The 60,948-nt window shown below is 54.5% G+C and overlaps 2 long non-coding RNA genes across 2 annotated transcripts in view; one reads left to right on the top strand and one right to left on the bottom strand.

Annotated features, from left to right (window-relative positions):
* The first annotated feature begins 21,970 nt into the window (after positions 1–21,970).
* On the top strand, positions 21,971–33,234 carry LOC133098198 (uncharacterized). Its single transcript, XR_009702123.1, has 4 exons — positions 21,971–22,188; positions 25,214–25,410; positions 30,704–30,810; positions 33,005–33,234. It is a non-coding gene; the product is annotated as an uncharacterized LOC133098198 (long non-coding RNA).
* Positions 33,235–47,341: 14,107 nt separating this feature from the next.
* LOC133098197 (uncharacterized) overlaps positions 47,342–60,948 on the bottom strand; it is a 16,126-nt gene continuing 2,519 nt past the window's right edge. Inside the window, exons 2-4 of the long non-coding RNA XR_009702122.1 lie at positions 56,168–56,245; positions 48,096–48,327; positions 47,342–47,684 (exon numbers count right to left, since the gene is read on the bottom strand). This is a non-coding gene — a long non-coding RNA (uncharacterized LOC133098197). The remainder of the gene's footprint in view (positions 47,685–48,095; positions 48,328–56,167; positions 56,246–60,948) is intronic.

The raw sequence follows: 60,948 nt of genomic DNA, 5'->3' as shown, positions 1-60,948 counted from the left end.
TCTACCTGATGTCTGTCCAAAAGGCCCGACTCGATGAGCACCCCAGCATCTGTGCCTTTTTTTGTTGAGACGGGGCCTGGTTTCTGAGTTTGTTTCAGCTGCGAGGGTCCCTGGGGCGCCTCTGCAGGAGGCGGTGCGGGAATGGCAGAACACTACGTGGGCAACCAGCTTCCCTGTCTTCACTCTTCCCACCCAAGCCCCAGGGGTGGAAAACAATCCACACTCGCCAGAAACCTGACTCCGCTGCCGAGCTGGAAAAGCTGGTTCTGGAAGGGAAGAATGGGGGAAGGGGTCTTCCGAGGCCCCAGGGCCGCTGTCTGGGAGCTGTTCTCACCAGTCAAGTGGCCCTTGGCCTCCCAGGACGGTCACTTGGAGGTTCTCTCTCTGGGAGATGGGCTCTGGCCAAGGCCACCTGAGCAACGACCACTGCAGGGTCTTTGGCGTTCCAGGGAGCCGCCGGGAAGGGCAGTCCGTGCAGACGGTGGGGAAGGGGAGGGGGCGAAAGGGCTCAAACGCTAAGGGTCCTTCGGGCTCTGGGCTAAAGCCCTGGCCTAGCAGCAGGACTTGGCCAGCGCCCGGGGCCGCGGGGTTCGGCCGGCACGCATCCGAGCACCGCTGGGTGCCTGCCCAGCACTGTGCCGGCCGGGGCGAGAAGAGGCGGAGGCGGCCCGAACCAGGGAAAGGGGAGGGGGCCTGGCCGCCGCTGGGCCTCGGGGACGCGAGCGATCCCAGCGACCGCCTGGCCCAGAGTGGCGATTCCTCCGCGGGGCCGCCAAGCACGCGCCCAGCTGCCGGGAACGCGCCGCGTGCGTGCGCCCAGCTCGCCGCCACCGGCATCAATTCCCGAGATGTCTGTGCATGTCTTTTTCTTTCACTAGAGGTTGCTCACTTTCACTTCTTGCTTCCTTTCCGCTCCTCCGCCAGCTCCGTGAGCGCGTGTGCGTGTGTGGGGGGCGCGCGCGCGTGTGTGGGGGGCGCGCGCCTGTCCGCGCGCTCCCGGCGGACGCTCACCCCGCCCGCGGGCAGGGCGCTCGGGGATGGCCGGGTCCCCGCCGCCTGGCGTCAGGCGCGACGTGGCCCAGCCGCCTAGCCCCCTATGGGAGCGTGAGAACCGGTTCCGACAGCCCCCAAAGCCCTGAGCACCCTGCGTTGCCCTGGAAGATGGGGGTCCCAGGTGGAGCAGGCCGGAGAAAAGGGCTGGCCTCATCGCTGCGTCCCCCCTCCGCCCTCACCGACTTCTCTCACTTTCTGGGTCTTTAAAAAAAAGTAACAATTCGCCCCTAAAGCTGCTGCTACTTCTCCCGACTCCAGAGGCATCTCTCTGGGCCTCTCCACTCCAAACAGGAAACCAAGGCCAGGATGGATGGAGCCTTGCTTCACTGAGCAGGAAGCCACATCCTGTGGAGGCCAGAGCCTTTTGCTTGAGAAAGTAGGATTTGGATGGGGCTGAGAAGGGCCTCTTCGGCTTCCTTTCTGGGCCCAGCCTGCTGGCCTCCTTACTGTTCTTTTAGTGCGTCTTGTGCGGGGGTCCCACCTCAGGGCCTTTGCACAGGCTCTGGGCTCCAACAGGCCAGAGACCTCCATTCCTCACTAGCTGTGTGACTTTAGGCAAATGACCTAACCTCTCTGAACCTTCATTTCCTTGCCTGTAAAATGGGCTCATAATAGGATGTTTGAAGGTTCAAAGTGATGACCAAGGACTGAGCAGTTAGGGCACAGGGAAGGACATTTGGTGGGCCCAGGGCAGATGTGGGGATCGGTCAGAAGCCCAGTCCCTGGGCTGGGATACCTCCCCTCACTCCTTCAGGGAACCTCTTTACCACCCATCTCCCCAGTCCCTGCCAGGTCTTCTCAAGGCCTCATTGGCTGAACTTCACCCAAAACAATTCCCTGCCCCAACTCCTGCTGTGAGGACCAGCAGGAGGCAATAGAAAGGGGACCAGGTCAGGAGGCAGGAGAACTGGGTTCAAATTCTAGCAAATTCTGCCTCACTGTGTGATTGTGAGCGAGTTGCTTGGCGTCTCTGTGCCTAAATTTCTTTCTGTGTGAAACTGAGGCAGAAGGCTGCCTGGCCTACATCTCAGGACCCTTGGTAGACAAAGCAGGCTGTGGGTGGGATGTCATTCCAAGAAGCGAAAAGCCTCAGATGGAAGCATGTTGCTGCTGTAATTTACACCCATCCTCAGAGCATCAGCTCAGCCTTGAGGAATCAACTTGTCAGCTGGATCTAAGGGGTCCCTGTCACCTGTGCTAATGGAAGGTGGCTGGAAGGCCGCTTCCAAGAAATGTACAGATTGATGGGTTCTGCCACTCACAGCTGGCCTTAGTCATCAGTTCCAACAATGGGGGTGCTTGAGGCACTGTAACAGCCCCCGAAGGGAGTATACTGCGGGGAGAAGCATCACGTACTTCGCTGATGAGTAAGGCCTTGGCCATGGGCTATGGTCCATGACCTTCCTCAGCCCTGCCACTTGGCCCCCACCTTGACTCTCCTTTGCCTCAGTTTCTTCCTCCTAAGTGCCAGCCCCTGAAAGTCCCCACGTGGGCTCCATAGAAGCCTCCCGTGCCCCGGGTTAAAACTGCCATCTTTCCCCCCCAGTTCACTCCTCCTTTATTACTGAGATCATCACATGCTGGGAATCACCACCGATTCTTCAAGCCACACGCCCATGGCCAACTTGTTTGCTCCAGATAGAAACACCAGCATTGATTTTGCTGCATAGTCATTGTAAAACTGCAAACGATATAAAACACGTACATTGAAGAATGGAAGTTCCCTCATTATTTGCCCTCCAAAAATAGCTACTGCCCACATTTCGTGAATTCTGGTATCTGTTTAGACTCTCTCAGTTATAACAGGCAGAAAATCCAATCAAAATAGGAATTACGGGTCCATGTAATAGAACAATGCAGAGGTGGCTGTGGGTTTCAGGCATGGTTTGATCCAGAGGTTCATGATGTTATTGAGGCTCTGGCTTGACTTCTCTGCAGTTCTTTTCCCTCTGCCCTCCTCATGGTGTCAGCTGGTCCAGTTAGGGTGGTAGCAGTGGCTGCTGGGGTCCCAGATGTTATACTCACACTACACCATCAGAGGAGGCAAGACCAGCTCATTCTTGGTTCCCAAGTAAGAGTGAGGAATACTGTTTCTCAGAGGTGTTCTGACCCAGCCTGGAGGGGATCAAAGAAAACTTCCTGGAGGAGGTGGGGCCTGAACTCATGTTGAAGAACCACCTGTCAGGAGATTTGGAGCCCCTTTTATGTATGAGAAAGCAAAGTGCCCTTTCACCTCTATTGAAACTTGAGGCTCAGAAAAGTTAAGTCGTGGGACTGAAGAGGCTGAAGTGGTCCAGAGGGACCGCATGAAGCGGGTCAACAGGTCAAGCTCCCATTTTGCAGACAGATCTGGGCCGGAGCCTCAGGTTGTGTGGCCTCAGGCAAGCCGGCCTCATCTCCCTGAACCTCAGCTTGCTTACTCACTGTGAAATGAAGGCAGCAACAGACCAGCCTTCGGGGTTATTAGGAGGGTTAAGGCCCATCCCTCATAGGCACTCAGGAAACATGACTTGCTATTCATATTGTTGTTATTGGTGCCTTTGTTATTATGGCCACTTTGATAGAGACTCCTTAGCACAGTGCCAGGTACCCGGCAGGTGCCCAGGAAATAATAGCTGGGACCCTGATCATTATCCCCTGCTCCCTGGGGCAGAGCAGATGTGGCTGGGCCCACCCAAAGTCCACTTGCCCAGCAGAGTGACACCATCACCGTCAATGAGCAAAGAAGGTGAGTGGTGGGACAGGCCCAGCCTGGGCCCAAGCTCATGGGGAGCCGGTCTCTCCAGCAAGGTCCTTCCTGCACCTGCTCACAACCCGCCCACACCAGTCTTAGGGAGGTTTCTGGGCTGGGAGGGGTTGCCCCACTCCGTCTATCCGTCAGAGCCTGGTTATGTGTCTGGTTGACCAGCTATGTGTCTTTCCCTGGCAGGTGAGCCATTAAGCACCAGGCCCCGAAAGCACTGGCCTGCAGTCGCAGCATTAAGTGTATTCGCAGCCATTAGCAAGAGGCCCCAGCCTGGCCAGTCAGGGCGAATCCTCAGCCCACCCCTTGCCCCCGCTCCCTGGCGGTTGCCTGTTAAAGCTACATCCTCGGAGGGGAGAACAGAGGCTGAGAAGAAAACATGGGGCTTCTAGGGCCCACGTGGACATTTGTGTAGGTTGTTCACTGCACAAAGGTGCTGCTCAGGGGGCAAGTGGAGCTGCAATTCAGCCAGCCCTCCGCTTCCCAGGCTGTGGGACCTGGCTCAGGCTGCATTCCACACAGGAGGTGGTGCCCTTTTCTAATCCGTTCAAAGGAGCCTTAGGGGAGAGCTGTGGCCTGCGTGGGCTGCAGAAAGAAGCTATCTGAGAACTCGAGGCCTTATGTAGTCTTTTTTTTAAATTGCATTTTTAGGGACATCTTTCTAGAGTACAGTTCTATGAATTTTATCATGTGTATAACTTTGTATAACCACCATCACAAGTAGGATACAAAACAGTTCTATCACCCCAAAAAACTCCCTTGTGCTATCCTTTCGTAGTCACGTCCTCCCCTTGCTCCTAATCCCTGGCAACCACAGATCTGTTCTCCATCATTTGTCTCTTAGAGAATGGAATCGTGCAGTATGTGATATTTTGAGATTGGCCTTTTGCGCTCAGCATAGTGGCCTTGAGATCCATGCAAGGTGATGCGTGTATCAATAGTTTGTTCCTTTTCATTGCTGAATAATAGTCCATGGTCGGGATGTACCATTTTATCCATTCACCCACCAAAGGAATTTGGGTTGTTTCCACTTTGGGGCTTTTACAAATAAAGCTGCTATGAACATCCATGCCTCTGTGACTATGAAGATGCCTGTCTCTGCATGGACCTAAGTTTTCACTTCTCTGGGATAAATGTCTAGGAGTAGTACAGCTGCATCATAGGGCAAGAATATGATTAACTTTTTAAGAACCTGCCAGACTGTTTTCCAGAGTGATATACCATTGTGCATCCATATCTATAATGTATGAGAGTTCCAGTTGCTCTGGACTCGTCAGCACTTGATATTGTCAGTTTTTTTATTTTAGCCATCCCAGTGGGTGTGAAGCAGTGCCGCATTACACTTTTAATTTTCATGTGTCCCTGATGGTTAACAGTATTGAGTATTTTTTCATGCATTTATTTGTCATCTGATAGATCTCTGATGAAGTGTCTATACAAGTCTTTTGCCTATTTTTCAATTGGACTATTGTGAAACTATTGAGTTTTGATGGTTCTTTATATATTCTGGATACAAGTCCTTTGTCAAATATGTGATTTGCAAATATTTTCTCACAATCTGTGGCTTGTCTTTTCATTCCCTTAACAGTTTCTTTTACAAAACAAAAGTGTTAAATTTTGATGATTTATCCATGTTTTTCTTTTGTGGATTGTATTTTATTATTATGTCTGAGAACTCTGCCTAATCCCAAGTCCCAGAGATTTTTCTCCTATGTTTTCTGAAAGTTTTATGTTAGAGATTTAGGTCTATGATCCATTGTGAGTTGATTTTTTCTTTTTTTTTTTTTAATATGGGGTGAGGTAAGGGTCAAGATTCCTTTTTTTTTTTTTGCATGTGTCCCACAGTATTAAATTAATGAATGAAAGGCACAAAGGATCAGGTAGCAAGGCTAGCAAAATGGGGGAGATCAAGATTGAGTACTAGTCAATGGATAAAGGATTTTTTTTCAGCAAATGATGTTAAAACCATTGGACATTCATTTTTTAAAAAAAAAATGAACCTCAACCTAAACCTCATACCTTATACAAAAAAATGACTCTCAGTGGATCATAGATTTAAATGTAAAAGGTAAAGGACTCCAGCAAACCCATCTATGTCGTAGGAGATTCCCAGCCCAGCTCTGCTGTCGGATGACATAGGAGTGGTGAGAATTATATGAGCATATAGGGTAAGTCAAGTGAGAACCTTCTATGGCCACCCCTGACCTGTCCAGGGTTTGAGAGAACCAACATTTATCAAACGTGAACCCTGCACCAAGTGTTCCACTGAATGCTTTCTTTGCATCCTCTCATTTAATCCTAAAACAAATCAATAAACTTTTAGAGGTTGGTGTTTTTGTGCCCACTCTATGGATAAGGAAATTGAGCTCAGAGAGGTTAAGAAACTTGCCTAAAGTCACAAAGTAAATGGGGAAGCGAGGTTTTAACCCAGGTGTCCACCTCTGCTAGAGGCAGGCAGGGCACAGTTGGGCCAAGCTAATGTAGAGTTACATTGCTGATCTATCACGTGGTTATGGGGCCTTGGTTGGGGTGGGGGGGGCAGGTATGCTTTTCTCCCAGGATTCTGGAGAGATTAGAGGCCCCCATTCTCTGGAGAGCCTTAGCTGAGTCCCCTTCATGCTGATGCCTCCTCCTGGATGGCTCTTGTTTGAGGGCACTCACCAAACCCATCCCCAACAGACGGAACCGTTGCAGGCCTGATGATGGCGGATGCCTCCAGGCAGCGCATGCGCATGACGGCATATGCCAGTCCCGGGCTGATAGGATCTTCCTCCCTGCGCTAGGGCTCCCTGCCTCCTGTGACTGGTCATTCCAGCCCATCGGCCTTTCCCTCGTTCCTAGTGCATCCCCACCCCCACCCCTTGCCCAGCCTGTAACCCCCTACTTAGGGGGCCCTCTCCACTTCTTCTCACTTGTTTAAACATGACTGCTGTTTCAGCATTCAGCTCAAGTGATGCCTTCCCAGCAGCTCCTCTGAGCTCTCCCTCTTCCTGCTGCTGATAAATACAGTCTAGTCCCATATGGTCTGAAAAGCTGGCATTTGGCAACATAGCCTTCTAGAGATGCATGGGCCTCTCTAGAGCCTTCTAGATGCACCTAGAGATGCATCTGGGAGCAGTCTCAGCCCCAAATAGATTGTGAGGGCAGGGACTGAGTCTTTTTTTTTTTTTGGCCGTGCCACGCAGCTTGTGGGATCTCAGTTCCCCGACCAGGGATTGAAGCCAGGCCACACGGCAGTGAAAGCCTGGAATCCTAACCACTAGGCCACCAGGGAACTCCCTGGGGGCTGAGTCTTAATCCCCTCTGCTGGGCCCAGAGGAGACTGGCTCCCAGCCCATGGCTCAGGGTCCATCAGACCCATCTCCGCCACCTCCTTGCTGTGTGACTCAGTGTCTGGCATGCCATAAACGCTCCATCGATGGGAAGAGTTGCTGCTGTTGCTTTGGGGGCTGTTATTTTTATTCCCAGGATGCCTCCTAGAGCGGTGGTGTAGCCAGGTATGGACGGTGAGAGGGTCCGCTGCTCTTGGAGGGAAGCAAAGTCCTACTGCATCAGGAAACCTTCCCTCCTCCCCACCCCCACCCCCGAACCCCGGCCTGGAACAAGCCCACCACACCCTGCGGGCTCCACGAAGCTCCCTCCAGCCAGGGCTGCAGGCTCCTAGGGGCAGGGTGGGGGCGGGGAGAGGGACCAGCTTTTAATTCTTTTCCCCCTTCATAGCCTGGAGTTGACCCTAGGAGTGACACTGAAGGGGCCCCAGGGAGGCTGGGGTCAGGCAGAGGGGAGCAGCCTCTTGCCTAATGAAGTCTGCCCAGAGCCCAGACCTCCTGCAGCCTAATTAGATTTTATGATCCTGAAGGAGGCACCCTGGATCCTTGCTCACCTCCAAACCTCATCAGCACCCGGCCTTGTCCAGTCCAGGCCCTGCATCTCAAACACAGCTCCTGCTGGCAACCTGCCACTGTCCCTGGCCTCCGACCTCTCCCACCTGGACGCTGCTCCTGCCGCCTCTCCTGTCTCGCCCACTCTTGATCAATGCTGGGGATATCTTTCTAGAACACAAATCAGATCATGTTCCCCTCCCCCCTCCCCCCACCCCCAGACTCCCACTCCCTTCAACAGGGGCCTCTCCATCTTTTTATTCACAATTATCACCTGGTGATCCTGTTAAAATGTAGAGGTATTGGGACCCATCCCCCAAGAGTATGACTTCCTGGGTCTGGAGCAGGGCCCAGGAACCTGCATTTCACAAGTCCCCCTCTAGGGCTGGGGACAGGAGCCCAGGGTGTGGCTCTACTCATACTCTCACATTCTGGCTCAAAACCCTGAGGCCACAAGGATATAAATGTGAACCTGGCCTTCCGGAGCACTGTGAAGGTGTGTCTTCAAGGAAGGCGGCTAGGACAGGTTTGCACAGAGCAGTTTTCTAGCCAGGTTACTAACTTGTCAATGTCTAGACAGTTGGTACATGGACCTCCATTTGGCCTTGGGTCCCACAAATTTGAGGAGTAGTCCTGCTTGGCTCTCAGCTCTTTATTGCCTCATCTGCAGGATAAGCTCCAGGGGGCTCAGCTTGGCTCAGCTCTGACCCCCTCCCTTCTCCACATTACCCTCCAGCATCTAGCTTATGGTCTTTGAAAGCACCAGGCAGCTTATCACCTCTGTGCCTTTGTACATGTTCCCTCTGTCTGGAATGCTCTTCTCCCACTTGTCCCCTTGGAGAACTCCTATTCATCCCTCAAAACCCAATTTAGATTCCATGATTCCTGAGGGCCCCTCTGTGCCCTCGCCCCCTTCTCTGGTTGCACATACCCTGCTTTGCTATAACTATTTTGTTCGGTTCCTTTTCTGGAGGCAGTTTATCATCTTTGCCATAATGGTTTTAGATTTGGGAGACTTGGTTTTGCCTCTGGCCCTGATACTTACCAGGGCTCTGAACTTGGATGTTGTCTACCCACCTCTCTGAGACCTTTTCATTACTGATAAAATGGGGATTAAAATATTACCCTCTGCATTGTGTTGCTTTGATGTTTAAATAAGATCACACATGGGTGGGGCTTGGCACAGTGCATGGCACAGAGTTACTGCTTCGTTATTTTGACGTCTTTCCTGATGTCGGGCAAGTTCTGTGAGACCAGGGAGTGCATCTCCTCATCTTTGGACCCTTGGGAGTCCAGGATGGGACTTCTCCCAGAGTAGACCCCAGGAGGACAAGTTGCTGGGTAGCTCAAGGCTCTGCTGTTCTGCCCTGTCCCTGGAAACTGTCCCCACTTTGAGTGCCATCTTTGACCGTGCTTAGGGAAAGGGCCTCGTGTCCCTCTAGGGACATTCATTGGAAGTGAGAAAAGCCAGCAGGGCCCATGGGGTGAGAGAAGCAGGGATGGGGGCGGACGCTCAGCCCCAGCTTAGGAGAACAGCTGTGTAGTCTGGTGTGGTTCCAGGGTGCCATCCCCCATCCCATCTCCTAGGGTCCTGCCCAGTGTTGGGGGGAAGACAGCGTGCCCGGGCGGCACGAGGACTGGCCCCAGCTGCAGAGCTGGAGCGAGAATCTCTTGATCTCTTGGCTGCACCAAGAGGCGGAGGCAGCCGGGGCCCTGGAGATGGTCTCCATGACAACTGCTGCCACTCACTCCCCATCTCGGATGTAAATTAGTTACAATTTTATTAGTGTGCAGAATTTCAAGAGGCCGGATCCTGCCTTGGAAGGGAAAAGGATGGTGGGGGGATAGGGAAGAGTCTCCAAATGCTTCATACTCCCGCAAGGGCCCCAAACCCCAAGGTAGGTCCACGGAGACTGAATTGGGCCGCACGCCCTCATTTGTCTGGCCTGTCAGCTGGTCTGGACTGGGCGAGTCAGCCTCTCTCTGGAGAGGAGGGGACACACAGGCCCAGAGCACCAGCAGTGGGCCCCGTGCTTTTCGAGCCTTGTCTGGCCTCCTCCTTTTGGCAGCCTGTCCGCCTCCCCACTTGCCAGGGGAGGCGGCTGAGGGCCACAGGGGTCATTAGCTGGTCCGAGGGTGCCCGGCTTGTCACGACCAGGCTCTGCTCTCCCCTCTCTGCTCAGCTGCCTCCCGATGGGGGGGTCAGAGGTCACTGAGATGCTGCTGGGCACCAAGGCAGGCAGGTGAGGACATTGCCAAGAGTTTGGGTTTCTGAGCAAATGGGGGGCCCTGGGCGCCAGGAGTCAGCATGCGGGGCTGCTGCAGATGTGGCCGGGCGACGCCCGAGTCACGGCTTCCTGACGTTCGATGATCTGAATCACACGTGCAGATACACAGGCGTGCACACACACACATTTTCCCCCCCAAGGAGGGAAAAAAGGGACAAATGTGTCTTTTTCCTAAGGCTGTTGTCAAAATTAGTTGCGTCTCCCAAGGCACATCCCACCGTGTGTGCCCCTGAGGTGGTACCGCTCCCTCCGCTGTGGAGATCAAGCTCTGGAGGGCAGGGCCCAAAGAAACAGCAGACCAGCAATGCCCCCTGGGCTCCTAATTGGGGCTGGCTTGGTGGTGGGCACTGAGGTGCCCTCCCAAGGGCAGAGGAGTTGGCACTGCAGGGGCAGGGTGTGGTGCCGAGGGACAGAGGGCAGGAGGGGATGAGGGAAAACTCCAGGCAGGTGTGAACGGCCGAGCCAACGAAGGAAAGAAAGCCGAATACAGGCTTGGAGGCGCGCGACAAAGCCTCAGCGAAGGCTCAGGGCACAGGCTATCGGGAGGACGGATGGAAAATGGATGGGGGGCTGGACAGCGGACTAGATGGGGATGAATCGGAGATGGATGGGAGGCTGATGGGAGGTTGCATAGGAAGCTGGATGGGACATGGTTGGGAAGATGGATAAACTGGATAGATGATGGGCAGGAGGAAGGATGGAAGGGCAGGTGGGAGACTGTTTCACACAGCGGTGAGGCTTGTGGGCTACGGCCACACGCGCTGGGATTCAGACCCCAGCTCGTCCATTTAGTACTGCTGTCACCTTGGACAAGTTTTCATAATCTCTCTGAGCCTCAGTGTTCCAGACGGGAGGGTGGATGCAAGATCAGTGGAAGAAGCAGTAAACTGGGGGCTCATGCATGTAAAGCACACAGGAAGTGCTTAATAAATGTTCACGCTATCATTTCATCCCCGAATCCCGAACTCGGCCTTGGGGACATGGTGGTGAGTAAAGAAATGCTGGGGCTGCCCTCGGGGGCTCGAGTCCATCGGGCGAGGTGATCAATCCTGATGCAGGGCCCCTTGGGGTGGAGAGAGAAGGAGGGGAAGAGGGGAGGAGAGGGGTCAGGGTTATGGGATCTGTATCCCTGGGGTCTCAGGACAGGGTCAGGGCGTTGGCAGTGTTCAGGTGAAAGAGAAGAGGGCCTGGCTCTGGAGGTGCCAGTGCAGGGCGGGAGGGAAGCCAGAAGCAGGGGCGAGGAGGGCGATTGTGGTTCACGCAGGGAAGAGGCAGGCTGGACAAGGTGGAGACAGACAAGGTGCTTTTCAACGGGGGGTGCTACTCCAGCTGTCTCTGCCTCGCTCAGTCAGTATCCAGGACCTGGCCCACCCCCGCCTCTGGACCTCAGTTTCCCCAGGTGTACGTGGGCTGGAAGATTCCTAAGGGTGCTTCCAGATTTGGGGACAGTCTGAGCCTCATCAAGGTGGATGGTAGCACGGACCTCTCGCTCCTCCTTGGGAGTGAGCCGGCCATGGTGGCCGGCCCCTCCTAAATGCACTAGCTGGGGCTTGAATCCCAGCGCATGTGGCCATAGCCCACAAGCCTCACCACTATGTGAAACAGCCCCTCCCGATAGGGATGGAGAAGCACCAGCCAGGCCACAGGCCTGCGCTCCCGAGGTCCAGCCCGCACGTGTGAGAGAGATGGAAGTATTAGGGAAGGATCTACAGGAGGAGAGCATCCTGCTGCTTTGACAGGGCTCTGTGTCTGTGGAACTGTCCATCTGTGATTAGATCATGGCCCAGAGGCTGGGCAAGACCCTGTGGCAAATAGGCCCCGGGTGACCCTGTCCTGGAAACACGCCCTTATAGATAAACCACTGAGTCTACAGAGACAGCGAGACCCCTCTCTAACTCCATACTGCCGGTTCCGACGTCTGCGTGAGGGTGACGGGCTCCCTGAGCTTCACCCGGGTTCAGTGTCTGGCACCAGGTGCGTGGTAGATTCCCTGCGAGGCGAGGCCACCTGCCCATCTCCCAGTACGTGGAGACAGAAGCCCACGGAGCGAGGTGGCAGCTCCGGCTGCTCCCCCGCCACCCCGTCTCCTCCATCCCCCATCTCACAACTCGCCATATTTTGTGGCCTGAGGGCTGAGAATTCTAACAGGCAAGAGCAGGGATGGGACCGCCCACCCTGTTCCAGTCATGTGTCTTACTAATTATGCCGCACACCGGAAAACTTAATTAAATCGATGCTTGGTGTGTAATCTCAACTAGTTTGGAAGTAGGGGGAAATCAAACAAACAGGCACACGGCCCTGCCAGCCTGCGCCACCTTTGGCAAAATCCGGCTGGGCCCGGGATGCTGAGGGTCGCGGGCACTTGTCCTGCCCGGCTCAGCTGGGGTGGAAACGCCTATTTCCCTCTGAGCCCCTAGAGGAAACTCCTACTCCCTGGACTCCCCAGCCCTAGAGACACACACACACACGTAACACACATAAACAAACACACACAAACACACACGTGCGCATACACACACACCAGGAACTACGGGAGGGAGCCAGATAGCCAAGGGGACGGGGAAGGTGGGAAAACCCTATGAAGCAAGGGCTGCATTCATGGTTAGCAAGACAGTAGGATAAAAATATAAGGAAATACAAGGAAAGGCCAGATACATATAAATAAAGTCCAGTGTCCGATTCTCCTGGGATTCATTTCCAGGTCACTCTAATCCTCCTCCTCCTCCTTCTTTGTGTCCCTCTTTGGGTGACACCGCTGCTCCGTGTCTTGCACATGAGGGCGCCCAGCTGCAGGCTGTGTCCCCCGTGGGGACCAGGGGGGTCCGAGAGAGAGGGAGGCCACCCCCAGGAAGGGCATCCCGGTGCTCAGGTAGGGATGTGGTGGCAGAGGAGGGGGCGACGGATGGGAAAGGGGCAGGAAGACGGGCAGGGAAGAGCTCGGCATGCTTCTCTTTGACCCTGGTGTGGGGTTTTGAACCGTGTACTCTGTCAGCGAAGAGAATGTGAAGAAAAACAAGAGAGGCATTCTTCAGCAGTGGGAGGAGCTCAGAAGTCACCATTTACTCAGCTTCTTCAGCCGTAGCACTTAGCGGGAGCCGGCGTGGGCCAGGCACCCGGGGCACTGTGCGCGGGTCAGACAGGCCCTGCTCCAGATGACTTGCCGTCCAGGGCGGGAGACGCGGAGGGAACGAGGCAGCTGCAGAGACAGAGGGGGCCGCGGGCCAAGGCCTGCTGGAGAGTCCCTGTTGCCGGGCGTGGTACCAACAGCTGGCAGCGTTACTTCTGACCCCTCATACAACAGCCTCCAGAGGCAGCTGCCATCCCCGTTACAGCCTGGGGAAATAGAGGCACAGACAGTTAAGTCACTGCCCAGGGCTCCCTGCTTGTAAAGGTCGCAGCTGGAGTGTAAGCAGCGGCCTCTCATTGGATTATATCTGCTGTGGAGAAACAAGGCTGCAGGGAAGGGTGGTCAAGGAGGCCGTCTCTGGGGAGGGGGCTTTTGAGCTGGGACTGACTGACTGTGTTTGCTCTGGGCTGGGCACCAGGCATCCCACCAGACCTCACCGGAGCCCCATTTTCGAGATTAGGAGACTGAGGCACAGAGGTTAACGGATGGGCCTAGGTTCTCAAGGCCAGGGAGAACAGCTTGGGGCTCTCAGGACCTCAATCTGCCCCCAGCCCACTTGGCCGTCCTGCCCCCACAAGGCCGTGGCCACTTCCTGGCTCAGAATGAAAAAGACGGGGGAATGAGAGAAAAGAGGCCTTGCTTCTCAGAGATGTGAGGTGCTTTTCCCGGTGTCACCGGGCCCTGCATGGCCTGACTGTCTGTCCAAGATGCTGGCGCATCTGCCCACTGCCACGGGGATGGCCCTGCAGGCGGCAGGTTGCAATGCGCTGGGACTGCGGGCCCCTACGCTGCTAAGGAACCAAGGAGGGGTGGCTCTCACTCCCACAGCTCCTGGGCCCCGGGGTCCCTCGGCCTCCCTGCCTCCTCCATCCACCCAGCCCTTGCTAACCCTGGCCCAGGAGCCGCAGGAGAGCCCCGGGGAACCTGCTGGGATTGGTGTCCGCTGGGCCTGGGTTTGAATCTTGTCGTGCTGCTGCCAGTCCTGCTGCCTCAGTTTCCCTCTTGGGGAACACTCCTCGGAGCTTTGGTGGCTCCTCACCACTTGGGTTTTAGGTTCATGTCATCTCCTGGGAGAGGCCCTCATGACTGCCCTCTCCCAACCCTTACCCCGCTGATCTCTCTCTTCCTTACTTGCACGCTCACAGGTCCAAGAACTTCTTTGTCCACGTGGGGCAGGCACTTTCCTGCCTTGATCTCCCCAGCACCCGGCACAGGCCAGCCCAGAGAAGGTGCTCAGTAGATGTTGGTGAATGAACGAGTCAATCTGACCAACAGGGACAGCATGGGTCTCTCCCTCTCCAGGACATTCTGAGTGTTAAACTAAGCGGGATGTCAAAGCTTAGCTGGGGCTGGGCTCAGGCCCTGGTTACATAACTAGCGGGTCTTCTCCAAGGAGCCAGACCCTAACCTTGGCCCATCCTTCCTGTGACCTGACCAAACACTGGGGTGCCACCTGGCACAGGCCGGCTACTCAACCCAGACAACCCCAGCCAGACTCCCCAGTATCCAGGGCCAGAGGTTAGGGCGGAGAGCTGGCGGGCTCTCCCTCAGAGCCCCAGGGACGGTCCTCCCCCCTCTCCCCCCTACCCTTCCACTCCCTGGTCCTCCCTCCTCCCTCCCTGTCCTCCCCTCCCCCCCTCACGCTCCCCCTTCATCCCCATCCCTGCCCTTCAGGGCCCTGCTGGCCTAGATCTCCCTCTTTCTCAGGTTTCTCTCACTCCCTGCCTCTCTCCTTTTCTCTCTCCAGTTCTTTCCTCCCCACCTCACCCCGTCCAAGGGAGGGGCCGCCAGGGGCCGATGATTTGCAGCTCCCCAAGCAGCCATCTCTGCAGCTGCACATCTGGGTCATTAGGACGCTCTGGAAAACCGGGCCTGCCTGAGCCCCTGCTCCCGTCCCTCCTCCTCCCCCTCCTCCTCTCCCCAACCTCCTCTCCATCCTCCTTCAACCTCCCACCCTCCTCCCCACCCTCCTTCCTCTTCCTCCTTCCTCCATCCTCCCCCGCCCCTCCCGAGCTCAAGCCAGTATTTTTAGCTCGCTGCTGTGCATTAGCGTGCACGGGCGCTCCTGGTGAAGCCTGGATGAGGCTTTATCTGTTGTGACAGCCCCAAGGGCAGCTGGCAGACTTTTCTCCCTCTTAAGTTTGGAGCGCGCTCCCTCTCCCGCGGGTCAGAGCCTCCGCTGGATGGGGGGGTGGCAGGGTCTCGGCCGGGTTTGGAGCCCCCGCGCCGGGTCCGGGCCGAGAGCTTTCCTCTACCTCCCCCTCCCTGCCGCCTCCCCTCCCCAGCTCCCCCTCCTCCCGCCTCCTCCGCGGGCCTCCGGGCCTTTGTCTCTGGAAGACTCCGCCGCGGAGCCTGCCCGCCGCCGCACGCTGGGCTCCCGCGGCCCCGCAGCTCTTCCCTCCCTTCTCTCATTTACTCCTTTCCTTGGGCTGCTTCTCTCAAGGTTCAGTCCCTCTCCGTTTGTGCCTCTCCTTGCTTGCCTCCATTTCCACCTCCCCCTTTCTCTCCTCTCCCCACATCCCTCCTCCCTGCCTTTAGGGAGTGGAACCGATCCCTGGGTTAGAGCACCGACCCCAGCCTCCTTGCCTGTCTCTCTTCCCTTCCGCCCTTGGCAGGTCCCTCCTGGACCGCAGCATGGGGGGATTGTGACGGGACCCTGGGGCTTGGGGGTTCCTGGAGCCCCCTTCTCCAGGGTTAACCTTCAGGGGGGCCCACCTGGGTGCCCAAGCCTTTCCAGGACTCCCTAGGGTCCAGCCTGGCCCTAGTGGGATGTGCTGCTACCGGCTGGGAGCCCCCAAGACAGCCCTGCTCCTGGGACTGCCCCGAGTGTCCCGTCCAGGTGGCAGAGTCCTCCTGTGGAGGGGCGGGGCAGGGAACTCTTCTCAAAAACCTAAGTGTACCTTTGTGAATGACCATTTAAGATAAGCAACCCTTTGTGCATGGCACTTTACAGTTTCCATAGCTCTCTGTTCATTGCCACAGCAACTGTGCACCACAGACCCAATTTTATTATCCCTCGCGATAGAGGAGGGGCCAAGCGCCTGGGGCACAAGACACCCGGCCAGTCTGGGTCTGACGCCCGCAGCCCAGGCCTTGCATCCCCCGAGCGCTGCCTTCTACATTAAGCGCAACACATTTCAGGGGGGCTCTGAGCCCCAGAGAGGCAAAGTCCCTGCCCAAGGTCACACAGCCCAGGCTGATGCAGGGAGAAGCGGGGTTTGGGGGCTCAAGGGCAGGGAGCCTGAGGCCCTGAGGGATCCTACCGCCAGCCTTCTCGGTTGGAACCCTCACATGCCTGTCCTCTCCCCAGGGCAGCTGGGGGGTGGGGGCTGAGGGAGCCACCCTTTGGCCCCCTGCCTCCCCTAATCCCAGGGCTGACAAGGGATGTCATGTGGAGAAAGCCCTGGCCCATCTAAGACCCCCAGTCTCAGCCCCCATCCCCGCTCAGGCCCCCCAGCTGTACTCCGGGCACGGCTCCCACCCCCACTCCCTGTTCCCCACCTCCTCTGCCTTATCTTGGTCTCTCCCCATCCAGCCCTTCAGGGCTCTGCTTTCATGATTTTCTGATTCTCACTGCCAGGCTGGCCCCTCGCTGGTGTCCCTCTTTCCCTTCTGTCACCTCCCCCTCTCTCTGAGCTCCTCTCCCCAGCTTTCAAGCCTCCTCCTTCTCTCTGTGTGTTTGCGTTGCTGTCTCTCCCTGTCACCCAGCCCTCTGCTCAGTCTGGATCTCTCTCTCCCTCCCTCCCTCCCTCCCTCTCCCATCCGCTGTTTCTGCCTGCCCCCAAACACACACACACACACACACACACACACACACACACACACACACACACAAGACACATGGAGACACACACACACAGAGCCCTGCCCATCATCACTGCAGCAGTGATGGGGTGAGGACTGGCCCCAGGAAGAGGCAGTGAGAGGGGACCCCATGCCCCCAACTCCGGGAGTGCCTCCTGGCTCAGCCTAAGCTAAGCCTGGGGTGGGCTGGGGTTCCAGGCTCCAGCGGCTTGGCAGCGGCATTTTCTGAGGCTCTGGGGCAAGCTTTACCCCTGACCAGGCTGAAGTTTCTGGAAGGCGGGATCCCCAGAGTGCCCTGCCAGTGGTCACCACGTTGCAGGGACCCAGCAGGGGAGGGCAGCTCAGAGGGCAGAGGGGTTAGGTCCGGGCTGGGACCCCAGAGATGGTAACAGCGAAGGACAGAGTAGCCAGGTGACCACCAGGCCTGCCTCAGAGGCGCCTGGTCCTCCAGGCCCTGGGTCTACCCAGCGTGTGTGGACACGGCAGGCCTGCACCGAGGGCCTGCCACACCAGAGTTCTCAGGTCCCCTGCTCCCCTTCTCTTCCCCCTGTTCTCCTAGGTACATGGGAGCCTGGGCCCTGGAGTCCAACAGTCCTGGGTTCGAATCTCACCCCCTCTCACTAGCTGTGCAACTTTGGGGGTGACTGATTCCCTCCGCCAGGGCCTCGGTTTCTTCACCTGTAACACGGGGCTAATGCAGCTGCCCACCCTCAGGACTGTTGTGGGGACCTGGTGGGGCCCTCCGTGGGAGGCACCTGGCCCACCCTGGGCTTGGGCACCCTCGCGAGCTGCCATTCGCATGACCCCCGATTTCTCCGCCATGCTGCCAACACCAGCTGAGTGTCGTCAGCCCTGAGTTGGCTCCTTGGCTCTAGCACCTGAGCAGTCATCAGATCCATGGAGCCTCAGTTTCCTCCTCCGTAAAATGGGGCTAATGATAGTCCCACCCTCCCTGGCTGCTCTGAGATCATCTGGGAATACTGTTAGCTCAGTGAGTGTTGAGGGTTCGAACGGGAGTGGCTGCCGATGGCTGTTTTGTTTTATCTGCTGCATGTTGTTCTAAGTATTCAGCCCGGCCTCCTGCCTTCCAGCCCGCAGGGAGTGTTCAGTCTTGTTGTTCTAAGTATTCAGCCCGGCCTCCTGCCTTCCAGCCCGCAGGGAGTGTTCAGTCTGGGGCCTGCGGCTCAGGGGCCCTGTCCCACACAACCCTTTGTGTGCCGGGCAGAGGTTGCAGTGTGGAGGGACAGGGGGATGGGGCCTGTAAGAGCTGAGTCTGCGCCCCCCACCGCAGGGGCTGGTGCTTTGAGCCCCTCCTCAGCTCAGACACAGGCCCCTGGGTACTGGGAGGTTGTTCTGCTTGCGGGCCTGGCTTTGTCCCCAGATTGGCAGCTGACCAAGGAAAGGAGAGACAGAGGTTCGAGGGAGGGCCAAGAGGGGGAGGAGAGGGACGGGGAACAATGGTTCCGGAGCCCAGGAGCCCTGCCCGCTCTTCCCTCTTGATGATGGGGTAGCCGTCACATCTCTGTGTGCAGGGGAGGGGGTGGGCCGGAGGACTCCCGGACTAAAGGAGCATCCATCAGGACTTGGTCCCTGAAGTCACCATTCCAGCTCCGACAGTGAAACCCTCCTTTCTCTGGCTGTGCCTCCTTCCTCCCCATCACACCTGTACTTCTCCCTGACTTTCCATTTGTTTCTAAACCTTCAGCTCCTTGATGGAAGGCACTTGCTCTTATTCCCTGCTGTGTCCCTGGTACCGGTGCGTTGAGGAGTGACTAATAGTTGTCGAATGAATGAGAGAGCAAGTGAAAGAATGACTCATTGGGTGGCCAGGGGTCAGCCTGGCTCTTTCTAGATGATCAGACTCAGTGGTGCCAGAGCGCAGACGCTGCTGGGCCCTGGGTCTCCTTGAAGGCCATAGTTAGCCCCGCGGGGGATGGAACAGCCTGGTGCTTTAGGGCACAGCTGTGGAGTCAGCCCTGCCTGGTGCTTTAGGGCACAGCTGTGGAGTCAGCCCTGGGTTCAAGTTTTGACATTAAGGTAGAGAAAGGGGGAAGCGCTGGGGAGCTGTTCCTCACCCTTTGTGGACCTGGGCCAGCCCTCTCCTGGTGTCCACTGGGTCACAGCCCCCACTCACATTTCAGGTTTGTCGGTCATTGCTACCTCGATGTGCTTCTGGGTCCCCAGGGCTGCTTGCCTGGTGAGGCAAGGGCTCCTCACTCCCTCCTTTGGTTTATTTCCCCGTTTCACTTGCCTCTGGCCCGGCTTGCCTCCTCTTTGGGGCTGGTTTCTGTGGGCACTCGGCCCCCTGGTCGTGCCTGGTGCTGCCGGTCTAGCCCTCTCCCCTCCCCACCCTCCCAACACAAGAGCCTTTGCATCTGCTCTTCCCTCTGCTGGGAATGCCATTCCTCTTGCTCTTGGCTTGGCTGCTGCTGAGATGTCAGCCCCAACCACTCTACAGTGTGTGGCCTGATTACTCTCTTGAAAAAGCACACTGCTGCTCCGCTCCGTTGCACTTAGCACAATCTGTGAGCATCTTGTCACGGTGTTTCTCTTTGCTCGTCACCTGCCTGTCTCCTCCTTAGAAAGTCAGCTCCACGCTGGTTGGGCCAGGGTCTGGCTTGCTTGCCGTTGCCTCCCCAGTGCCTGCACAGTGCGTAGCATGAAAGAATCACTGCATTACCAGACCTTAGAGTGAGGTTTCGCATGCAGTGCAGACAACAGTGAATGAATGGACAAACAGATGAGCTTACGATGGGACAAATAAGAGGATGGGCTTTGGAATTAGGCGGCCTGGGTTTGTACCCGCACCAGCTCCCACCCTTGGGCAAATCGCCTCTCTGCGCCTTAGTTTCCTCATCTGTAAAATGGGGATAACAGTAGTGATTACCTTGTAGTATGGTTGTGTGGATTTATTATTATTTTTTTATTGAAGTATAGTTGATTTGCAGCATCTTGTTAGTTTTAGGTGTACAGCACAGTGATTGAGTAATACATATATATATATTCTTTTTTTTTAATTAATTAATTTATTTTTTGGCTGCGTTGGGTCTTCATTGCTGCTCGCGGGCTTTCTTTAGTTGCGGCGAGCGGGGGCTACTCTTCCTTGCGGTGCGCGGGCTTCTCATTGCGGTGGCTTCTCTTTGTTGTGGAACACGGGTTCTAGGCGCGTAGGCTTCAGTAGTTGTGGCACGCAGGCTTCAGTAGTTGTGGCTCGCGGGCTCTAGAGCGCAGGCTCAGTAGTTGTGATGCACGGGCTTAGTTGCTCCGTGGCATGTGGGATCTTCCCGGACCAGGGCTTGAACCCGTATCCCCTGCATTGGCAGGCGGATTCTTAACCACTGTGCCACCAGGGAAGCCCTATATATATATATATATATATATATATAAAATATATATTATATATATATATATATAATATATTATATATATATATATATATATAATATATATATTATATATATTCTTTTTCAGACTCTTTTCCCTTATAGGTTTTACAAAATATTGAGTAGAGTTCCCTGTGCTATGCAGTAGGTCCTTGTTGGTTATCTATTTTATATATAGTAGTGTGTATATGTTAATCCTAACCTCCTAATTTATCCCTCCCTGCCCCTTTCCCCTTTAGTAACCATAAATTTGTTTTCTATGTCTGTGAGCCTCTTTCTGTTGTGTGGATTAAAAGACAACATCTGATAGCTCTAAGTGCACAATATGTGAGTATCAAATAGGCTTTTCCGACATACCGTGTCCAAATGCCGACTCTTGATTCCACCCCCGCCACCCCCGCTCCCCCCTGCACTTCTCCTGTAGTCTTCTTCCATCTCAGGAAATGGTACCTCCCACCTTTTGTGACACTGCTGTCATCCTTGACGTTTTTCTTTCTTCTACGCCCACATCCAGTCCTTTGGCCAATCCTGATGGCTCTACTTGAAATAAACCCTGACTCCAGCCATTTCTATCTCTCCCACTGTTGCTGTCCCCAACCAGGCCATCACCGACTCTCACCAGGACTCCATCAGCTCCCAACTTCTCCAGCTTCTCTCTGGCTCCTTCAGGCTGTGATCCACTCAGACACCAGAGAGATTCTTTAAAAATGCAAATTAGCCCCTGGCTTGCTGTCCCCGTCCCCCCATTGGCTTCAGGTATACCTAGAGAAAATCTGAGCACCCCCTTCCCATGAGACCTGCACGTGCTGTGCCCCCCAGCCCTCAGGGCACCAGGATGTACGACCTCAGGGCCTTTGCACTTGCTGTTCCTCTGCCCAGGACCACTCCTCCCGGCTTTGCACAGGGCTCACTCCCTCCCTTCACCCAAGTCTCAGTCCATTGTCACCTCCTCACCCCCTGACCTCCCTTTCCAAATTCCAGCCCTTTTGTTCTCTGGCTAGCCCCTCACCCTGTTTTCTTTCTGACTTATCTTGCTCTCTGGCTCTTGTATTGCCCTGTTTCTTTGTCTCTTTCTTCCCTAGCACGTGAGCTGCCCAAACTCAGGAACTGTGTGTTTGTTGTCCGCTGCCTCCCGGTGCCTGGGACAGTGCCTGACAAGAACATGTGCTTGTTGATTGCCATGATGGGACAAATGAATGAGTGGGTGCTATTACGATCATTCTTGCTCTGCAAAAGCTGGAGAGAGATAAGTTGAGGAGGGAGTTAATGTGATTGTGTCTCATAAGAGAAAATCCAGTGGCCTGACCCTGCCTGTCTTCTGCCAGAGACCAGTGGGCTTTCTGTGGTCGGCGCTCAGTCTGCCTGCTGCTATGGTTACCAGGCGCCACGGGCTCCGGAAGAAAGGCAAGGCCAGTCTGACTCTGCTATTCTACTCAGCTTGTCACACATGTTCCCTGAGTGGCCCAGGTGGCCGCCCCCACCTTGTCTTGGCTCCATTGTGCCCGCGGGAGAGAGGAGGGAGAGGCTGGGGGTTCTGTAAAACTGTCCCCGCTCAATCCACACATGTTGAGGACCAACTCGGTCCCTGCCCTCAGGGAGGTTTCTGGCAGCTGGGAGGGGCCAGGAGACCAGCACCGGCTTAGCGGTGTATAAAAATAGCATGCACTCTACCGTGGGAGGGAGGACGCAGGCCCCCGGGGAGCCAGTGGGAGCGCTCTCCTGCCCCTCCTACCTGCTGCACACTCGCCGGATGCAACCCCCTGGCCTGAGGCGGCTGGGCTCCTACTTCCGCGGCTCTGGAATCCCAGATTCTCAGCACCCTGGAGCGAAGCAGCGTCTTCTATAACAGCAGACCCAACCCGAGGCCAAGGCCAAGAGGTTAAAGGGTTTGCTGGAGGCCTCGCAGCAGGTATGGCAGCGCTTCCGGAAGGGTGTCTGGCTCTTCCCATGGTGCTAACTTGGCAGTGATGTCCTGGAATCATCTTTCTCATTTCTCTGCTCCTTCAGCTGGACACTCCAACCCAGCTCTTCACTGCAGAGGACACTCCTGAGCTCCAGAAAGCCTTGGGAACTGACCACAGCTCCCTAAGGAGCTCCTGCAGACTTTGGGGGTCCAGGGCTGAGGCCTATTACCTTCACCATCACTATCACTCTCATCTCCATCACCACCATCAACTCCATCACTACCACCGTTAGGGGGTGAACTGTGTCCCCCCAAAAGATATGTTGAAGTCCTAACTCCCCAGTACCTGAGAAGGTGACCTTATTTGGAGAGAGGGTCTTTACAGAGGTAATCAAATTAGGATGAGGTCAGCAGGGTGGGACCTAATCCAATAAGACTGCTGTCCTTATAAAAAGGGGAAATGTCGACACAGAGGCAGATACACACAGAGGGAAGACAATGTGAAGGGAGAATGCCATGTGAAGACAGAGGATTGGAGGATTCGGGTGATGCGTCTACAAGCCAAGGGATGCCTGAGCTACCAGAAGCCAGGAGAGAGGCTGGGAATGGTTCCTTCCCTAGAACCCAGTTTGTGATACTTTGTTAGGCAGTCACTATCAGCATCACCTTCACCACCATTATCATCACCGTGGCATCGAAGCCAGCGTCACCACTGTATTAGTTTCCTGTGGCTGCATTACAAATCACCACAAACCTGGTGGCTTAAAACAAGATTATTCTCTCTGAGTTCTGCAGGCCAGAAAGCCAAAATCAAGGTGCCAGCAGGGCTGTGTTCCCTCCCGAGACTCTGGGAAGAATCCTTCCTTTCTATTTCAGTTTCTGGTGGCTCCAGGTGTTCCTTGGCTTGTGGCTGCATCAGTCCCATCTCTGCCTCAGCCTGCACATGGCCTTCTCCTCTTCTGTGTCCTTGCCTTCTGTCTCCTATAAGGACACTTGTGATGACATTGAGACCCACCTGGGTAATCTAGGATGATCGGATCTCAATATCCTTAACATCTACAAAGAACCTTTCTCCAAATAAGGTCACATTCACAGGTTCCAGGGATGAGGATGGGGACATATCTTTTGTGGGGGCCACCATTCAACCCACTACAACCACCAGCATCACCACTGCCAACAGCATCATTGCCAACATCAGTTAAGTACTAGTATGTACCAGGCCTTAGTCCAGGTGCTTTTCCTGTACCATCTCTTTTATTCCTTAAGACAAAGGTAGGGCAGGTACTGTTATTATCCCCATTTAACACATGAGGAAATTGAGGCTCAGAGAGAAGAATTCACTTGTCTAAGTTCTCCCTTAAAACCCAGGCAGTCTCACTTCAGTGCCTCCTGCCTCACCATAGTTGTCCTGCCCCACCCCCACCCTGTTCCTGAACTTCTGATCGTACAGATAATTCCATAGAAGAATCAGAGTGGGGCAACGAGCACCCGAATGGGAGGCAAGGCCCCTGCGTTCTGGTCTAGGTTCTGCCACTAGTTAGTAGTAGTCAGGTCTCTTCCCCTCTCTGGGCCTCAGTTTGCCCATCTGTAAAACAGGAAAGCAGTTGGTGTGGATAATCTCCAAGATCCTCCCAGCTCTGAAGTTCTGTGATGCTGGGTGTCATCTGACAACTCAGTTCTATTCAAACGCTGCCCATGGGTACGACTCTCACACCAGCTCAACTCTCTAAACCTGCTACCTACTGCCAGAGATGGGTTTGCTTGGAAGGCTGGCGGCAAGTGCTGGTGATAGAGATGGGAAGGGCGGTGCTGTTTTCCCACCTTTCCCTCTGCCTTCCCACACCACCAGGCTGGCAGCAAGCTGCTGAGGAAGGACTAGGGGGTGCGGGTACAGTCTTCTCTTGCAGCTCAAGACTTTTGGTTCATACGTTCAGGGAGGGCTCCGAAGCTGAGAGCTCTGCGTGGATGCTGGGAACAGAGCTGAAGATAACTTGATTTTGCTGCCACACCCCAGACCCAGAGGCCTTAGTGGGGAACTGGCCCTCACGCTAGACTCCAGAGAGTATGCAGAAACCATCCTGGGGCCAAAAAAGCCCTTGTTGATCATCTAAGGCCAAGAGACTGGGAGAGGCTGCAGTGACCAAACCCCAAGCCTCCTGCCCTTGGACGGGGAAAAGAAAACACAAAACAGCCTGAGGAGAGTCTCTGAAAGTTCAGTTTCCAAAACCTGGTCTGTTCATTAGGGGTCGTTTGTTTATAAGTATAAACATTTTTTTAAAGTCCTTTTTATAGTGTGAACTCAGGCCTTTTTCCTCTGGCTTTTTCCTCTGCTTCTCTGTCCAGAGCACAACTGTGCATTTCAGCTAATAATTATTCAAGAGTGGGGAGTTAAGTTAGGGACAGAATTGCAAACTTTAATTAGCAGGTGAGATTAACATCCCAGCAGGGACTTCGGGGGTGGGGCATCCTTCAGGCCCATCTGATCCCCTTGGACACACCCCAGACAAACCCCCCAAGTTGAGGGCTCCCGGTGGGGTAAGCCGGAGTCAGACCAGCCAGGGTTTCCACCCGCCGAGTTAATCTCCCCTCGCCGGGCCTCCAGCTGAGCCTCACCCTCTTCCAAGGCCCTGAGTCCAAGCACTGGCTTTGCTCCCCTGCCTCTGCTGGTTTTGTCCCCGCAGGTGTTTGAGCAGAATGAAAACTGGCTGTGTGACCCTGGGCCAGTTGCTCACCCTCTCAGGGTACAGGAGTCCAAGTGGGGCGGTTTGTTGGAAGCCAAGCCCCAGGCCGGTGGAGGAATTCGGCCCTCCTCCCGGGCACACCTAGGGCTCACGCGCCGCCAGCCTGCCCTTGCTGGGTTCAGACAAGGCTGAGAATTTTCTGGTCTTTATCTGGTTTAGTTTTGAGTGCTTCCAGCGGCAGCGGGGCCGTTCCCCCACAGTCCCCAGGATATTGGTCCACGTAGGACGGAGCCTTCCCGAGAATGAAGTCATCTGTTCCTTTTTTATTTTTTGTTGCCTTTCTCCTTCAGCACGAGTCACCCGGCCTCTGCAGTCTCTCCCCGCGAAAACACGGCCCGCGAGGGGGTCAGCCGGGCTGGCTGGGGGAAGGAGCGAGGAGAGAACCCCACGGGCCGGGCCTTCCCGGGGCGCCCCCTCGCCGCCCCAGATCTTTGCCCAGCGCCCGCCTCCCGTTCCCACCCGCGACTTCCCCGGGACCGCCCGAAAGGTGAGCTCCCGGTAGGCTGCCCGCGCTCCGGCGCGGCCAGCTCGACAAACAATAACAGTAAATAACGCTCCCTTGTCAACGTAATAAAAACGGAAACGGTTACAATGTTTCTTAATAGGCGTCCCCCATCAATCTCCCTCCCTCTCTAGCTCCCCGGCCGCGGGCACCGGCAGGGCGGGGCGGGGCTGGGAGGAGGGGAAACCGGGGCGCGCGGGAGGGAGCCCCGTGCCGGAGGGGGAGAACGCCGGGGGGGAGAGCGGGAGCACAGCAAGTGAGAGACGAGGGGGCGCGGGCGACCGGGGTCACGCGCGCCAGCCGAGCCGGGAAGCGGCCGCGGTGAGTAACACCGTTGCCATGGCGACGTGGCCGCGAGGAACAGGAAGCGGCAGAAATAGCAGCCGCCGCGGCCAGCGCGCCCGGCCCCTCCCCCCGCGAGCCCGTTGCCACGGAGACCGGCCGGAGCGAGGCTGCGCGGGCGGCGGCGGCCTCCTGCGCCCCGGCCCGCGCATGCGCCCCGGGCCGACCCCGCGCGACGGCCGCGGGAGCAATCGGCACGGCCTCGGTGCCGCCCGGACCCCAAACCTGCCTGACCGCCGGCTTGGGTGGAAAAAAAAAAAAAGCAAAAGTGTTTGCTGTTTGCCTTTGTAAAGCAGCCCCGCCTTTGTTCCTGGCGGGTTCGCTGGTTTCCAGGCGTTGAAGGCGGGGTGCCGAGGAGGAGGGACACGTCCGCCAGTGGTCCCAAATGTTTTCTGAGCGCTAGGCGCTGGGTCGCGTGCGGGACGCCGAGGGGACGCGGTACACCGGCCCTGCCCTCCCGGAGGCCCGGCCTGGGCTGGTCTAACTAGGCCCCGGGGCTGACCTTGGCTGCCTGAAGCCCTCTCTGAGCCTGACCTCCCCATCGGGAGAGGGGGGACTTTTTCCAGGTGATGCCCAGAGGTCCCCCCACCTCTGTGTTGCCTGCTCCCTTTCCCCTCGTATCACCTTCCCCAGATTCTAACCCGCAGAGATCACAGAGGGAGAAATAAAATCCTGCCAAGCCCCAGGCTCCCTCTCCACTCTCTGTTCACCAGAAAACTATGAAACAGTCCACCCCCCTGCCCCTCACCCCACCAAAAAAAAAAAAAAGTTGAAGGAAACCTAAATGTTTCATAAACAAAAGCCACTCGGCAACAACTTGTTTATGTGGAAGCCTGGCTGCAGCCTTGCACGTCTGAGGCAGTGTGTGTGTGTGTGTGTGTGTGTGTGTGTGTTGGGGGGAGGGAGGGGACATGAACATCTCTGAGGCTGTTTGTGCAGGATTTTTTTCTCTCCAGATTTTGTTTGTTTTTAATAAGGGTCAGAGGTCTGGGCTTCTGTGGGGAAGGAGGAAGGGTCATCTTGGATGGACAGGCCAGGAGGTCCCAGGAGGACAAGTCAGGGGGCCTGTGTGCTGGGGCGGAGGCCAGAAGCCAGAGCCTCCCCATCTGGCACAGCTCCTGGCAGGCAGGGGGGTGTCAGTGGGTGCCAGGCTCTCTGGGCTGCTCCCCAGGGTATGGCCCCAGCGAGGCCCCAGGCCAAGGACTCGAACCTGTCTCCCCTGGCCAGGACCTCTGTCATTTCTCCAGCCCCTGCCCTGGCCACATTGGCCAAAAGAGAAGGCAAGCAGAGCAGCCCAGGTCTCTGAGGTTTTCTATAATGGAAATGAGAAGCTTTTGTTTTTTGTATGGGGCTGACTTAGATTTTCAGCATCCAGGCTGACCAGATGGGAATGTCGGGAGCGCGTGTGCACGCAGAGGGGGACTTGCTGCTTCAAATCTCCTCCCCACCCCACCACCATCCAGCCTCCTTGCCCGGTGTGGCCTTGTGCAGGCTGATGGGTTTCTGGCCACTCAGCGTGGGCAGAGCTAAGGAGAGTGGGAGGGGCTGGAGTGATGTTCCTTGCCCCCTCTTCCCTCCCTCTTTTGATATGCGGGAGAGGGGCCCCAGCCCTGAAGGGGAGGCTTGACTGATGATCAGAACACTTCAGGTCCACCATGGCTGACTTACCATCATATTTATCCCTCGTCTTCTTGGAGGAGGAAAGAAATACACAGAAGGGAGCTAGAAGCAGTTGGTACAATAAAGACAAGCTGCCGCCTCTGTTCAGAGGGCAGTAGCATGTGCTGAGAACCAGGGCTTCAGAACCAGTCCTGGTGGTGAACGGCCTTGGCCCCCCCAAAGCTTGTAGCTCTGGACAATAAGGACAATGCAGTGCCTACCTCGAAAGTTGTGACAGTTCCATTAAGTTATGCATAAAAGCTCTTAGCATGGCGCCAGGCACAGAGTAGATGCTCAGAACATGGCAGCTCTTATGGGAGCTGGAAGAGGTTTACCACTCTCCCTGGTATGGCTCAGGATTGCTGCCTTGGGCCCTGAGGTCCATCTTTGGCACAAGCTCTGCCACCAACCAACTATACAATCTGAGGCAAGTCACTTACCTTCTTGAGGCCTCAGTCTTCCCATCTGGCAAATGGGAAGATAATAATCACAACAACCACTGATGGGGAACTTACTCTGTGCCAGGCACTACCCCAAGGTCTGTGCATTTCTTTATCTAATTTAGCCTTCAAACAACCCTGAGAGGTTAGTACCATGGTGATCCCAGTTTCACAGGTGAGCAGACAGAGCCTTAGAGAGGTGAAATCACTTGCTGGGGATTACCCAGCTAGAAGGTGGGCCGGAACGCAGAGTTGGTCAGATTGTCCTGCATCCCAAGATCAAGCTTTGGGTTGTTTGTATTACTACCGTTCTTCCCACCTTCCTGCTCATCCTCTGACCTTTTCTGTGACTCGGACCACAGCCCTCCTTCTGCATCTGCACCCTGGGCTTCAGCCATTCTGGCTCTCCTGAGACTGGTAGGGACCCAGCCCTTTCGGTGGGAGATACCCTCAGGGGTACATCTGCTTTAGGAGAGCCAGGTGGGCCCCACACAGGCCCTGTGGTCAACCTGGCAGCTCACACCAGTTCTCCCACTGTTTTTGTCCCTCCCTGCTATATTTATATGGAAGTGTTGGGGTCCCTTATACTTCCAGGTGGACGTGTGGCATCCAGATGGTGCAGTTAATCGAGCTGGAAGCCATAAATCTCCGTTATTGTCCCAGCTCCTCCTCCCCTCTGCTGTGCTGTCACTTCAAGGCACTGGTGGGAGAGGCACCCCACCAGCCCCGCCCACCCGCCCCAGGCTTTGTTCCCACTCTGTAGCCAGGCAGGAAATGGCCCAGTTGTGGCGTCCACTGCCTCCATTTGAATCCTGGCCCTGTCCCTTCCAGTCAGTGAGGCTTTGGCCAAGCACTTAATCATCCCGGTACCGTCAGTTTCCTCTTCCATAGATTCAGGATGGTCACAGCACCCGCCTGTCCCACCAGATGGCCGATGTGTAATGAGCACTCCTCCCTGCCCAGCTCCCAGTGGGTCCTCAGGATGTCACTGGTTGTAGCGAGCGCTTACTCCGTGCTTGGTGATGTCATGCGTTAGCTCAATGAAGTTTCAAACAAGCACATTATTACCCCATTTTACAGGTGAGAAAGCTGCGATGCACGAGAAGGGAAGTGAGTTGCCTAAGGCCACATAGCCAATTAGCAGAGGAACTGGGATTAAACCAGGCAGGTCTGTGCGGCTCTAAAGCCCTTGATGTAACCCCAGGTTCCTGGCCCTCCCCACTGGAGCCCCTGTGGGGCTCTCCACCAAGGTCTGCAGTGACAGCATCGTTAGCCCTGCTCAGAGCTGCTTCTGTAACCCAGGCATGAGAGACACTGGGTTAATAGGTCCTTAATGAAGCCAGCAGAGGCATCTGTATCTTCCCGGGGCAGGGACCAAGGAGCCAGGTGCAGTAGACGGGTCCTAATGAAAATGCTGGGGAGGGGGAGGGGCCATGGGCGAACTGCCTGCTCTTGTGTCAAAGTCAGTCCTCTCACCCTGCGTCACTGGATGCCTCCCATGTAGGGGACAGTCACCCATCACTCATTCCACCCTTTCTTTCTTCCTTCTATCCATCCAGTCACCCACCCACCCATCCACCCGCCCTTCCATCCATCCATCCATCCATCCACATATCCTTCCTCCCTCCCATCCTTCTCTCCATCCTTCCACCAACCATCCATCCACCTACTCATTCACTCACTTCCTTCCTCCCTCCCACTCTCCCTCCCACTCTTCCTTCGTTCCTTCCTTCGTTCCTTCCTTCCCTCCTTTCCTCCTTCCTTACATTCATCCATTGTTTATTGAGCACCCATCGTAAGCCAAACCTTACATTAGGTGCCTAGGGTCCCTCCCTCCAAGGGCCTCAAATTCTAAAAAAGACATAAAATAAACAGCTAACTATGCACGCACAGGATGCCAGGAGATGAGAGGGCATCGTGGGGACTCTGACACTGGGCTCTGCAGACCCACCTCAGCCAAACTCTCTGGGTGACCTTGGGGAGGTCACCCTCCCCCAGAGGGCCACTCTCTCCCAACCTGTACAAATAAGGGCCCTGTGATCTCCCCTATTCTGCAATTTTAAAATTCCAAGCAGGATGAGGAAACTCCTAATTAACTTGTTCCCACCCTAGTCCCTAGGACCTGCCCTCAACACCCTTCAAGTCCCCAGATAGAGGCCCGGGTCTACTTTAACTGACCCAGAGAATGAAAGACAAGCTGGGGCTGGGGGGCTGGGGGACTGGGGCAGAGTGCTGGACCAGGAGGCAGGAGACCAGGTGATGTGTGGCCAAGGGAGATGACTTCCCAGGTGGTCCCTCACCTCGGTTGAAGAGCCTTAGAGGACTCAGGGAACCTCAGATGTTGGGGTCATTGCTATTATTGTTATGGTCATGTTGTTACAATGAAGGGAGCTGGTCTCGGGGGACTGGCTTTGGAAGGTGTTATTCATTCAACAGTCACCATTTATTCACTCACTCACTCAACAAATGTTTATCACTGTGACCTGTGCCGTGTACTGGGCCCCAGGCCAGGTGCTGGGACAGATACAAGATCAGACTAGACCTAAAATCTAGGAAGAGTGGTGAACAGGTGTCACCTTGGTTGCCAACTCCACACTTGGTAAAGCCTGTGTTGAGAAGCCTGTGTTGAGAAGGATTGTGAGGCTTATAGGGAAAGAGTGCTGTGATCAATTAGTCATGTCTGCCATGAGCACAGAAAGGGAAGCAAGACCAGTGTATTTGCCAGTCTTAACACTGAAGAACAGGAAGAACCTCAGACAGGAGACCCTTTTGACTGTGACTAGCCTGGTACACAAACTTGGGCAAGTCATTGACCTACTGCCTGCCTCTTTTTACAGATGCTGATAGGAGACTCTGCAGTTTTAGAGACAGAAGGAGCTAGAGCAGAACAGCCCAGTCTTCCTGTTTGAACTCCTCCTGCTCTGGGTGGACATGAGGATCACATGTGAGATTCCCCTACGTGAAAACACAGGGCTGTCAGTAAATGCGTGGCGGGGTGGGAGACCAGGAGCCCAGCAAAGCCGGTCCCCAGCTGCTCTGCTGACTGTCCTTGTCTGGAACTCAGCTTCTCCACGTGCACAATAAGGAGGACAGACAGGGGAAATCCTGAAGAGTTTCTCAAATCTGCTGTCGTCTGATGTCTGTAATGCTGAGGCCCTTGGCGGGGGTGGGGTGAGGGAGAGAATGAAAGAGAACCTCTGGAGGCAAGATGGTGGAAAGGAACTCTCCAGTACTCTCGGCAGTGTCCGAGACCCTACCCCTCCGAGGGCAGCTGGAGGCTGGGAAGGAAGTGGGGAAGGGGCGTGGGGCTGCTACAGCACCCGAGGGGAGGCCACCTCTGCTGGTTTGTTCTGAGGGTTGTTCAGCTCCACTGCGGGTCACTTCCCAGGTATACCCCATAGATGCCATCCCTGAGCGAGGAAGGAAAGAGGGAAGAGAGTGGGCAATGTGGGGACCCAGGAAGGGTTGGAGGGGCTGAGACCCCTGACTGGTGGGAGTCTGTGTCCCTGGCAGTGACGGCCCCCCAGCCCCAGGGAGAGTGAGCTGGGGCAGAAGACTCAGGCCAAACCCCGGTGTTTAGCAAAGTGCAGAAGGAAGACAGGGGCAGATCCCTGGAAGGCCTGGAGCCACCAGTGGACCTCGAAAACAGACCTGCCCAGTCTCCACAAGCCTGACTCGGGGGTTTGGAGCATCAGGACTGTATGACTCACCCACTCCCCTTTAAAAGCCCTCGTGGTTCCCAGCTGCGTTAAGGTGAAGTCCGAACTCCTTAGAGGTAGCACATGCTACTGGGTGAGACCTGGGAGCCTGGATCCAAGTCCCAGACCAGCCACTATCGGATGTGTGACCACCAGCCACTTACCTAACCTCTCTGGGTCTCAGTTTACCTCATCTGTCCATGGGGATGATAATAGTATTCACGTAATGGGATTGTTGGAGGAGTCAGTGAGCCTCAGTGCTTGCGATGGGCTTAGCGTGGTGCTGGACACATTATAACTGTTCGATAGCAGATGGCATTGTTATCATTATTGACTCGAAGACTTGGCAGAGCAGGACACAGAAGGCCTTGACCGCATGAAGCCAGGTCTGCCTCTCCTGTCTCATCAGCTCCAGCCATTGGACTCCACTCTGACTACACCGAGCTGCTCTGTCCTCCCAGCACGCCATGTTCTTTCATGTCAGGCCGCTGGGCCTTTGCTCGTGCTGTGCCCTCTGCCAGGAGCGCCCTTTCCTCTCCACGCTCCTTTCAGACCCCAGTCAGTTGTCAGTTGCTCTGGGAACCACCCTCCCGGCGAGTTGCTCGGCATCCTCTATGCATTCAGAGTTTTGTGCACACGCGGCCCCATGGCCATTGCCCATGTGGCGTCCGTGTTTCCCTCCCACCTGACTCTCCTGCTGCAGCCCATCCCCAAGCTGTGACCACTCACAGCAGACGCAGACCCCTCCCCGCTCCTGCGCCTCTTCTCCCTTATCAAAGAGAAGCAGGATGCCTGAGCGCCTCTCTGATGATTCCCATGGGAGAAGTTTCTATGCAATGCTGGGGCCTCCAAGTTAGAGCTCAGCACAAGGGGGAGGGTCAGAGGGCCCCCCACCACCCGCCCTCCCACCCCAGCCTCTGCACCTCTCCTAGCCCCTCCCCTGCTTATCTCCACTGCCTTCTACTCCTGGCCTGGGTAGAGCGACTGATCTCCGGGATTGAGTGGGGAATGGAGAACAGGGGGTAGATGGGCAACAGATACCCACTCAGGTCCTACTGGAGCTGCTGGGGTCAGAGAGGATGCCCCCTCACTGCCCCGTGAGCTGTCTGCAGTGCGGGGGCAGCCGGGCGGGGGGGTGCTCCATGGCCAGCCCTGGCTGGGCTCTTGTCCCCACTGTTCTCACTGTGTCCCTGTCTGGCCACTAGGCCTCTTTCTGCCACTCACTGCAAGGCAGCCAGGTCTCCCTATCCTGGCAGAGGGACGGCTATTTCTACCGTCTGGCTGGATGCTCTACTCCCAGCCACCTGCCTCAGACCGAGGGCCTCTGCAGGATGCTCAAATTGAACGAAGTCCATTTGGCAGATGAGAGAGCTGAGGCCCAGGGAGGGAAAGGGGTGTGTCTGAGGTGACAGGGTGAACCCAGTGTTTTTTTTTCTGTAGCTCACTGCCCTGCCAGGAGAGGAGAAGACCTACAGACCTTGGCTTTGACCTTGAGGAAATGGAAAAACTTGGACCTTAAAGAGAGATTTCCATGGCTAAGACATGGGCAGGCTGTGTGACCTTGGGCACGTTACCTAACCTCTCTGAACCTCACGTGCTAGTGAGGATTCAGTGAGCTGACAACTGTACAGGGCCTAAAAGGCCTCCTGGCATGGACTAAACTCTCAGTAAACCGGTGCTTTCTTTCTTTCTTTCTTTCTTTCTTTATTTATTTTTGGCTGTGTTGGGTCTTCGTTTCTGTGCGAGGGCTTTCTCCAGTTGCGGCAAGTGGGGGCCACTCTTCATCGCGGTGCACGGGCCTCTCACTGTCGCGGCCTCTCTTGTTGCGGAGCACAGGCTCCAGACGCGCAGGCTCAGTAGTTGTGGCTCACGGGCTTAGTTGCTCCGCGGCATGTGGGACCTTCCCAGACCAGGGCTCGAACCCGTGTCCCCTGCATTGGCAGGCAGATTCTCAACCACTGCGCCACCAGGGAAGCCCCGGTGCTTTTTTATGATTCAGGAGCAGGTAAGCCTCACCTTGAACAAATGCAGCCGATGAAATTTGTTTTTATGCAGACGTGGTCATTCCCCTGCCCTTTTTTATGTTATGGGAAAATCCTCAGTGTTGTAAAAGGAACCACTGCAGGTTTGTCTGGGTATAGTCATGGCGGACCTGACAGATATCCTGCTGTGCCTCTAGAAGCTGTGACCTCAGGAGAGGGACTTGCTGACTCTGGACCTCAACTTGCTCATCTTCAAAATGGGGACAATGGCACCTCCCTCCAAGGACTGCTGTGGGGCTCAGTGAGATAGCTTAGGGCCTGGTGATCACAAGCCTTCCAGATCCCATATTTTTCACAAACTAAGGATACCCGTTATGGAGAAAGTGCTTGCCTTTGGTTGTGGGCTTGGGAGACTTGGTCTTAGGATTTATGTTTCCTGGGGAGGGATGGTGTCCGAAGCTCCTGGGCTAGGTGAGCGGGGTCCCTCCAGGAAAGGGAAGCCCCACCTGGCAGCCCCTCCTGCTGCCTGGTCCACAGCTGGCCATCCCTTCCTTCCCACCCTCGCTGGAGGCCCGTGATGCTAGGCCTTCTCGCCTTGCTGCTGGCGCTGCGCAGCTGCCCTTTGCTGAGGGGGCGGGGGTGCACATTTTCCAGGCGATGTTTCCCTGGCAGCTCTGAAAATTAATTGGCCTTTAATGTGGCATAGTATTTGTTTTAATTAGCAGGAAATTGACCAATTTCTTAATAAGGGGCTTTGTGGAGGCTCCATATTTGGGGTTGGTGGTATGTGTGTGTGTAAGGGGGTTCGGTGATCAAGCAAGAATGACTCCCACAGTCCAAGAGGGGACTTTCAGGTACCACGGAACTTGGCCTTCCTGGCTGCAATTCCTCCTTTCAGAGGGCCTGTCGTGAGGGTCAGGGAGGTGAGAAGGACAGAGGTGACAGGCCTGCCAGACTGGGAGCAAAGTCTGGAGACAGGGGGAGGGGAGGGCTCTGGGCCTGGGGACACACAGAGGGCCAGGTGGCTTGGCCACAGGCCTCTCGGGGATCTGACAGCCTCAAATTCTGCCTCTGACCTTGGTCTAGTGGGTATAGGTCACTGATCCTCCTGGCCTTAGCAATGCTCCCTCCCCATCTCAGGAATTAACAGAGTAAATCAGTAGGGCTTTCTTTTTTATTTTTTAAATTAATTAATTAATTAAATTTTATTTTTGGCTGCGTTGGGTCTTCATTGCTGCACGGGCTTTCTCTGTTTGCGGTGAGCGGGGGCTACTCTTCGTTGGGGTGCGGGGGCTTCTCATTGCAGTGGCTTCTCTTGTTGCAGAGCACGGGCTCTAGGTGCGCGGGCTTCAGTAGTTGTGGCGCACGGGCTTAGTTGCTCCGCGGCATGTGGGATCTTCTCGGACCAGGGCTCGAACTCCTGTCCCCTGCATTGGCAGGCGGATTCTTAGCCACTGTGCCACCAGGGTAAGCCCAGTAGGGCTTTCTTAAAGGATGAATTCCTTTTCTTTGATCTGGTAGAATCACCGAGGTTCCCTGAGCTGTGTAGTGCCCCGGCTATGACAAGATACCCCCTTTTCAAAATGTGGAGACGGAGGCTCAGAGAGGTGCAGTATTTTACCAAAGCCTCACAGACAGTCTTGCAGAACTGAAAAGCAAAAGCCTTGTGAACTGTCGCCATCCCTCTGCCTCGGCGTGTCTTTATGATTTTATATTTTAATTGTGATGGATGATGATGGGGGACGTGCCCCGCTCCCTGACCAGATAACTCATCTTCAGGAGACTGTCTCACCTCTCAGTTCCTTGGGGTGTGACCCAGGAGCCTGTGTGCTCATGTGCCCATTTGGGTGAAGGAGAGAAGAACGCTTATTCCCTCTCCTGGCCTGGATCCAGAAGGGCGCTGTGCTGGGCAGCCTTCCTGCCGCTCAGCGTCCAAGGTCCAGGGGAGGGGGCTGCCCATGGACCTCAGATCTCGTGGCCTCACTGAGCCCTCCCAGGGCTCTCCAAGGATCTGCCTTGGCCTCTGGCTGGGGAAAGTAAAGCCATGACCGCTCACCCCAGCCCTAGCACAGCATCCCCGCCTCCTGCTGCCCCAGGGTCCGTGGACCCTCCCGGTCCAGAGACGTCCCGGGGGCTCCTCTGCCCCTCTGCCCCTCTGCCTGGACTCAGACCTACCACGTTCCCTATTTATTTATCTAAAACCATTTACATGATGCTTTCTCTGCGCCAGGCACTGTTCTGAGCACTTTAGAGACATTTATCCTCATTATGAAGCAGGTGCCATTATGTCCCCATTTTACAGACAAGAAAACTGAGGCACAGAGGGGACAAGTGACTGACCCACCTTCCCTCTGGCTTTCACTGCGGACCTCTGGGGTGGGGGAGTTGATGCTCATAGCCTTCTTAGGTAATTGCTGCCCCCACGATTCCATCCAGCCGCCCGGCGTTTGCTCATGCAGGTTACCTGTCCCCAGACGCAGGCACGATGGATGGACAGTCATCCCTGGCATGCTACGTGGAGCAAGGACATGGCCCCCTGGAACCAGTCGCACCGGCTTTGAATTTGGATTTGCCACATGTAGCTGTGTGATCCTGGGCAAGTGGCTTCAGGTCTCTTTGGCCACCTGTTATCTGAAGACTGAGGGCAAAACTATTTATCCGAAAGGTCGTAACAAGGAAAAAGCAAGGGAACCCATCTAAAGCACCGGTGTCCAGCTTGCAATTTTTCATTAGTAAAGGTCATATTCTCTCCTTTTCTGCCCCAACCCGTCCTCCTGCCCTTCAAAGCATGGTCATCCCAGAAGCCTTTGCCCCCTTTCCAGGGCAGAGTCCCTAGTTACAGGGTCCCCAGAGCACTTTCTGTCTGTGTCACTCAGCCTGGTTATGTCCAGTCTGGCCCCAGGACCCTCAGAGCCCCAGGCAGAGGGGAGATCAGGCCAGAGGAAGGCAGGGGCTCTGCTGGGGATAGAGCCAGCATTCTGGGCTCATTCGCCTGTGAAGACCAACATTTATTGAGCACCTACTGGGTGCCAGGCCCTGTGAGTGAGCCTCCAGGAAGCCCATCATGCGGTGGGAGAGGCAGACAAGTGAACTGGCCACACTGCCTCGATGGTCATCCAGGCTCAGATCAGCCCAGGGGCGGAGACTGATGCAGCTGGAGAGTCAGGAGCCTTCGGGAAGAAATGACATCCACGCTGAGGCTGGAAGTGGGGGTGGAAGCTGGCGGCTGAGGGGCATTTCTGGCAGAGGGGTGGAGGGCGAGGCAAGTGTGGTCTTCGGGAAACAGCCGGTCATTGGGTGTGGCCCTCCTGGGCGGGCCTCGTGTCCTGACTCTCTCTATAGCCGCCCAGCATCCCTGCCAGGTGACAGGTGCTGAAAAAGGTGAACAAAAGGGAGCTGGTCTCTGTCCCCCTGAATTACATTCCAGTGGGAGACGGATGGGAGCAAACATCAACCAAGTAACCAAATAAATAAACAGGATCATGGCTGAGGGTGAAGAGTGAATGAGACCAACAGAGCAGGGAGGTGGGGAGACCCGGCCTGAGGGTGCATCCGGGAGCTGGCCTCTCTCCTAGGGGTGCTGGGAGCTGGGAGGCCTGAAGCAAGGAGAGGCATGGCCGGAGAGTGTTCTAGATGAGTCCTGTACGGCTGGGGGGCAGAATGGAGTACAAGGAAAGACCAGAGGCCAGGGGTCAGGGGAGTCTCCAGGCAAAGGGTAGTGGCCATGGGGCTGAGAGAAGAAGGTTGATGCGAAAGCTCTCTAGGAGGTAAAGGGAAGGGGCTTGATGATTACAGCTGTGGAGGGGGAGGGATGTGGGGAGATGAGGCTGAACCCAGATTTCTGGACCTGGCCTTGGGGTAACAACGATGCCACTTACTGGTATGGGTCAGAGCTGCCCGACAGTCCCTCCAGATCCTGCCTTTGCCAAAGAAAAACTCAGGCCATCCTCCTTCCCTTCTAGGGTTCCTGACTCATCCCAGAGAGTCTGCAGTATAAAACATTCTAGAATCTTGAAGATTTTTCCTCTGGGTTCGCAAAGTCCTTCAAAGTCCCCTCCCTTGCCTTCATGTTCCTTCCACTGGGACCCAGCAATCAAAGGTTCCGACTGGGGAAGGGGAGAGGCTATTTGTCGGGAAGGAAGGGGTCCCTGGGCAGCTCAGGTTCACCACCACCCCCCAGCTTTAAAAAGCACCATCACTGCTGTCATATCCTGTGTGTTGGGTTCTCGACCCAGTGGGAAGGGATGCTTGGGGTGGAGACTACGGGGTCTTGAGCCGTGGTCCTCGTGAGGGTAGGGTTGGGTCACAGGCTCCCTGGTTATTCTCGTTGTGGGGCATTTCTCAACTCCTTTGGCGGGGGGGTGGCTCTGTGTCTGTTTTGTCCCCACCACTGGGGGCTGGGTAGGGACCCAGCTGGACTCTGTCACCGGGCCTTACAGACTGATGGAGAAAGGGATGTGTGTGTGTGCGTGCGTGCGTGTGTGTGTGTGTGTGTGTGAGAGAGAGAGAGAGAGAGAGAGCGAGAGAGCGCCTGCCTGAAACCTAATTGTCCGCTGTCTAATCTGTCAGCCGGAGGACAGCTTGCCAGCCCCTCCCGGCAGGCTGATAAATGCCGACCGAGGCCCCCCCTGCGCCAGAGCCGCCTTAATTGGTATCAGGACGTGCCTGGACTCCATCCTCCTGGCCCCTGCCTTCCTCCCCTCCTGCCGCTGCCTCCAGCCTGCAGGCCTCCACCCCTAGCAGGGCTCACAGCCCCAGGAGGAGGGTGTGAGACCAGCAAAGACAGCTCCACTTATGCAGCACCTACTGTGTGCCTCCTGCACGCCCTCCCCCACCCTCATGCAGCCCTGGGAGATGGGGGACCATGCTGCCTTCCCATCCACACACACAGGACATATTCCCTGAGCCCTCCACAGACTGGGTGCTGGGGTGCATGGGGAACAAGGCAGACTCACAGACAAGACTGCCTTTCCCCGGGGAACTCCCCATACTGGCAGGAAGGGGCTTGTTTCCAGACATTTGGCCTGGTAGGGCTCAAGGGTAGGAGTTAACCCTTTGCCCATTTTAGACAGTTCAGAGAGGTCTGGCAACCTGCCCAAGATCACACAGCCAGGAAAGGAGGGAGAGAGAGCAAGGTTGCCCTCAAGACGACCACACAGTTGGTTTGCAATGTCATGTAGGTCTGAATCATTCAGGGCGCAAGTTAGAAACTCATATGCCCCCCCCTGAGATTCTGAATGCGGGTCTGGGTGCCCCAAGAATCAGCATGGACATTTGGCTCTCCAGTGAGTGGGCCACTCAGGACCCTGATGAAGGTTAGTTCTCTGTTCCCCATGCTGATGGAAAATCAGGGAGGGGCAAAGCAGACAAGATGAGGATGACGTTTCATTCATTCATTCAACCAGCACTTACTGAGTGACTGCCTTGAGCCAGATCTCCTCGTTCTGGACACAGGCAGGGCCAGCCACGTGATTTGCGGGGTTCTGTGCAAAAGGAAAATAGGGGCCCCTTTTCCAAAAGGTATTAAGAGTTGGAAGATGGCAACCCCAGAGCATTAAAGCAAGCGGGGGCCTGGAGGGATTGTGCAGGGTGCCCTGCAGGGAGACAGCCAAACCGGCGAGCCCCAGCCCCATCCTGATCTGGCCCCCACCCCTTATCTGGAATTCTGAAATTAACAAAAGTTCTGAAAATCCAAAGTTCTTTTGTAAGATGGTGGCAAATTCATTTGGAGGCAAAACCTGACCCCAACCAACAGGAAGCTATTTATAGCTTTATTTATTCCCCTTGATGTGAACATTTGTACATTTCGTTGCAGAGCTGTTAATGTGTTTGACTATGGGGGCTGCCTGGGCCCTGCTGGGGTGTTACCTAAAATATACTGTATACACCATATTGCTCTTCTAAAGGGACAACTCTTTGAGTCCCCGAACACCTCTGGCCCAGGGGTTTAGGAGATGGGATCTGGAATCACACAAGATGGTTATCTATGCCCTGTACAGAACAATTGCCATGCGCTCCATTTTTTTTTTAGTATCATTGATACATGACATGTTAGTTTCAGGTGTACAGCATAATGATTAGATATTCGTATATTCCATTTTTTTCTGCACCATCCAAAGAAGATGAGGGTCTGACAATGACCCCAGTTCCTGGCCTGCCTGTTCCTTGCGTGGTGGGTAGCTGCTCTGTGCTAGGAAGGGGGCTCGCTGATCTGATGCCCAAGAGGGCTGGGTGGGTATCATTCTCAAGGTCCACTGGGATATTTTATTTCATAGTGAAGGGGCTGGGGAGAAGATGTGAGGTCAAGCAACAGAGCGGTTTTCTTAAAAAGAGAAGTGAAAATAGTTTTGATTTTGCATGTAATATATGCTCATCATCATAAAAAAAATTAATACAAAAGAAGAAAGTAAACAAAATCTGAAACGTACCCTCTCCACAGTAACTACTGTGGACATTTCTGTGACTACCCTTCCTTCCAGATTTTTCTAGATAGATCTTTTTCTTTTCCCCAAAGATGGGCTTCACCACCCAGTGTTTTGCAACCTGCATTTTTTCCCATCACTGAACAATATGTTGTAGCCATCTTCCCACACTTCAGTCCTTGTTTTACAGGGAGACAGGGAAATCCGTGTAAACACATAACCAGCTCAAACAATCCCCTTGTTGGCCATTATTTGATTGCAGCTTTTCATTGTGTAGATCCCCAAGATGGCATCCTTGTGCACACACCGGCCTATGCCTTTAGGTCACGTCCCTAGATTTGGAACCCCCAGGTCTACGCAGGGTGGGTACATCCATCACACTGGAGATGCTGCCAGATTGCCGATGCCATGTTCCCTGCCCTGGGCCCATCTCTCCCAAAGTGCCATTCTCTGATCATTCAAAGAGTGGCCCATCCAGGCTGGGCAAAGGGTCCTGCCAGAGCAGCCTCTTGCTCTGCAGCTGCAGGGGAGGCGGGAAGCCGGCAAGGGTGCCACATCAGCTCCACCTTCAGGGCCCTGCGGCGGCCTCTGCGTGGCTGTCTCTCCCTCTGCCTGCACTGGCTCACAGTCTACCTTCCCGGTCTCCATGAGGCCCCTTGGTTCTCTCTTCTCAGGCGGGGATAAAGCCTGGACCCCAGGCCCTATCACACCCTAATCACTTGCGTTTTCTCCTGATTTGCACATCCTTAAGGCACCTTGATTAATACCCCTTCCTAGGATCTTCTGCGCTCCAACCACGAGGGCGCTGATTGCAAAGTGGCCTCAACTTCTTTAAAAATAAGATAAATCCTCCCTAATGCAAGTGGAGCCCATGCTTCTCTGAACAGTAAGAGATCTGGAGGCGTCTCCCAGGAGCCTCGTGAGCACGGAAACATTGGAAATTTCTGGACGGAATCAGGCCATTTCTCTAACTGGTAGTCTAGAGCCTGTTCTCAGCACAGACATGAACTCTGACGGTAGTTGTTGGGAGTGGACATCACCGAAAGGAAACTGAAGTTCAGAGAGGGCAAGCTATGTGCTCAAGGTCACCCAGCCAGGCAATTTTCAGCTCCGTCAAGATCTGAACTCAGCACTGTCTGATGCCAGCTAGACACTTATCTGACACTCTTCACGGCCTTGTTAAATGCAGGCTGGGCCTGGAGCTGGGGCTGCGGGGAGGATGAGGCTGGATGTCCTTGCAGTGGATGAAGCCCGGCCGCATCCCTAGGAAGAGAACCACGTGCCCCTCTGCTATCCCCCAGCTGTGTGTTTTCATGTCTGGGGGTTGGCACAGGGGGTGCTGGGTCTTCATGGCTGTTACAGCAAGACCTCTTGGGACCGTGGTCATGACGCACAGTTGCGCCCGTGCATTTCCCGCGCGTGGTCTAATTCTCACGTGCCCTCCAGTCTGCACTATTAAGAGAGTGCGCCCCAAACGCAGCCCAGGAATTCTGGTTGCTCTCTGTTGCTTGGAAACGCTCTTCGGGGGTCTGTGTGGGGCAGGATGGTCCCCAGGGCGGCAGGGAGCAGAGATCTACCTGGCTAAACTCTCTGCCCTGCCATCCTCTTGGAGCGTCTCCCTTCCCTGCCTGCTGCAGGGCTTCCTGCTTCTCATTAGGGCCGAGCTGTGGGAGCTGCAGGGTTTCGAACGCTGTGAGTGGAGCACAGTGTTTGCCTTTTATCTCCCTGATTGAGCCATTTCCCAGCCCGCTGCTTCTGCCACCGCTCTTTCCCGGGTCCTCTCTCTCTCTCTCTCGACAGGTGGGTTGTCAGGGTCTCCCAGACCATTTGCAGGGCCCCTAGGGGGGCCTGGACTCTCCCATGAGTTCCTGTTATCCCTGGCCATCTCAAGGTTTGCTGAGCTGGACCTCCAGCTGAGTGTGGCTGTCCCCGACAGGGACCTGCCAGGTCACTGGGCCTCGGAACAGGTGTGCCCACACGGTCCACTGGCCCGAGCCCGGAACACGCCCTCACTGGCCTCTGGAACATGGTGTGCCGTGGGCTCCACCTTCCTGGGGAGCTGTAACAAACTGTTCCCACTCCGCAGGGGACGCCTCCAGGGGGTGGCGAGGGGGCCATGGGAGGCACAAAGCAGGCTAGGAACGTTCTCCCTGTGCCAGGCCTTGGGGCCCAAAGTGCAGGCATCTGAAACAGTGGCCCCTGGGCATCCAGCACCCCCCAATTGCTGCTGGCCCCTTGCAAGAGCAGCTGCCCACCCCTCCTGCATTATTTCTCCCAGCTGGGCCTGGGTGTATGAGTGAGTTGAGAGATTCTTGAGCACATTCTCAAAGCTTTTGGGTTTCAGAGACCAATACGATTTCCAAAGAAATCTTGGACGACTGATAGAGTGATGCCAATTTTAAATTTTTCTAGGGAAGGGTGTTAACGGGAACAAAACAAAATAAAACAAAGAAACATACACATTAAAAATCCCGTCATCAACTGTCACTTCAATTCTTGAAATAAGTTACATTTGAAAACCCAAAAGGTGTGAGGGACATAATCTTAGAATGAAGGGACACTCCTCCCCCAAAAGGAGCATTTGGAGACCCCACACTGTCTCTTATACAGTTAGACCTGGAAAAGGTTTGCCGCAGCAGAGCACCAGGCACCAGTCCCTAATGGGGCACTTGGGAATACCTCCTGGTCATAAAATGGCTGCTGCACCTCTGGCCATCACGTCCACATTCCAGGCAGGAAGAAGGGGGCAGGGTGAATTGCTTGAAATCTTTGCCTTTTATCTCGGGAAGGGAAATCTTACCCAGGATCTTCTGCCTTCACCTCATTGGCCAGAATTGGGTCACAAGCCCACCCCTAGCTGCAAGGGAAGATGAGAATTGAGTATTTTAATTTTCTGGACTCTGTATAGAGGAAGGCCAGAAGGAAGGGGATTGGAATGTGTGTTTGGGAGGCTGCACAGATAGTTTTCTGGAAAGTCTCAGCTTTTGTTTCATGTCATCTCACCCTAAGTCTTTGTGTGGAAGCTTGGGCTCTCATGACTGACTGTGGTCCCCAGCACCCAGTTTCTCAAGGGGCAGTCGGGAGAGCCCAGTTCAGCCTGAAATCCCAGACTTCATCAATCCAGACTAGTCCCTACGTAAGGGGTACCAATGTTGTTCCTGTCTGTTTTGGGGTTTCTGGCTTGAAGAGCACCCAAATTCAAAGCTTGTTTTCAGAGAAAGGCTCCCAGATAGAGTTGCCAGGTAAAATACAGGGCACCCAATTAAATGTGAATTTCAGATAAACAGCAAATAATTTTTAACTATAAGTATTTGCATGGGACATACACTAAAATATTATTCATTGTTTATTCAAAATACAAATTGAACTGAGTGTCTTGCAATTTTATTTGTGAAATCTGGCATTCCAAGCCCCAGAGTCTCATCGTCCATAGCTAGGAGGTGTGAGGGAGAAACTCCAGGGCAGGTCTAAAATCACCCTGCTGTGTGGCTCTGGGAATGTCACCTCCCTTCTCTGGGTTTCAGAGTCCCTGTCTCGGATGGAGGTCACCTGAAGTTTCCACCCCTGACAGGGCCAGAGAAGCCTGTGCAACTTATAATGCTGAAGGAGAGACAGCTCTGTTCCATTCATACTTGGCATTGCTTTGCTTTGCAGCTGTATTGACCGGGAACTAAACTGATGTGCAGCTCTTGAGTTCAACTGCACAAAATGGAGGTCAATAATGGTTGAATATCGGCACTGTTTGTTCAGCCTAATAATTCTGCACATAAAGAACATATGGGGGTGGGGGGGACTTCCCTGGTGGCGCAGTGGTTAAGAATCCGCCTGCCAGTGCAAGGGATACGGGTTCGATCCCTGGTCCAGGAAGATCCCACATGCCCCAACTACTGGGCCTGCGTTCTCGAGCCCGTGCTCCGCGACAAGAGAAGCCACCGCAATGAGAAGCCCGTTACTCCGCAACGAAGAGTAGCCCCCGCTCACTGCAAATAGAGAAAGCCCGTGTGCAGCAGCGAAGACCTAACACAGTCCAAAATTAATTAATTAATTAATTAATTATTTTTCAAAAAAGAACAAATGGGGGGAATTCCCTGATGGTCCAGTGGTTAGGACTCCGCGCTCCCACTGCAGGGGGCGCGGGTTCGATCCCTGGTCGGGGAATTAAGACCCCACATGCAAGTCACTTCCCCTTCCTGAGCCTCAGCTTGTCTCCATCTGTAAAATGGGTATGTGTACAGTGAGGATTCCATGCGCTGTGTATACCAAGTGCAGAACCGAGCCCGTGGAGCAGGAGCAGCTCTCCCCACCCCCATCTCCTGCCTGGCGCTTCTCCTGGGAGGCACCAGCTCCAGGGTGTGTGGAGGGAGTGGGGTGAGGGCGTGGTGTGTGCCACCTCTGCGGAGCCCGCTCACCCTCCCAGGCTGCCCCAGCATCCTGGTGCCGGAGGTGCCCCTGCAGGGCTGTACCCACCTTCCCCTCTGCTGGGAGCTCAGAGCTCAGCGGCGTGAGGGGGACGGGGTCCCCCCAGGGAGGCCTTGCTTCCCAGCCAGTTGTTAGTACCCCATGAATGACCCCCTAGGGAGTGCAGCCCCCTGTTGCTGGCCCCTGGGGGCACCCATCCGTCCACAGTGTCCCTACGGCAGAGTGAGCCTGAAGAGTCCCTCCGAGCGTTGTCTCTGAGCAGGGGTGGCCCTAGCAGAATCAGGGGAGGGTTCTCTGTTTTCCTCTTTTACCCCATCCCCACCCCTCCCCAGACCCGCCAGATTGTCCACCCAGACCGTCCCGCTTTCCGTCTGGGTGACTCCCTGCCCCGGAGCCTCAGCTCTCAGACCCACAGAAGGGGACTGGCCTAGCAGCCTCCTCACTGTTGAGGTCCCAGGGGTTGGTGGGGCCGCCCTGCCCTGCGCCCCACAATGCCTGTCTTGTGCAAGCCTCTCCTTTTCCAGAATCCAAACCTGAGGCGGCGGGGGAGCTGGCAGCAGTGAGGCAGAACCTGAGAGGCCAGGGGGGCGACAGGCAGTTGAGAGCCACTGGGGTTGGGGGGGCAGTAAGCAGTTAATCAGAAGGGCCACTTGGCTTGTTGCTGCATCAAAGCTGTCCCCCTCACGAGGCCACCCCAAGGCATCCCCTGCAAACTGTGGACCCCAGGAGGCCTCTCTCCTCCTGGCCCCTCCCCCCACTCTCCACAAGCGCTCCTCCTTCCCCTCTTGCTCTCATCCCCCCCAGCTTTGCAGGCTTCCTAGGCTTTGGTTAGAGAACAGGCAGAGACCCACCCAGGCTAGGTGTGTGCATGCGTGTATTGTGCTGTGCGCGTGTGTGCACACGCGCGTGTGTGTCTTTGTGCACACGTGTGTGCACGGGTGCGTGTGTATACTGTGCATGTGTGCACACGTGCACGCGTGTGTATTGTGCACGTGTGCACACGTGCATGTGTGTGCCTTTGTGCACGTTTGTGCATGGGTGCTCGTGTATGTGTACACTGTGCATGTGTGCACACGTGCACGTGTGTGTGTGTGTGTGCGCGCGCGTGTGTGCCTGTGTGAGCGGCGTGCAGCCTCGAGGAGGGGGCCCGCCGGGCTCGGGAGGGGATTTAAAGCTGCTTTCGCGGCTGCCGGCGTGAGCGCTCCTGATAAACAGCCCGGAGCCGAAGCGCTGCCGGCGGCGGGAGGCTGCGTATCAGAGCTCCTGGCAGGCTCGCAAAAAGCTGTCCCCGGCCCCGCGAGCCGCTCTATCAGCCCACGGAGGGAGGGCGGGGGAGGCAGGAGGGAGGGAGGGAAAAAGTATTTGCTTCAGCCCTTAATCACGGAATTTGAAATCCCAGCAAGTCGGTGCCATTTATTTTCAGAGGCTGTCAAGGCGGGTTTCAGCATTTAAAAGAAAGGAGGATAAAAAACATTTGCATTTCCCTCCCTCTCTGCCTACCCGCTCTCTCTGCTCTCTCCTCTCTCCCCCTCACTCTCTGCTCACCTCGCTGCCAGTTGGGGCTGTGTGTTGGGGAAGGGATGCCAGAGAGAGATTTTTCAAGGCGCTTCGGGCACCGGCCAGTGTAGGGGGCAGCCCCGGTCAGAGGCAAGGGTGTCGGTGTGATGGGTCGGGGGGAGGACCAAGCCTGGTGGAATGGGGCAAGGGATGGAGGTGGGGAGCCAGGCTTGGCCGGGGCTGCTGTTTTGGGGGGTGCTGGGGGCTGTCGGCGGGGCTCTCCTGGGTCCCTCCAGAAAGAAGCCCTGGCCCCCAAATTTGCCCCAGCCCCGGGGGACCCCACCAACCTGGCTTCTGCAGTGGAAGTCTAGGATGTTGAGGCTGCGAGGGGAGCTAGGACACCCCCCGGGGCAACACCCTCCCTGCACAGATAGGGAACTGAGGCCTGGAAACGGAGAATGACACGGCCAAGGTCACACCCTGGCAGGACCAGGACAAGGAGGGAAGCTAACTGGGTGTTACGCGTGTGCTGGATGCCAAGCGCTCTGCAGCGCCAAGCACGGGGCTCTGAACGGCGCTGGACGCTGAGCTGGGGGCTGGGCAAGGAGGTCTTTGCCATCAGATGGACCAACCAGGGCTCCAAAGCCAGCCGTGATGCTTTCCAGCACAGTGACCTTGGCCATGGCCTTCTCTCTGACCTTCAGCTGGAGCCCATGGTGCCTCCCATGAGGACCAAGTCAATGCGTGCACTGCATTGCGGGGGTGGCTCTGTCACCAGCATCCTTCCCGTGTCCACTGCACTCACTCTTCTTGCCTCTTGGGGAATGACTTGGTGGTTGGATGATTCTGTCCTTGAAGAGGCTGGGGCACAGAACCCCCCCGGGTCTGCTCCCCAGGGCTCCCTTCTGAGACTCAGTTTCCTCACTGGTAAAATGAGAAAACCCACAGAATTATGGTCGGATTTCAATGAGTTAATGCGTGTGAAGCCCTGGGCAGAACACGGGGCACTGGGAGGTGCCCTCCCACCGCCATTGTGATGATGCCTTTTAGCTTTATGAGTATGTGCCCACCTGTCTCACTCCGAAGATTCCAGACGTCTCCAGGCCAAGATCCTGCGGTTCGTCTCAGAATGCCTCTTGGTCCCAACTTAAGGGAGTGAGGCTGAAAAGTGCCCAGTAGTCCCCCTGCTGAGGCAGATGGAGAGAAAGCCATCTGGAGAGGAGAAAAGAACCCCGGCCCTGTGGACGGACCCCCCACTTTTGCCTGAACTGAGGCTGGGAAGTAAGTTCTGGTATCTTTTGCAGACACCCAGGATGCCCCACTCCCCTCCCCCCCACCACCGTTTGCTGATTTTTTTAATTAGCAAAATGAGCCATCTTCATTGTTACAGCACAGAAGGTGTAAAGAAAATAGTAAAATCATCTCCCTCCCAACACCTCCCAATTCAACTCCCCGGATAACCAGCGTCCAGAGATTAATACTAAGACTTCCAGTTTCTTCTGTCAATAGAAGCCCATATAAATACTTCTTTTGATAAAAGTCGGGCAGTGCTATACATCCTGTTTGGCAATTTATTTTCCTTTACACATTACAGTCTCCTTTCCAGGTCTATACGTGTGGCGACCTCGCTCTTCCTCGTGACTGAATAGTGTTCCCTTGTGCGCATGCCCCTGCGCGCGGTGATCCAGTCCCCGGTGGATGGGCACAGAGGTTGGGTCCGCTCTTGCCCTCTCAGGGCTGCAGAGAACGGGCTGGCCCTCCGCAGCAGGCAGCGTTGTTGGCATCGGAGGGGCCGCTGTACTGAGGGTGCACGGGGAGGACAAGGGCGTCTGGGGAAGGCCCCCCCCCTCTTCCCCAGGAACAGGCTGGTTGGCGCCCTGCTAGGACCAGGGCTGGGTGGGGAAAATAGCCTCAGGGAAAGCAGGGTCCTGGGGGCCCAGCCCTCAACCCCGCAGGGGAAGGAAACCCCTCACCCGGCCCCCTGGGGGCCCCGGGATGTGGAAGCCGTGGGGAGAGGACCCAGTCTGGGCTGTTCCGGTCCTGTCCCTCCTCACCTCCCTCCCCTGACGAGGTGGAGTAGTCTGTGTCCCTCGGGGGAGGGGGCAGTAGCCAGCTCCCTCTCCTCCCCCTTCAGCACCTTCTGTGGCCCCCCAGTCCCTGCCTCCCTCTCCCCTCCAAACTGCCCCCGCCCACCAGAGGGGGACCCCAAACCTTGCATCCACGGAGAGAGCCTAAGTCAGCCAGAAGAGGCTCTGTGTGCAGCGAGGTGGGGCCTTTGTTCTGGATTTTGTTGTTTGTGCCTCGAAGGGAACATTCAGTGTGGCTTCTGGAGACAGGCTGACCCATGTTCAGTGACAGCTCCATCCATTCCAAGCTCCAAATCCTCGAGCCTCAATTTCCCAATCGTGGTACCCAACTTCCCCAGGGGGGGCACCGACAGCACCTGCTTCACAGGGGTGGTGGGAACTCCGTGAAGGGGTCCATGCGAAGCCTTCACGAGTCTCCTGACCCGCAACAAGTTCTCAATGAACGCCCGCTGTTGTCATTACTATTTTTGTTATTATTCCTAATCGTGATGTTTTCAGAAATCGGCAGTACAAAAAGACCGCCTCTGAGTTGGGTGTCAAAACCAAGAAAAAGTCTGCAGTGGTGTGTATGCTGTGGGTGGTGTGTGGTGAGTACGTGATGTACGGTGTGTGTGTGAGGGTGTTATGTTTGATGTGTGTGTGGTATGTGTGTTAAGTATGCAGTGTCTGGGGGGTGTGTTACATATGGTATGTGTGGGCAGCATATGTGAATGCGGTGTGCGGTATGCATGTGTGCATGTGTGTCCTATGTATGTCAGGCTGTCCTCACACCATCTTTTGTGCCCTCTGCCCCCTGCCAGGCACTCTCTCCATTATCTCGGGCCCCTGGACTCTGTCCCTCTCCCCGGGAATCACTGTCACACCTACATCTTCCTTGTTACTGAAGGGCAATCCTGTTGACCTGGTGGCCTGGGAAGACCCGAGGACAACCCTGGGAAGCCGAAGAGGCCCCCCTTCCCTAACTACTTCCCCATCCGGCCCCACCCCACAGCCTCTTTGAACACGGGTCCACATGGGCCTCATGTTCGGTGGGGTTTGGGTCAGCATCACCACTGGCTGTGGGAAGCTGCTTCTACCTCTCGGGCCTCAATTTCCCCATCTGGAAAACAAGGATAAGAACAATAAGGTCCTAAGATTGTTTAAGCTCCTCATTTGCTCCCAACAAACAAACAAACAAGCGAACAAACAAAACGAATGAACCAGAAAACGCTCAACCTTCCCAGAGGCATTGAGAGCAGGAAGAGCATGTGTCCAAGCAGGCAATCAGCACAGACTCACATACCGCACGGGCTCCTGGGATGGAGCGAGACTCTTCCTCTTCCTTTCCCCCAAGAGTTGTATTTATTGTAAGCCCCCTGCCCTCCTCAGTTCTGCGTGGCTCTGGCAGAATTCCTAGATTTGCAGGGCAGGGTGAGCCAGGTGGAGCTGGGCTGAAAGGTGGGGTGTGGGCTCCCCAAGGAATGGGCTCTTCCGACACCCTGGCAAGGGGTGCAGCTGGCTCACGGCTCCCCACCCCAACTGAGAACATTGCCACGGCCAACATTCATGTGCGTGCCCCATGGGCCATATCTTGAGCCAGCCCCTCCTCACCAAGTGTTTTCTCACCCCGGCTGCCGAGAAGAGAAGCAACAAGAGTAAGACCCCATATGCGTGTAGACCCTTAGGGCTTTTTCAAGGCATGTTCATAGATCTTGTTTATCATACTAGACAGTGAACAAGTCTCTTCCTCTCTCAAGGCCTCAGTTTTCTTATCTGTAAAATGGGGCTATGATGATGAGTCAATGAGCTAAGGATGTGAGGCTGCCGGCACAAAGCCCCACATCTGGTAAATCTTAACCAGTGTTAATTCTTGTGGTGGATGGTGCCACTGTTCCCAGTAATTCTGGACCCTAAGAAGGTGACACCTCCTTGCCCCAGGGTCAGCGACTCACGGCGCCTCCCTATGGACAGAGCATACTTCCACACCCACTGACGGCAGGCTTGGCCATGTGAATTGCTCTGACCAATGAAATGTGAGAAGAAGTGACCACATGCCAGTGCCTGGCAGAAGCCTGAAAAGCTATCCTGTGGTTATGCCAGCTCTCTGGCTCTTTTCTCTCAGGTTTACACGTCCTAGATAGGGGCTGCATCTTCAGCCTGGACCCCAAAATAAAGATAGCATGTGAAGCAGAGTGGTAGAGCAGAGGGGCAAGCAAACTGTGGGCAGCATTAAACCTGAATGAAGATAAACCTTGGCTATGATAATCTACTTATATTTAGGGGATGTTTGCTATGCAACATAACCTAGCAAAATCTGACCAATACAGAAATTGGCAGCAACAAAAATTTGTAGCACTGGCTCTAGGAGTAGGTAACAGGTGACAGGTGACAAGGAATCAGTTATTGGGGGTAGGAGAGATGGTGACCCATGTTATACAGTGGGAAACCTTTGGGAAGATTCTTGCCTACAATAACTTACAAAGCTGATACTATACTGCACTTGTGGCTTTAGCTGAAGAGCTTGGGAAACAGAAATGTCTACAAAGTCTTGGTTGCTTTTAGCTACATGTCATGGGCTGAATCAAGTCCCCCCAATTCATATGTTGAAGCCCTAACCCCCAGTACCTCAGAATGTGACTGTATTTGGAGACAGGTCCTTAAAGAGGTGATTAAGATAAAATGAAGTCTTCAGGGTGGGCTCTAATCTAACATGACTGGTATCCTTCTAAGAAGAGGAAATTTGCATACAAATGTGTACAGAGGAAAGGCGACGTGAAGACGGGGAGAATATGGCCCTCTACACACCAAGGAGAGAGGCCTGGAACAGACCCTTCCTTCCGGGCCTTCAGAAGGAACCAGCCCGCTGACACCTTGATTGTGAGAACCAGCCTCCAGAATTGTGAGAAAATAAAGTTCTGTTGTACTTTGTTACAGCAGCCCTAGCAAACTCATACACTGCCTTTCACAAGCACTACGGAAAAGAGATGCCCTCTGAAAGGAATTAGCCTGCTTGCAAGCAGGAAAGAAAGGGAAAGGGAAAATTCAGAAATTATGGGTTTGCAGGGTTGAAAAATGCAACGATTTCTCATCTCTAGCCAGTGAAAGAGAAAGAAAGCAGGAGCTCCACGAGCCCAGTGCCTAGAGGCCTGGAGCCCACGGGAGGATGCAGAGATGCCATTAGGGGAACGGGCCCCTGTAGGATGCTGAGTTTGGGTGTAATCACCTCATCCCCAGTGGAAAAAGGTGACATTCCCCACCCCTGCCCCAGCGGTTTGTCTTCCAGAAAACCTAGAGAGAAAACCCAGTCCCATTTTGGGAAAAGCCTGCTCTTTGCGTGACAAGTGGGCAAAACAGACCCAGTTCCTGCCCCTCTGGCAGTTACTTGATTCTGCAAATTCGAGTTACAAATGACATTTTAGTAAAATTTCTAATACATGGGTGTCTGGAATACATGATGTGATCTTGGAGCAGATAATGAGTTTTAATTTTAACTGTCTGTGTCCCCAGAAATGTATTGTTTGAGAAGTCTAATTGTAAATTTGAATCTTTATGTAGAGACTCTGCAAAATGGGTAATCCACAAATAATCAATAAAGAATATTCTAGACTTATGAAGAAATAATAAAACTAAGAAATGCTGGGGCTTCCCTGGTGGTGCAGCGGTTAAGAATCTGCCTGCTGGACTTCCCTGCTGGTGCAGTGGTTAAGAATCCACCTGCTAACGCAGGGGACACAGGTTCGAACCCTGGTCTGGGAAGATCCCACATGCCGCAAAGCAACTAAGCCCGTGCACCACAGCTACTGAGCCTGCGCTCTAGAGCCCACAAGCCACAGCTACTGCAGTCCGCGTGCCTAGAGCCCGTGCTCCGCAACAAGAGAAGCCACCACAATGAGAAACCCGCACACCGCAAGGAAGAGTAGCCCTCACTCGCCGCAAACAGAGAAAGCCCGTGCGCAGCAACGAAGACCCAATGCAGCCAAAAATAAATAAATAAAAATAAATAAATTTATTAAAAAAAAAAAAAAGAAATGACTTGGGTGATAGAGTCTAGTTAAGACCCAGTCTCAGGGTAAAGATTGCATAGGGGTACGACCAGTACTCTCTTGGTTAAAACCTCTGGTGAGCTCAAGATACCTGTGATAAAGTCTAGAGAGGCAAGTCTAGAAAAATTGGATGCATCTTTAGCATAAGAAGCTGAATGGCAACAAATAGAGAAAGGGTAACTAAGTTCTGAAGATGGTCACACTGTCAAAAGAGCTGCCAGTCTGGACTAAAAGAGTCTGTGACCGTTCACGACTTAAAACAGCATCTGGACCCCAAAGGGAGGAAAGCTGCTCAGCCCCATCGATGTGGCCAAGGAGGTGATGGGAAAGGAAGTCCTCCCGGAGGGCTACCCAGGGGCCACGGGGAACAGGGGGCTGGGAGCAGTTGTGAGGGAGCACAGATTGAAAAGTGTTTTCTTCACCTGGGGGAGGTGACCCGCACAGCGTCCACCCAGCGGGACTCAGAATTGCCATGTGCAGTGCCTGCGGCTTCCCTCCCAGCCCTCCCCCTTCTAAAGGAGCATGTCTGTGGGTTATCCTGTCCCTGTTCCACCCCTGAGTATCAGGTGTGTGGATGAGTTGCTAGGGCCGCCATAACAAATACCAGACTAGGAGGCTTAAACAGCAGAAATTTACTTTCTCACAGTTCTGGAGGCTGGAAGTCCAAGATTAAGGTGTCAGCAGGGTTCGTTTCTTCTGAGGCCTCTCTCCTGGGCTTGTAGACGGCCTTCTTCTCATTGTGTCCTCGCATGGTCTTTTCTCTGTGTGCACACACACGTGTCTGGTGTCTTTCTGTGTGTCCCTCTTCTTATAAGAACACTGGTGGGTTAGGCCCACCTTAAAGGCCTCATTTTAACTTAAGTACCTCTTGGGAATTCCCTGGCGGTCCAGTGGTTAGGACTCTGCACTTTCACTGCCGGGGCCCAGGTTCAATCCTTGGTCAGGGAACTAAGATCCTGCAAGCCGCATGGCACAGCCAAAAAACAAACAAACAAACAAACAAAACCCCAAAAGTAATTACCTCTTATAAGATATATCCAAACATGGTTACATTCTGAGATACTGATGGTTAGGACTCCAACATGCAAATTTTGGGGAGACACAATTCAGTGTATAACTGTGTGTGAGACCAGAAAACGTTACCCCATATACAGAGTTCCATATCAAGAGAAGCACGGGGCGTGGGGTGGCATTTACTCAGTTGCATTTAGCTGGCAGCTGGGCTGGAAGGTCCAAGAAGTCTTACTTTGTAGGTCTGGAACCTCAGTGCTACTCCACTGGCCCCTCTCTTTTCTCTCCGCCCCCCTCCCTCCCTCTCTCTCTTTCTCTCTCTCTCTCTCTCTTTCTCTCTCCCCCTCCCTCTCCTGGGCTTCCTCACAGCATGGTGGGTTTTTACATGGCGGCTGGCTTCCAAGAAGCAGCACTCCAGAAAGGGTGAATGCAGAGGCCTCAAATCTCAGAAGCTACGCAGCATCAGGTCGGCTCCATTCTGCTTTTCAAAGCCAATCCTGGGGCCAGCCCGGATTCAAGGGGAGAGGGAAAAAAACACCACCTAGGTCTTGATGGGAGGATGACAGAGAGCCTGCAGCCATCTTTAATCTCCCATATGCTCTAGAAAGGGCCATTACGCAAGCTCCATGTTCCATACAATACAAGTCCAATTGGTGAGAAGTCTACTCATCTAGAGCCCTTTATAGTTCTACATCCCTCCATTCTCAGATATTCAAAGTCCTTCAATGCATCCATTTTTCTAGAAGTAATACCTGGTGAGTCTGGCACCTCAAAACACCACCTATTCTTCCTCATCTGCAGAACTGTCTGAGGGCGGCAACCCAACCTCGGAAGTCACCCTAGTCTTCACAGTTGGGCTCAGATGCAGTGAAGCCCTGAGTCATGCTCTCCACAAGTGTGGGGGCATCGCCTGCCGGGGCTGAGTCCTGACCTTGGACCCCTCTGGGCCCTCACATGGGAACCCTGTGGCTCAGAGAGGTTATGTGACTTGCCCAAGGTCACTCAGCTAGGAAGTAGTAGCAGAGTCCGGATTTGAACCCATGGCTGTTTTGCTCCCAAGTTCTTAGCCGCTGGGGTCTCCTGCCTCACACTCTGTAAGTGGTCTACAGATATTTAAGATATTTAGTAAGTGGATAAATAAACTACTTGGTGTTTCCTTTGGCAACCTGGGAGGTTCTGGATGCAGTCACAGGGGTGTTTCAATCTCAAGAGTTGACTAGAAGTCTAGAAACTGGAGTTAAGGTAGGATGCATTAACCGGAATCCACTTTCCTCCCCTGCCCTCAGAGGAAAAGTGGGTGCTTTTAATGCAGAATATGGAAAATGTGCAAAAATAATAGCGACTTTGACATCTAATGAGAGCTCGCAGTGCCCAGCCACGGTCCTGAGAACCTTCCACAGATTAACTTCATTTACTTTTCCCAGGGACCTGATGAGGTTAGGGGGCATCATTATTCCCATTTTACTTATGAGGAAACTGAGGCACAGAGTAGGTTAAGTCTGTGCTTCTCAAACTATCCGTGGTGAAGGGACTTTCAGAAAAAAAATTTCCAATCTGTGGGAAATGATGCTTTTGTAATCTACACAGTCGCAATTGGATGTAGGCAGTGCCAAACTGCTATGGACGTTTCTAAATTATCGGTTTCTATGCTTCTCTTATCATGTCAACAAACAGTGTGTGGGCCAGCACCAGCCTGTGGACCACACTTTGGGTTGCACAGCATCAAGTGGCTTGCCAAAGGCTATCCAGCTGGTCAGTGATGGGGCCAGGATCTGGATCTGAATCCGGGCTCTTGACCACTCACTCTGTCAGCAGGAGGGATGGAGAAGGGTTTGGCCATTGAGTATAGATCATAATAAGTATCTGAGAAAAAAGCGAAAGAACACAGAGTGACTGAAAAGCCTATAGGTTGGTATCAGAAGTGTTAAGGAGTTTGTGCAAAATTCCAGAGCTACTATAGAGAGAACTGGGATGAGAGTAAAAGGGCTGCTGAGAGCTATTGCTGTGGGTTGTGAATTAGACCCCTTTGAAGTTCTTTGGGGAACAAGTGAATTCAGAAAACTCATTTAAATTACTTTCGACTGCTGGACTATTAAGTCACTCAGTGCTGAGACTGAGCTATGCGGAACCTCGGCTTTTATTTGGGTTATACCGACATGAGCTTAGGTTTCTGCACATCTCTTTCCACCCCCAAAGAATTTAAACCACCACCAAGTTGTGACCTACTGAGGGTTCAATGAGCACTTTTGGAATTAATGAGTAATGAACAAACAGGTAAATGGTCAGACATAAAGTCCTTCTTACAAGTCCATTGGGTGCAAGACTCCAAGAGAAAATGCTGGATATGGAGGACCAGGAGGGGAATCAAGCCCTCCAAATGTCAAAAGTGACCATCATTAAATGATAGGATTAAAAGTGGTCTTATTGTCTGTTTTGAGCTTATCTGTATTTTCTACAATATCTATAACAAGCATGTTTTACTCTTGTAGTAAAAATGAAGTTATCTGGGAGGGAATACACAGTCCCTACTTTAAGTGTGCCCCCAGTTCAGTTGGAGAAAAGATGGTCAGATCACTGAGAGCAAGGATCCAGGCAAACAGGAGGTGCTCAATACATGTTTGGGTTAAATTTCAGTCATGCACCAGAAGGAAGGAGACCCTTTCTGAGAAGGGCACTTTTCTTTATTTCTTTATCTCTTGCCCCCGTAGGTACCACTGTCCTTAGTCTGTAGGCTCACCGTGGGCAAGGCCATGTTGCCTGGACTGATGCCCCCCACCTAGCGTTGGGTCTGTAACAGCCACAGTTGGCCCCCATGTGGATGGCAAAGCCTATCTATCTGCGTGGTTTACTTCTCCTTCCAGTTCTCTGGTCTGTTCAGTTTCCAAGGGGACGAGGGATGGGGACAGCCTGGGGACCTCAGAGGACCAGGAGCAGAAGAGGCCGCCTGCTTTCCGTTCCTCAGGACCTCTGTGGCTGGCTGTGCCTGCAGCATGGCCTGTCTCCTTCCTTTCTTCTGATTTCCCATCACCTGGCTGGTCCCTTGGGGCAGAGTGCAGGGTCCTGGGGCCACAGTTCCAGCTTTTCTCCTCCTTCCCCTCCCAGCTCCTGTCTCTCCTCTTTCTGGCTGCCTCAGCTCCTGCTCAAGGTCAAGGAACAAACAGACCTTTCCCTGGAGCCAGCCACGGAGAGGACGCCTCCAGCTAGAATCCAATTCTGAGTCAGGGCCAGGGCTTTCTCTTTCCTGTGAATGTGAAGACAGGAAGGAAATTTTTTGTAGCCATAAAATCAGTGAAAAAAAAAAAAAAGTTTTGTAGGCAGAGAAGAGGCCAAGCAGTTGGCTTTGGTTTAAGGCACAAATAACACATGGAAATGGTCAGACCTGGGGAGGGAGGGTCTGGGGGTAAACTCGAATATTCTTGTAGCTTTCAGCAATATCTTCTTTTACCTGAGGGCCAACCAGGTGTTGGTCGTGGGATTGAGAACATGGGATGGCTCCCTGGCTTTTGGGGACAGAATGGGGGGTCTAAGTGGAGTCAAGTGTGGCGATGAGCAGGGAGTTGAAGACTCAGGATGTTTCTAGGCTTTGGGCCAAGACAGTCCAGTGGCTGGAGCCAGGACCATGGTTTTGGAGACCCAATATGAATAGCAATGAACTTGATGGATTTCTAATCTTAGAGGGATGAACCTGGAGCCCAGAGAAGGCAGCTCTGGCCAACTTGGGAAGGGTCTTATAGGCAATGACAGCGATTTAGGACTTTACCCAGAGGACAAAGAGAAGCCATGAAAGGTTTAAGTGGGAGAATCGAATGGTCAAGTTTCTAATGTAGAAAGATCTCTCTCATTGCACCGTGCACGTGGCCTCATGGAGAGCAAGCCTGGAGGAAGGGAGAGCAGCAAGGAGGCTGCTAGTCTGATCCAGGTTGGTGGCTGAGCAGGTGGAGAGAAGATTCAAGGTATGTCAGAGGTGGCATGACAGGTCTGGGTGACTGACTCACATGGCGGTGGCACTGGGGAGAGAGGAAGGGGAAGAGGATGGCGCCCAGGCTTTTGGGCAGAGTGATTGGGTGTATGGAAGGGGTTCCGCAGAGGAAGAAGGGGAGGATTTGGGGGCAGGATACATATTTTTATTTCTTGAATATTTTTTGAGCTTTGACCAAGTACCATGGGACAGAACACCAAGAAAGATAAGGCATAGCTCTGACCCAGAGAAGCCAGAATTCACACATATCAAGAAAAAGCCTGTAAGGGTGGGGCTGTAGGGATCTAACCCTGAGACATTGGGACTTCAGGGGATGGAGAGGTGGGGGAGGGCTGCAGGAACTGGATGGGCCTATTTGGAGGGGTCAGTGATGAACAGCTGCAGGACCACGACTTGGCCTTCCAGATCTTTCACACCCCTTCCCACGAGCCCGTGTGCCTGGCTCTATGCCAGGCAAGGCGTCCCAGCTTCATGCCCTCCCCCTGCTGCCCACTCCAGCCTCAGAGCTGGCCTCTCCCTGGCTCTCTGGTAAACTACTCTCTCTTAAGCGAAAACCAGAACGCGACCTGATGCTTCCCTAAGAGGCTTTTGTCTCTCGTCTCCCATCTAGTTGGGAAACACTCTCCGTTCCACATTTTACCTGGATCGCTTCTACCCATTCTTTATGTCTCAGCTTAGAGGGTCTTTGTCCTGGAAGCCTTTCCTGTCTCCTAAATCTGGGCTGGTTGTGCCTCTCCTGTGCTGAAGAAATATTCTTTGGGTGGATGCATGGGGAATGAATGGACATTTGGATGAGTGGATGAATGAATGAAAGAATGAATGGGGGAGATGAATGAATGGAGATGGGTGAATGGATGGGGGATGGATGGCTGAATAAATGAACTAATGGATGGATGGGTGAAGGGGATGATTGGTGAACTAGGTAGATGGATGGTTGGTAGATGAAGAGCAGAGGGTGAACTGGTTAGGTGGGAGGTAGGGTAGGTGGGATAGGTGAATAGGTAGGTGGGTTAGCGGATGGAGGTGGATGGAGAGTGGCGGGTGGGTGGAAAGGAGACTGGATGTAAAGGAAGGGAAAGGAGACGAGGCTGGCTCAGGCCTGTGGAAATTTGCGGAAGGCCCAGCGTGTCCAAGGCAGCAGTGGAGTCGGAATCTTGTTCTCCTTACTCCTCCCTCTGACCCCTCGGCTTCCTCAGAGCATTCAGCTCCCACATTGGAGGGACCCAGCTCCGGGCACCGCAGTCAGAGATGTAACTGGCACCAGGAACCTTCTTCCATTTTCCCTCTTTTTTATAACTCTTCATCTTGTGGATTTTTTCCCCAGCTGGTCTGATTATTGACAATGCCCTGAGTCTGGGGATGAACTAAGAGATTTCGGTCTCTCCATAGCCATTTTCCTCCCGCTTCCTTCCTTGCCTTCTGCATCCCCTTCCTCCTCTGCTGGGGCCTTCCAGCAGAGAGCCGAATACCCACCTGTGCTGCGCCGGTCCGCAAGCACAGCCTTAGCCAGCAGCGGCTCCCTGACCCCCGTTGCCCTTGGCCCCAACCAGCCCCGGTCCCTGCTGCCTGGTGCCCGGTCCCTGCTGCCTGGTGCCCGGTCCCTGCTGCCTGGTTCCCCGGTCCCTGCTGCCTGGTGCCCGCTCCCTGCTGCCTGGTGCCCGCCCCCGCCCGGCAGCTCCGATTTTCAGCTCGGGTTTGATCGCCTGCCAGGATCTCCCAAATGTCAGCTGCAACGTTAGCATCTTTAAGAGATCGCCCGAGGCGATCTTTAAGCAGGGAGGCTGGGGCCCCATGCTGATGAGAGGAGCGGCCTCCGAGCTGACAGCTCTGCCTGCTGCCTCCCAGCCACGGTTCTGGGAGCCTGTGGCCCCCCAGTCTTCGGGCCTGGACAGCACTTGGGTTTATTTTAAAGTCTGGATGAAGCAGGGCTTTGCCAGGAGTTGAGCTCGATCGCCATCACCTCCCCCTACCAGGGAGCCCCAGGAGGGAGACGGGGCCGGTGTTGTCACTGCTCTACCCCCAAGGCCAGCATGGGGCCTGACCCTGAGAAGGAGGGGATAAATATTTGTTAATCAAATGACTGCACGAGCGTCCTAAGCTGCCCCAAAGAGCAAATGCTGAACGGGGAGCTTTCTCCCTCACCTTCGCCTTGAGGGTGAGATGCTCAGGGTGAGGGGAGACGAGCAGAGGCTCCAGCCTTTGGAGTCAGACCGACAGATCCAGCATGTGGGAGCTGTGTGACTTTGGGAAAGTTGCTGGCACTCTCTGAGCCTTGGCTTTTTTTTTAAAAATAAATTTATGTGTTTATTTTTGGCTGCGTTGGGTCTTCGTTGCTGCGCGCGGGCTTTCTCTAGTTGCGGCGAGTGGGGGCTACTCAGCGGGGGCTACTCTTCCTTGCGGTGCGTGGCTTTCTCATTGCAGTGGTTTCTCTTGTTGTGGAGCACGGGCTCTAGGCGCGCAGGCTTCAGTAGTTGTGGCTCGCGGGCTCTAGAGCTCAGGCTCAGTAGTTGTGGCTGGCGGGCTCTAGAGTGCAGGCTCAGTAGTTGTGGCACACAGGCTTAGTTGCTCCGCGGCACGTGGGATCTTCCCGGACCAGGGCTCGAACCTGTGTCCCCTGCACTGGCAGGCAGATTCTTAACCACTGCGCCACCAGGGAGGTCCCTCGGAGCCTCGGCTTTATCATCAATGAAATGTGCAAGAGGATAGAATGCCAGCCACGTAGTTGTTGGGAGGATCCATGAGCTAATGAGATGGGAACACTGAGTACAGTGCCAGCACATAGTAGGGACTCAAGGGAGTCGGTCCCCTTCCTCTCTTTCCCCTCTCTGCCCCTCCGCTGCCCCTATGGCTTTGCAGGTGCTATTCCTTCTGCCGCGAAGGCCCTTCTCCAATCATCCTGGTCCTTCCAGATCCTGAGCGCCCCTGCCCTGGGACCCCTCCTCACCCGCTCAGTCCAGGCACAGTTGACACTCCTCCTCAGATCCCCCAGGACTGAGTTCGCGCCTGACACCCATGCAGTGTGACTGTGGTTTCTGTTCCAAGCCAAGGGTCAGCACATTTCTTGGGGGCAGAAAATATTTGTATTGATTTCTAGAGTCTTAAACAGGTCCTAGTACATAGCCAATGCAGAATGAATGAATGAATGAATGAATGAATGAATGCCTAGCTAGCTGGTCTGAGCAGAATCAAGGAATGTTTCTGGAAGGTTTTAGTAATAAGAGAGCCTCAAAGCCTCAAAGGCTGAGCCCTGCTAACACCTTCAAAAAACTCCCCATCGTGTTGGTGAAAGGCTGTTGCCTTTTCCCGAAATGCCACGTTTCTCTCGGATCCTCAGAACAAGGATGCTTATTCTCAGTTTTCAGTTGCCGTTTGTCACACAGCAGGTTGGAGGAAGGTGCTTGGTCCAGGCCATCCTTGTGATCCTTGGTCCCTGGACTGGTGGGTCCTGGCCCATCCCATGGCCGCCACTGGTGCCCATGGCACACTCCCCAGTGCCCCTGATGATCAATGTCCTTTGCAGAGTGGGAAGGCTATGGAAGTGACCTCCATATTGGTGACTTGGTCTATTTCCACATTTTTGAGGCCTCTCACTTGAGACTGAAATGCCCAGATGGGGAGGTGAAGTGACTCAGAAGACAAAAGGATTAAGAAGCACCTAGAGGCCAGATCCCACCCAAGTGGAGGCAAGCAGGGAAGGAGAGCAGCCTGAACCTCTTACACTGGAGTTGCGGTCTTGATGGGGACCAGTTGGAACTGGTGTGCTGAACTGGGGGATGGGGAATTGGTACACTTCCACAGAGAGGACAGGATCAGCACCCAGCTCACATAAGCATATGTTTAAAAACTAAAAGGTGAAGGAACCGGACTCAGAATGGTTATAGAATACAAATAGAATGAATAGATGAATGAATGGTGGGGGAGTAGTAGGTGGATGGATGGACACATGGGTGGGTGGTGGTTGGCTG

Source organism: Eubalaena glacialis, chromosome 9, assembly GCF_028564815.1.
Source record: "Eubalaena glacialis isolate mEubGla1 chromosome 9, mEubGla1.1.hap2.+ XY, whole genome shotgun sequence".
Classification (NCBI taxonomy): Eukaryota; Metazoa; Chordata; class Mammalia; order Artiodactyla; family Balaenidae; genus Eubalaena; species Eubalaena glacialis.
The sequence above is the reverse complement of the archived record's forward strand: the minus strand, read 5'-3'. Positions and strand labels throughout refer to the sequence as shown.